The sequence below is a fragment of the Zingiber officinale genome, chromosome 2A (assembly GCF_018446385.1).
Source record: "Zingiber officinale cultivar Zhangliang chromosome 2A, Zo_v1.1, whole genome shotgun sequence".
NCBI classification, from domain to species: Eukaryota; Viridiplantae; Streptophyta; class Magnoliopsida; order Zingiberales; family Zingiberaceae; genus Zingiber; species Zingiber officinale.
This window is the reverse complement of record NC_055988.1, coordinates 13702083-13773058: the sequence shown is the minus strand read 5'-3', so window position 1 is coordinate 13773058 and position 70976 is coordinate 13702083. Positions and strand designations below refer to the sequence as shown.

Genomic DNA, 70976 nt, shown 5'->3' with positions numbered 1-70976 from the left:
GGATGTACTCCACGTCCTCCGAGCTCACACATTTCAAAAGTGGGCGGGAGAAAGCCTTCTTGTAGAGTTGGTCTCCAATGAGTGTGAACCGGCCGACTCTCCTCCTTAATAGCTGGGCTTCCTCCCGATCGGACGGTGTCACACCCGAGCGCAGAAACTCCATGATGGCTATCCTCCAATCGCTCGGGAATGCGAGGCCCTCCATCCGATCAATGTGCGCCACCAAGGATACTTGCTCAATTGGCTGCTGGATGACGACCGGTGATATTGAACTTGCGAGCTTGGCTAACTCATCCGCCACCTGGTTCTCTGCTCGGGGTATCTTCTGTATAATGACTTCTCTGAAGTGGGTCTTGAGCTTTTCGAAGGCCTCAGCGTAGAGCTTGAGCCGAGCGTTGTTAATCTCAAAAGTGCCTGAGAGCTGCTGGGCGGCCAGCTGAGAGTCTGAATGGAGTGTCACCTGATCGGCTCCTACATGCCAAGCTGCATGCAAGCCGGCTATGAGGGCCTCATACTCCGCTTCATTATTTGTGGCTTTGTAGTCCAGCCGGATGGATAGGTGCATCCGTTCTTCTTGGGGAGAGAGCAATAGCACACCAATCCCTCTCCCGAGCCGAGTGGACGATCCATCCACAAATATTTTCCACATAGCTTCGGGCTCGGGATTTTGTACTTCGGTAACAAAATCTGCTAAGGATTGCGCCTTTATCGCCGAACGGGGTTGATACTGAATGTCAAATTCACTCAACTCTGTTGTCCATTTGATGAGCTGTCCGGACGCTTCTAGGTTCAGCAGCACTCTTCCCAATGAGCTATTTGTCCGGACGATGATTGTATGTGCTAGGAAATAAGGATGAAGTCTCCGAGCGGCGAGGACCAAAGCAAAAGCCAGCTTCTCGAGCCCAGTGTAGCGAGATTCAACATCTTTTAGAATATGGCTCAAGAAGTACACGGGTTGTTCTTCACCGCTCATCCTCACTAATGCCGAGCCTACTGCCTGCTCGGTTGAAGATAAATAAATACAGAGCGGCTCACCTACAGCTGGCTTGGCTAGCACGGGCAAGGAGTTCAGGTATGTCTTCAGCTCCTCAAACGCCCGATCGCATTCCTCGTCCCAATGAAACTTAGTAGCTTTGCGTAGGATCTTGAAAAAAGGGAGACTCCGGTCGGCAGTCTTGGAGATGAATCTTGACAATGCAGTTATCCGCTCGGCCAGGCGCTGTACTTCCCTCAGATTTCTTGGGGGCGGCATATCTTGCAACGCTTTTACCTTGCTGGGATTTGCCTCTATGCCCCGCTCGGTCACTATATAGCCCAAGAAACGCCCGCCTTTTACTCCGAACAAACATTTCTGAGGGTTCAGCTTGACTCCATACTTCCTCAGCGTTCGGAAGGTCTCCTCCATGTCTGTAAGCAGATCAGCCGCTCGGATGGACTTGATGAGAATATCATCCACGTACACTTCTAAATTGCGTCCGATCTGCTCCTTGAATACCTTGTTCATCAAGCGCTGGTAGGTCGCTCCCGCATTCTTCAGTCCGAACAGCATTACATTGTAACAGTAAGTGTCGTCGACTGTGACGAAGCTGACCTTCTCTTGATCTTCTCGGGCGAGCGGCACCTGATGGTAGCCCTGATAGGCGTCTAGCATGCATATCAGCTCGCACCCGGCTGTGGAGTCCACTAGTTGATCAATCCGCGGCAGAGGGTAGAAATCCTTTGGGCATGCTTTGTTGAGATCCCGAAAATCGATGCAAACCCTCCACTTGTTGCCTGGCTTGGAGACTAGCACTACATTTGCGAGCCAGCTCGGGAACTGGACCTCCCTTATATGTCCGGCCTCCAGGAGCTTCTCGACCTCCGCTCGGATGATGGCGTTTTGTTCGACGCTAAAGTCCCTCTTCCTTTGCTTCACCGGCCGAGCGTCCGGTCGGACGTGAAGCTCATGTTGTGCTATACTTGGCGAAATTCCAGGCAGCTCATGTGTTGACCAAACGAAGACGTCGCAGTTTCTCTGGAGACATTTGATCACCTCCTTTTTCTGGCTTGCCTCCAGATCGGCCGCAATGAATGTGGTGGCCTCCGATCGGGTCGGGTCGATCTATACCTCTTCTTTTTCTTCGTAAACCAAAGAGGGTGATTTTTCGGTTATGGCGTTCACCTCGATTCATGGCATCTTCCGAGCGGAATTAACTTCGGCTCGGACCATTTCGACGTAGCATCGCCGAGCCGCCAGCTAGTCTCCTCACACTTCTCCAACTTTATCTTCAACCGGGAACTTAATTTTCTGGTAGAAGGTGGAGACGGCTGCTCGGAACTCACTGAGCGCTAGTCGCCCCAGGATAACATTGTATGCTGAGGGAGAGTCGACCACGACGAAGTTGGCAGTCCGCGTCCTTCTGAGCGGCTCTTCTCCCAGCGAAATAGCCAGTCGGACCTGTCCGACCGGAAGAACTTCATTGCCCGTAAACCCGTAGAGGGGGGTTGTCATGGGCAGCAACTCAGTTGATCAATTTGCAGTTGGTCGAAAGCCTTTTTGAATATGATGTTGACCAAGCTGCATGTATCGATGAAAATGCGGTGAATAGTATAGTTAGCTATTACCGCTTTAATGATGAGGGCGTCATCATGTGGCACTTCGACTCCCTCCAGGTCCCTAGGCCCGAAGCTGATTTCGAGTCCGCTCGCCCGTTCTTGACTGCAGCCGACCGCATGGATCTTGAGCTGCCTGACACTCGCCTTCCTCGCTCTGTTGGAGTCACCTCCGGTCGGCCCGCCAGAGATGATGTTGATTTCGCCCCGGGACGTGTTGCTTCTATTTTCTTCCTCCCGTGTGGAAGGCCTAGGTTGCTCCCTAGACATACGAGGATTGTCCTCCTGCCTCTGAGGATGATACCACTCGGGAGACTTTCTGGATATCCGCCGACCGGCTTCATAGTATCGCTGTCGCCTGTCAGCCGATGGCGATCGACGACGGCCACTCCGGGGAGCGGGGTGGGCGATCAGGGGAAGGCTTCGGCAATCTCGTGTGTTATGCGTGTCGGTCCGATGGAACGAGCAGAACATGGGGGTCCATACCTTCTTTTTTGGTTTGGGCCGCTCGGCGGTTACCTCTTGGATGGCGCGGGACCTTGCTTGTTGAGGGCGGACTACTTCGGCTCGCGGTCCTCTGGGCGGCTGGTGGCCAATGAGCGGCTTCCGCTCGGCAGGGGCTAGGCGCTCCGTTGGAGCTTCTTTTCTTTGGGCCGCCTGGGCTTCCTCCACATTAATGTACTCATTGGCCTAGTGTAACATATGATCATAGTCTCGGGGCGGCTTTCGAATAAGTGAACGGAAGAAGTCACCGTCCACAAGGCCTTGTGTGAACGCATTCATCATTGTTTCTGAGGTGGCTGTTGGAATATCCATGGCCACCCGGTTGAATCGTTGGATGTAAGCTCGGAGCGACTCCCTGGGCTCTTGCTTGATGGCAAATAGACTGACACTGGTCTTCTGGTAACGCCGACTGCTAGCAAAATGATAGAGAAAAGCGATGCGGAATTCTTTAAAGCTGGTGATGGATCCGTCCGGCAGCCTCCGGAACCATCGTTGCGCCGATCCCGAGAGGGTGGTAAGGAACACCCGGCATTTCACTCCATCTGTGTATTGATGTAGTGTAGCTGTGTTGTCGAACTTACTTAGATGGTCGTCCGGGTTGGTGGTTCCGTTGTATTCCCCGATCGCCGGGGGCACATAATGCTTTGGCAGAGGGTCCCGCAGGATGACCTCTAAAAACTGTCGGTTGATCCGCTCGGGGGAGGCGTCCGTTCGGGGAGCCTTTCCTTTTCTGTAGTCTCGCCTGGGCGCCTCATCGGATGAAGATCCTCGATCAAGGTTAGCTAGTGCGACTTCAGGAGGCGTACGGAATAGGGCCCGATGATATGGAATCGAGGCAGGTGGTGCTTCTCCTTGGATGCCGATCGGATCCTTATCTCGGCCCCATGCCGCTCGGCCTCCTGACGCTGACGTCGCTTGTTGCTCCAGTCGCTCGGCTTGTGCCTTCTGTTTCTGTTGCTCCATGAGCTTAGCTGCCCTTGCCTCGATTAGAGCGTCAAGCTCCTCCTGGGAGAGCATCACGGTGTGAGGTCGTCCAGCTTCGTCCATCGCTTCCGCTCGGATGCAGGTGCGTTCCCACAGACGACGCCAATTTGATCCTGTCCGAACGCTGAGTCGATGGACGCTGGGCACGTGGCGCTCTCCGAACCGATGACGTGGATCTCTGACCGGCCGTATGGATCTCCGGCGAACCTGCAAGGAAGTCGGGCCGGGAAGGGGTTCCTGGCGACGACCCTCCGACGCCCAAGTTAGGCAAGAGGAAAACAAAGAAGTGGCTCTAAGGATGCGAGATCGCGTACCTCCGACGAAGTCTGCGGGCTCTTATATAGAGCTATGAGGAGGCTTATGCACACCTACCGAGGCGTACACGGTTCCTTTACCATACCTTAGTATGGGCTTGCCAGAGGAGCATGCCTGACACCATACTGCTACAGTCCGAGCACCTCGCTGATGGGACAGCAGAACCTTCTGTCGTAGGATTCTGCGTATGGCTTGGTCGTCGAACATGCTTGTTGTCAGAAGATGTTCCCCAATGTCCCCTTGTCCTTGTCTCTTTTTCCCCGAGCCGAGCGACCATCCGCTCAGCAGGTATCGGTCCGACCGGGCGTAGGTATCGGTCCGACCGAGAAGATTTTACTTCATCGTGTGCTCGGCTAAGACTGTTCCTTCACAGCATTGCTGCTTTATGCCTTGGCCGAGCGGACTACCTGCTCGGCCCGACGACCCTGTTCACCATGAGCGTCGGAAACCCGACTCCCCGTCGGGTTGTTGATTTCGGCTCGGACTCGCTAGGCCGGTCGGCCTGTTAACCCTACTCCTATCCGATCGTCCCGACCTTAGGTTGACCATTTTACCTTTTGACCTCCACGTGGCGTTGGCTCCCCTCTAGAGGGGGTCCCCCGACCTTACTGCCGGATCAACACCGATAGAACAACATCAATTCTAAACAATTTTCGGTGTCTTTGAGTATTTTAAATCAGTTTTTCAGAAAATGTTGTCTATGAGCGCTATTTTTGCTCATATACGTCGATTTTTTAGCTGGTGTATATGAGCTCCCTTTTTTCTGTAATAGACACTGATTTTAACAATGTTTTTTAAAACCCAATGACTATGAGCGCTTCCTTGTCCTATCTACAAAACTGTATAGTAAAAAATGCTGTTAAAAGTGGTGATAATTAACAAAAAATCAATTAATTTTTCCCACCTATACTTAGAAAAAATTTTCAATACTTCAACTTTTCCCTCCAAACCTATACTTAGCAAAAACTCTCCCCCAAACCTAAACCTATACCGCGCTGTCTACACTAAACATGTTAGCATTAGCCCTAGTACCAATTATGAGATTATTGTAAAGGGTTCATTTTTGTATCATATTTCATTATTAATAAAAGACAAAGTTGGTTATTATATTTATTTCAGATCAGTGTCGATTGAATAAGTATAATAATGGCCTTGGTAATAGGTTCTTATCTACAACATATCAATTAGTTGAATTGATAGTGAGATATTGTAGATATACATAGAACACTACTCTTAACTATTCCTAGTCAAGTATTAATATACAAGGACAATATTAATGCGTTGAGACTAGCATGTAGGTCAATGGATAACTTAATCTGACAAGTTATGGATATGAGATATCAAGTTGACACATAGGTATATATTAGAGAATATATACCGAATGACCCGCCATGAGAATGTTTCATGGATTGTTATATGAATGTCATAGACATTCTTATGTGACTATTAGTATGAATAGTCCTTAGACCTAAAGTTACTATGGTTCCCTACATAAAGAGTTGTGTACTTTGGTATCGACAAACGTCACCTGTAATAAGGTGGACAATAAAGTCGATCACTGGGTATGCAATGAATTATGCGGAGGGATGTGAGTGATGTAGATGGGATCTAACCCTTTCATATAACGAAAGCGATATCTATGGGCCCCTTGATTAGTAGGACACAAGAAAGCATGACCATGCTCAAATGAGTCAATATGAGATATTGAGCTTATTTAATTGAGTGTGTCTACTTAGAGATCAAGAAACATAAAGGTTGATAAGAAGATGACATGGTCTATGACTCATTGATCAATCTAGATATCAAGGATAGAGAGACCAAGTCATACAAGATAATAGCCACAGATAGGTTAGGTCAAATCTCAACTTTCTCATCACTTGGGTATAAATGATGCCTTGATAGATGTCACTCATTGCTTATGTATCTAAATGTTGATTTGGATACATTGCCAATATTACAAGAACCTATTGGGTCACACATAAAGAACAAGTAGATATGGAGATGAGTTCATATGATGAATCATTAGATTAAGTCTAATCCGAATTGGACTTATTGAGTTAGACTCAATTGGATCTAATTATTGGATTAAGTCCAATTCAAACTAGACTCAAGGAGTCAATTTAAATTAATGAAATAGTGATTCATTAAATTTGAAATTGCATGAGATTAATTGAGTAAGACTCGATTGAATTAGACTTGAGTTAGACTCAAGTGAATTTGACTTGAGTTAGACTCAAGTGAGGATTAATGGAGATTAATTCATTGAATTTTCAAAATTCAATGAGTCATTCGATTTTCGAAATTGAATTCAAAATGAAGAGTTTCAAGTGTGGTCTTTAATGGAGAGTGCATGCTCATTAAGGAACATTAATTGAATTAATGTTCATTAAGTGTTTTCATTAGATGAAAATATTTAAGCATTTTTCCTCTCATTTTTTACAAAAATTATTCATTCTCCTTCCTCTTCTCTACTCCTCTTGGCTGAAATTACATTGCTTGGTTGCTAGCACAACCTTAGGTAATTTTCTTCTCCATTTTGTGAGTTTGTGAGACAAACGAACACTTATTCGTGTGGATACCGAAAGAGATGCGAATGTGTGATCGTGCTGAGATCCAAACTGTCTAGAGTCCGTGTGCACACACCAAAGGTATAACCTTTCATGCTCTTTTATAAAACTTAGTATATTTTCTTTCCCTTAGTATGGATCTCCTGGAGGAACTAGATGGTTTCCACTGCACATAGTATGGATCTGCAAATTATTAGTTTCGACCAAAAATTAGTATTTTGTTGAGAACGAAACATAGTTGGTATGTGACCAGCAAGGTCTCATCCAAAGGTGTTTTGTTCGGAGTGAAACATAGTCGGTCTTGAGGGTAGTAGGGTCTCGGGTATGTCAGCAATTCATAAATGAGTATGCAATTTTTTTTTGGTTTTGGGGGCGCTCCCCCCTAACCCCGAAAGGGGCGCTGCCCTTGACCCCGCCCACTAACTAACTAGTGGGACCGTCGTGACGTTGCGGCTCATAATTTGTTGTTTACATCATAGTAGATTTATGTCATAAATATATTATGAATATAAATAGCATGGTGCATGGTTATGTCCCTTGAACCTTTATGTGATTGTGTGTGATGTTGTAATTCATAATACAGTCTGCGTGTCATGCCTTCATCCTTTTATTCTTGTTGTAATTTTAGACTACACTTGAATATAACTCGAGTTTCTTTAGATTTTGTAATGTATAAATTACAAAGGAGTTAGTCTATTGGACGACGAGTGAAAAGATAGGAAGGACAACAACACACGATGACCAAGGAAGCGCTTGGAGAAGCTGCTTTGACCTAGGTTGACTTATCGCTCTTCTCATTGTCTTGAGAAGATCGTAGTTTATGGGGGTCATAACCATGTCACATTTTAATTTATGCATATATATGATGTGTACTTTGATTGTATTCGATACATGTCTAGTTTAAATATAATTAGGTTTTTTTAATATATGCCTACCAAAGCTTAGTACTCACTTTTAGCTCAATCAATTGTAGTTAGGTTTTGCCAAAGAAAAGTGACTCAATTTATCTTGCTAGAGTGCGACAAGACAATTGTGATGTATGACTACTAAACTTGGGTGCAACTTAACTAAGTTGTCTCATTTAGATTGGGAGCTTAGAGGCATATCCCATAAGATGAAATTCAAATTGTACTAATCTTGGGCGATTAGCCAAAGCTAACTCAAGATGAGCTATAATATGAATTTCATAAGATGGGCAAATGAACAAATAGTATTTTTCATCTAGCTATACAAGAGTTGCATTTGCTGCAATTGGTATATGATTTCTACCTACATTATACGAGTCTTGGGTGATTAGCCAAAACTAACTCAAGATGAGGTATAATATGGATCTTGTCCCACATGAATGTCATTGCGATTGGATTGGGAGCTAGTAGTGTGGGTAAAACCACAACCATGACTCGCTCCTACCAAGCTTTACAATTCCGTGGGAGAATCATTTAATTAAAGGCCTAATTAAATAATCGATATATGATACTAAGTTTTGCATTATGTTGTTGTAGATTACCATGTCATCAAATATGTCAAACACTCTCTCTCTATGATCTGTCCTTGATAAGGACAAGCTTAATGGAGCTAACTTCCTGGACTGGTACAGAAACTTGAGAATAGTTCTCAAGCAAAAATGAAAACTATATGTCCTAGAGCAGCCCATTCCTGAAGCACCCCTTGCTACTGCCACTAGAGCTGATAGGGATGCTTACAGGAAGCATCAAGATGATGCATTAGATGTGTCATGTTTTATGCTCGCCACCATGAACTCTGAGCTTCAGAACCAACATGAGAACATGGATGCTTATGATATGGTTAAACACCTTAGACAACTATATCAAGGACAAGCAAGATATGAGAGATTTGAGATCTCTAAAGCATTGTTTCAATGTAGAATGCAAGAAGGAAGTCACGTAGGGTCATATGTACTTAAAATGATTGGGTATGTAGAAAACCTACAGCGATTGGGATTTCCACTAGGCCAAGAATTGGCCACTGATCTTATATTGCAGTCATTGCCCGATAGCTATAGTCAATTTGTCATGAACTACAACATGAATAAAATTGACAAACCACTGCCTGAGATGTTGAGCATGTTGAGAACTGTTGAACTTAACCTTAAGAAGGCAAAGCCTAGTATCATTTTGATGCTATCTAAAGGCAAAGGCAAGGGGAAGTCTAAAGGTAAGGGTAAGCCCCAAGCCAAAGGCAAGGGCAAGACTCATGCACTGAAACCCAAAGGTGGGGTTGCTAAGGAAGGAACCTGCTTCCATTGCGGTGAGACTAGACACTGAAAGAGGAACTGCAAGGTGTACATAGAGGAACTGAAATAAAAAAGAAGTGAGACTTCTGTCTCAAGTATATATATTATAGAAGTCAATCTATCTATTTCTTCTTCATGGATATTAGATACCGGATGTGCATCTCACATTTGTACTAATGTGCAGAAGCTAAGAAATAGTAGAGCGTTGATAAAGGGCGAAGTCGATCTACGAGTAGGCAATGACGCAAAAGCTACTGCTGTCGTTGTAGGAACATACTCCTTATCTTTGCCCACTGGGCTTGTTTTAGAACTAGAAGACTGTTGTTATGTGCCCGCTTTGACAAAGAACATTATCTCTGTTTCTTGTTTGGACAAGAAAGATTTTTCATTTGTAATAAAGGATAAATATTGTTCCATTTATTTCAATGATATGTTCTATTGTAGTGCACCTCTTATGAATGACCTATATGTTTTAGACTTTGAAAACCCAATCTATAACATAAATATCAAATGGTTCAAATCTAATTATTTGAACCAAACATATCTCTAGCATTGTCGCTTGGGTCACATAAATGAGAGTCACATATCCCAACTCCATATGGATGGACTTTTGTACTCATTTGATTTTGAATCATATGAGGCATGTAAATCTAGTCTTCAAGGCAAGATGACAAAAACTTCATTTAGTGGACACAGTGAAAGGGCTAATGATCTGTTAGGACTCATACATACTGATGTATGTGACCCTTTCAGAATAGCAGCTAGAGGAGGTTATTATTACTTCATTACCTTCACTGATGATTTTAGTAGATACGGCTATGTGTATCTGATGAGACACAAGTCAGAATCTTTTGAAAAGTTCAAAGAATTCAAGAATGAAGTACAAAACCAACTTGGTAAGAGTATTAAGATGCTTCGATCAGATCGAGGTGGGGAATACCTTAGCCAAGAGTTTCATGACCATCTCGTTGAGTGTGGGATCATATCTCAACTCACTACACCTGGAACACCACAATAGAATGGTGTATCAGAAAGGAGAAATCGTACTTTATTAGATATGGTACGATCGATGATGAGTCATACAAATCTTCCTACTTCCTTCTGGGGACATGCTCTAGAGACGACCGCTTTCACACTTAACCGAGTTCCATCCAAGGTCATCATAAAGACACCATATACTATATGGATAGGGAAGAGTCCCAAGATGTCTTTTATGAAGATTTGGGGTTGTGAAGCTTACGTTCAACAATAAATCTCAGATAAACTAAGACCCAAATTAGACAAGTGCTATTTTATTGGATATCCCAAGGAAACAAAGGGATATTACTTCTATAATCCCACAGACGGCAAGGTGTTTATTGCCAGAACTGGTGTCTTTCTAGAAAGGGAATTTATTTCTAGAAAAATTAGTGGGAGTGAAGTCGATCTTGAAGAAATTCAAGATACACAAATTAGCACCGATGCCTTGATGTAAATTGAACAAGTACCACAAGATGTTGTGGATCAGTATTTTGTTACACCACAAGAAGTTGTGGAACAACAACCTATTCAAGTAGCACATGCTCTACGTAGATCTGATAGGACTCGTCATCAACCTAAGAGACATTCATTTCTCTTGTCTAACCATGGTGATGTAGTGCTTATTGGTCTCAATAAGCCTACATCTTATCAGGAAGCTGTATAGGGCCCAAATTCTGAGAAATGGCTAGAGGTCATTGTTAATACAGTCTGACCTGGCTGTTGTTTTGATGTTGACACTGATTTAAGTTTGTATCAGATATTAATTAAACTCAGACTGATTAATTATCAAGGTTGATCATGTGGAGAGGAAAAGTCCAAGTACGGATACTTGGCACACGAAGTCGGAGAGGGCTCGGTAGCTCGTTCTCCGGACTAGGTCAGAGTGTGCTTGGTAGCTCGTTCTCGAGACCGGACGAAGTCGGAGAGAGCTCGACAGTTCGTTCTTCAGACTAAGTCAGAGAGGGCTCGGTAACTCGTTCTCTGGACCGGACGAAGTCGGAGAGGGCTCGGCAACTCGTTCTCCAGACTAGGTCAGAGAGGGCTCGATAGCTCGTTCTCTGACCCGGACGTAGAAGTCAGAAAGGGCTCGGTAGCTCGTTCTCCAGACTAGGTCAGAGAGGGTTCGGTAGCTCGTTCTCTGGACCGGACGAAGTGGGAGAGGGCTCGGCAGCTCGTTCTCCGGACTAGGTCAGAGAGGGCTCGGTAGCTCGTTCTCTGGACCGGACGAAGTCGGAGAGGGCTCGGCAGCTCGTTCTCCAAACTAGGTCAGAGAGGGCTCGGTAGCTCGTTCTCCAGACTAGGTCAGAGAGGGCTCGGTAGCTCGTTGTCTGGACCATGAAGACATTAGGGTTTAGGGCTGGGAAGCTCTAAAACCAACAGAGGCATTGGATCGGTCTGTTGATCGATCCAGTGATACTTTGGCTATCTGGATCGGTTTGTCGACCGATCCAGTGATACCTTAGTTATCTGATCGGTCTCGTGACCGATCAGTAACCACACAGTAGCTCTCTGTGGGTTATCTGATCGGTCTAGTGACCGATCTTACAGTAAGAAGAGAACAATAGGGGAATCAATAGGGGGATCGGTCTGTGGACCGATCCACCTATAGGTTGATCGGTCCACAGACCGATCAGCATCATCCCAGACCGATCAGGATGTGTCCTGATCGGTCCAGAGGGCTATGGATCGGTCTGTTGACCGATCCACAACGATGTCGTTTGTCTTCTACTGTTTCTCTACGATTTCTGATTCATCTGATCTAACCATCTGCTGTAAGCTTTTTGAGTTACAGGTTGCAGGTGTCGTGCCAATGTTTAAATTCAAATTAAGCTCCATCAGAAGAATAAGACCAAGTGCTCTTTCTGCTGTGTTTCGCTGCAAATGGTGCAATTGGAGCGTCAACGTTCACTGGCTACGATCAGTTGGCAACAGCTTGACTCTTGCTTATTGGTTCGAGCTCAGAGACACCAGTGAAGACCATGGATGGTATTGGTGTGAGTTCAGAGAACTAGATGAGGAGGAAGAGTGATTGGCGACACCTGAGTTGGTCGCAGTGATTCGATACAGGTGACAGTGATTCGGCTCTGGCTGAAGACAGTGAGAAAGCAGAGCAATAAGAAGAAGGAAGAAGAGAGGTTTGCTAGAAGATTTTGAAAAACTCTCTGTCGATCAAGCAAGAGTGGTGTGTTTTTGAGCTCTTGGCTGAGGAACTTCTTCTGTCTTTGCGCTTTGCTTCATCGTGGCTGTAAGTTTATTGTTCATTCCTTTTGGCCACTAAACTCTGTAAGTCTTGTGCTTCATTTCAAATCTTTTCTGAGACTTTGTGGAGAGGTTACTCCACCGAGAAGGAGAAATACTTAGCCAGAATCTGTCCGGGGTGTGATCTACCGAAAGATCAAGGGATCGTCCACCTTACGGACACGCCGAGGAGTAAGGGCAAGTTATCCCCGAACCTCGTACATCTTTGTGTGTTAGTGGTGGGTTGTTTCTTTTCCTTGCATCAGTTTTCCTTTTGCTTATTTCGGCTGTGCTAACAAATTTTTGTGAGGAAATTGATTGAGTATTAGAGGAGGCTATTCACACCCCCCCTCTTCAGCCATCCGAAGGTCCTAACAAGTGGTATCAGAGCAAGGCGCTCTTCATCCGGATTAACACCCTAAAGAGTAAGAAGATGGCTATGAAGGAAGGTTTTAGCACCAATCGTCCACCCTACTTCGACGGAGCGGACTTCCAATATTGGAAGAGCCGTATGGAGTATTATCTCAAGACCGACATCTCCATGTGGTTCTCAGTCAAGGAAGGGTTCACACCTCCGAAGGACGAAGAAGGTAAGGAACTAGAGTCGTCAAGGTGGTCCACCGAGCAAACTTGCAAAGGACAAGCCGATGCCAAGGCGGTGGTCACTCTACAATGTGGGATAGCCAAAGATCAACTTATCAAGGTAGGTCCATTTGTGAGCGCAAAAGATTTGTGGAACAAGCTCATCGAGCTCCAAGAAGGAACCCGAGACTCTCGGATCGCCAAGAGAGACTTGTTCCTAAACCAACTACAAAATCTCACCATGAAGGAGAACGAAACGGTAAATGAACTACACGGAAGGTTCAAAGAGATCATCAATGGTTTTCATTCCGTAGATGAACGCGTAAAGAATTGCGATCTAGTAAGGTACGCTCTTAAAGCCTTTCCGATGAATGCCTTGTGGTCATCTATGGTAGATGCCTACAAGGTCTCCAAGGACCTTTCAATTGTTAAATTAGATGAATTCTTTTGTGAAATGGAACTTCATGAACTTGCTAACAAGGGTCAAAAAGAGAAAGGTATTGCCTTAATTGCAAGAGAAAAGAGCAAGGATGGAAGAAGGAAGAAAGAAAAGAAGAAGGAGAAAGAGATTCCTACATCCTTATCCTCCTCCGAGTCCGATGATGAAGGTGAATCATCATCAAGCGAGATGGCCAACTTCGTAAGGAGAATCATGAGAAGGAGCCGGAGATACAAAGGGAAAGGTAAGTCTATTGATCAAAATGTTGATAAGACTAATGTTACGTGTTATGAGTGTAGCAAGAAAGGACACTATCGGAGCGAGTGTCCAAAACTCAAGAAGAAGGAGGAAAGGTCCAAGAAGAAGAAAGCTCTCAAAGCTACTTGGGATGAATCCTCCTCAAGCTCATCGGAGGAAGAGAAGAAGGAGAAAAGCACTCGTCAATTAGCGCTCATGGCAAGGGAGGAATCGGATTCCGGAAGTGATACATCAGCCGCGGCTTCATCATCTTCGGATGATGAAGAGGTAACTTCTCCTTGTTAGGATCGAAAAGAATTTAGATATCTCCACAATAACATGATATTGTCCACTTTGGGCCTAAGCCCTCATGGTTTTGCTCTTGGGCTCTCCCCAAAAGGCCTCATACCAATGGAGATATCTTTCTCTTATAAACCCATGATCTTTTCCATGTGTTTTCAATATGGGACTATGTTTGCAACCTTGCAACCCCAACAATCCCCCCCTCAAACAAAGGACCATGGGCTTCCCACGTCCGATCCTCGACCCACCAGGTCTTCCTGCCTCTCGGTCTACCCGACCTACTAGGACTTCTTGCCCCTCGGTCTACCCGACCTACTAGGACTTCCTGCCCCTCGGTCTACCCGACCTACTAGGACTTCCTTGCCTAGCCGCAACTAGGACTTCCTGCCCCTCGGTCCACTCGACCTACTAGGACTTCTTGCCTGGTGTCTGGTCCTCTTGATCCAAATATAGGAGCCCCCACTTTCTTTGTTCGAGGTCAATATTGTACTCACATGGTTCAATCAGACCATAGCTCTTGTGCACAGTCGGCGATTAAACCTTCTGGCAGTCCGGGCTCTGATACCAATTGTTAGGATCGAAAAGAATTTAGATATCTCCACAATAACATGATATTGTCCACTTTGGGCCTAAGCCCTCATGGTTTTGCTCTTGGGCTCTCCCCAAAAGGCCTCATACCAATGGAGATATCTTTCTCTTATAAACTCATGATCTTTTCCATGTGTTTTCAATATGGGACTATGTTTGCAACCTTGCAACCCCAACACTCCTCACTTAGAAAAATGCTATAAAACTATTGCGCATTTATCTACTTTGCTTAAGAAATCAAAAACTGAAATCAAATCATTAAAAGATGAAGTAGAACACTTGAAGACTCTTAGGGAAGATGAGGTTGATGACCTTCATCAAGAGCTTCTTGAGGATGAAAACAAAGCCTTAAAGAGTGAAGTTGAGAAACTCAAGAAAATGCTTGAGAAATTCTCAACTAGCTCTAAGACCTTAGATATGATTCTAAATGCCCAAAGGGCGGTCTACAACAAGGCTGGGTTAGGATATCAACCTAAGGAGTCTAGTTTCATTTCCCTAGTGTCCAGAACCCAATTTCATAGATCACATGCTTCTAGGGTTCATGAGACTAGAAAGGGTGTGACCAAGGCATGGGTTCCTAGGTCTTTCATTGTAGATGCATTAGGTCCCAAGATTTGGGTACCTAAAACATCTATCTTTCGTGTCTTGTAGGCATTTGTCAAGGGGGAGCATCTATCAACTTGGTTTGTTGATAGTGGATGCTCCAAGCACATGACCGGGGACAAGTCACTCTTTACTACCCTTCAAAACAAAAATAGAGGTAATGTGTCCTTTGGTAATAATGGTAGCCTTAAGGTTATAGGAGTTAGAGATATTCATATATCCGAATGTCTCCAAATCAAAAATGTCCTTCTAGTCAAGGGGATGACCTTTAATCTCCTAAGTGTCAGCCAATTGTGTGATACGGGTTACACAATTGAGTTTCATTCAAGTCAATGTCTGGTCAAACACATTGACACACTTGACACGGTACTAGTAGGCACAAGGATAGATAACATTTATCAAGTATCTTTTAAAAGTGCTACTAATGCCCCTGCTAAGTGTTTCATGTCAAAAGAAGAAGAATCATGGTTGTGGCATAGGAGGTTGGCCCACGTAAACATGAAGAATATTCGAAAGCTAGCCAACAAAGGATTAGTGCGAGACTTACCAAGTATCAAGTACCAAAAGACAAAATTATGTGATGCATGTCAAAAGGGTAAGCAAACAAAAGTGTCTCATAAAGGTAAAAGCGTTGTAAGTACATCTACTGCTTTAGATTTATTGCATATGGATTTATTTGATTGCAGTAATGTCATTTCATTGAATGGAAGTAGATATTGCTTAGTGATCATTGATGATTTTACTAGATATACATGGACTTTCTTTTTGAAAAATAAGGATCAAACCATAGATATTTTTGTTTCTTTTTGTAGAAGAACTGAAAATGAAAAATCAACAACAATTAAAACAATTAGAAGTGATCATGGTGGAGAATTTCAAAACCATAGATTTTTAGAATTCTGTTAAGAAAAAGGATATAGGCATGAGTTCTCTACTCCAAGGACCCCACAGTAAAATGGGGTTGTGGAGAGAAAGAACCGAGTCTTGCAAGAGGCTGCACGAAGCATGCTCAATGAGTACTCACTACCGAGTTACTTGTGGGCTGAAGCTGTAAATACAGCATGCTATGTGCAAAACCGAGTCTTGATACATAGGTTTTTAGGAAAGACTCCCCATGAACTTTGGTTTGGGAAACCCCCTACAATTAAACATCTTAGGGTGTTTGGTTGTAAGGTGTTTATCTTGAACACCAAGGATCATCTTGGAAAGTTCACGGCTAAGGCTGATAAAGGGATACTGGTCGGGTACTCTCTCATCAGCAAAGCCTATCGAGTCTACAACAATAGGACTAAATTGATTGAAGAGTCCTCGGATGTAGCATTTGAAGAAATCCCTAAATCAAATAATCAATCGAGGGATGTAGGAGAAATTCAATTTGAACTTAGAAGTCTAAGTTTGAATGATCAAAACATAGAAAGAGTCGAAGTTGACTCCGATGATGATGAGCAAAGGCAACAAAGGGTTCAGGCTGATCCTTTGCCTGATACTGAGTCCTTGCCTGTGCCTAGTGAGACCACTCATGAGACACCGCCAACACCAAGGCAATCTAGGATAGCCTCTAGTCATCCCCAAGACCAGATTATTGGAGACATCCAACAAGGGGTTAGGACTAGATCATTCTTTAGAAATGAGTCTAATGAGGTCGCCTTTATCTCAGAAATCAAACCAAAATTAGTTGGTGAGGCATTGCACGATCCTGACTGGATCATAGCTATGCAAGATGAGTTAGGTCAATTTGAAAGGAGCCAAGTGTGGGATTTAGTTCCTAGACCTAAGAAGACCACCATTATTGGAACCAAATGGGTCTTCAAAAATAAGTTAAACCAAAAGGGAGAAGTCGTAAGAAACAAGGCAAGACTTGTAGCCAAGGGCTATAGTCAAGTCGAAGGCCTCAATTATGATGAGACTTATACTCCCGTGGCTCGATTAGAGTCCATTCGTTTAATGCTAGCTTTTGCTGCACATAGAGGCTTCAAACTCTATCAAATGGACGTTAAATCGGTTTTCTTAAATGGTTTCATTAAAGAAGAGGTCTATGTTGAACAACCACCGGGGTTTGTGAATACCGAAGCTCCAAACCACGTGTACAAGCTCAAGAAAGCTCTTTATGGGCTTAAACAAGCACCTCGAGCATGGTACGAAAGGTTGTCAACTTACTTACTAGAAAAGGGTTTTGTAAGTGGTCAAATAGATCCAACACTATTTCTGCGTAGAGATGGTGAAAACATATTTGTAGCCCAGGTGTATGTCGATGACATAATTTGTGGCTCAAATAACAAGGATTATTTGAATGAATTTATCACTCACATGGAAAGTGAGTTTGAGATGAGTCTGGTGGGAGAATTGACATTCTTCCTTGGACTTGAAATCAAACAAACTCGAGATGGCATCTATGTCCATCAGACGAAATACACTCAAGAGATGCTCAAGAAATTCAAAATGAGTGACTCTAAGGAAGTATCCACTCCAATGGCGATAAACACTCGCCTTGACAATGATGAGAATGGAAAACCAGTTGATCTAACGCAATATAGAAGCATGATCGGTAGTCTTCTATATCTCACAGCTAGTTGACCGGACATACTTTTTGCTGTGGGCATGTGCGCTAGATATCAAGTATGTGCCAAGGAATCTCATTTAATTGCAGTTAAGAGAATTCTGAGATACCTTAAGGGCACAATTAGAGTAGGTCTCTAGTATCCTCGTACTGAGTCTTTTGATTTGATAGGTTATACCGACTCCGATTATGCTGGGTGCAAATTGGATCGGAAAAGCACTAGTGGGGGTTGCCAATTTTTAGGTTCATCATTGGTTAGTTGGTCAAGTCGGAAGCAACATTACGTTTCTCTCTCCACAACCGAGGCTGAATACATTGCCATGGGAGAGAGTGTATCACAATTGTTGTGGATGATCCACACCCTAGAAGATTATGGGCTTTCGTATAAGGGAGTGCAAGTGCTGTGTGACAACATCAGCACAATAAACCTAACGAAAAATCCAGTCCATCATTCAAGGACCAAACACATTGAAGTGTGTCATCACTTCATTAGAGATCGCGTAGCTAGGGGAGACATTGCGCTCACATATGTTGAGTCAAAATCAAACCTAGCTGATATTTTTACCAAACCTCTTCCGGAAAATGAATTTAGTCATTTAAGGAGAGAATTGGGAATGTGTTTGGCTCAATAGGCTATTAGGACTTCATCATGATCGATAAAAACTTTAAAACGACAAGAGGAATTGGGAAATTAACTTGGGCAACTTGGGGACATCTCATACAAACTATAAGGTTTAACAAATTATTTTTGTTTGCTAGAAATGGGGTGAGATGCTAGGATCAGCCGAATTATTCAAAATGTATCATGCATCCCTTGAATAATTAGGTTGAAGAGACATAAATTGAGTATGGGGAAGACCATTACATAATTCATGTGTATTTGGTTCCTAGATCTTACTCATATATTCCAACTAAAGAAACTTGGTTGGACCTTTACCTAGAATTTATCTAACTTTGGTTAATGTGTTGATTGATATCTTTGATCGATACTTTTCATGATTTTGATTGAAACTAGGACAAGTCCTTGAAATAATGATAGCAATTTGGTTATATTTTGACAAACTTGAAACTGAACATAAGAAGGTCAAAATTTCAGTTTTCAAGCCTTGAGTTGTCTGTTTTTCTAAATGTCTGAAACTTTCGGGCTATAAACAATTTCATACCATAATCTTTAGGAAATAGTTATGCTTGTAGATTCTTCAGGTTCTAGGTACTGAATTTGGAAGTTTTACTAGAGAAACTTCTACGAATTATCGAACACTTCTACGAATTTCAGTTACTGAAATTACTGGAGAAACTTCAGTATCAGACACTGATCGGTCTATAGCCCGATCAGGAGAAGGTGGATCGGTCTGTCGACCGATCCAAAAATCTCTCCAGACACTCTGTTTGTAATCTGATCGGTCCAGGGACCGATCAGGTTCGTTTTATACGCCAGGAAGCCTACTGATCGGTCTACAGACCGATCAGGAGTTCCCTGATCGGTCCGGGGACTGATCAGGTCAGTCTGGTACGCAGAGAGGACTACTGATCATTTTCTGATCGGTCTACAGACCGATCAGGAGGTTCCCTGATCGGACTGGTGACCGATCAGGAAGTTTCTGACCCTAGCCGATCTCTCTTAAATCTTCCCGATACTTTCTCTTCTCCTTTCACGCTGAAGCCCTAGCCGACACTTTCCTACACCTCAACTCTTCTCTTCTCTTTGCACGCCGAAGCCCTAGCCAAAGCCCTAGCCAAAAGATACTTCAATGGCACCAAGGTAACTCCATACTTCCCTAGAACTACTCACCTTGGCATTTCAGTTTCATTTCTCACCGTATCTGTGCATTTTGTTTTGGCTTTCGGTTGTTGGTGGCTCCGGTGCTCACTTATTTGTCCCATTGTATCACATTGTTAAACCTTAGGAAGAAACAAGCTGGTGAGGGAACTTCTAAGTCATCAACTGAGAAGTCTAAATCTAAGGCTCCCTCCCGACCTCAACCATCTGTATCTGGAAGATTTCCAAATCATCATTTTGAGCAAGCCTTTAAACAAAGAATCTTTAAATTGCTCCCTTGTAGGTCTGTGGATCGAAAATTCATGGACGAATTTTGTCCATCTGTGTCAGAAATCATTGCCTATTACAAACTTGATTCACTTGTCTACTTAGAACGAGATATCAATTATGACTTAGTATCTGAGTTTTATAACAATCTTCATCAAACTAATGATGTAAGTTATAAAACAAAAGTTGCTAAGCAGACTCTTGATTTCAGTTTCTCAGCTTTCTTTGATTATCTAGATTGCCGGAGGTGTTCAGGAAATGTCTTTTCTATATATCCTGATTTACCAGACCCCTTACCTTCTCCTTTTGATGTCTCATCTGACTCCATTTATGAGTATTTCTTTGGACATCCTAGACCGGGTGGGCTAGATGAATTAGATGTTGATTTTCCTACTTTTGCAGCCTTGAGATTATCTGCCCCAGATTACATTCTCCTTAAGATTGTCACAAATTGTCTTTTGCCAATCACATCTAAACCCTTGTCTGAGATCCGACCATATCATTGCCTGATGCTTTATGGATTGCGTCGGCGTCTCGACTTTGACATTATGTCTAGCATCTATTCTTCGATCATCTTCTATAGTGAGTCAAACAGCTTCACTGTTTATATGCCTTATGGGCATATAATTACAGATTGGCTCGAGACCCTTCAGATTGATGTCTCCAAGGGTAGAATAGTCAAGATGGTCAGGCAGGACTGCAGACTTGGGAAACGGGCATTTTCCAAGTCTGACATCATAGGACGGAATGGGGAGGTTCGGTGGAAGGATGGGAGAGCACTAGGTGAGTTACCACGGGCACCTCCACGACAGGTTGCGGCTGCTCCTGTTGCTGCTCCTCCTGCTGCTGTTGCTGACGATGGAGAGGCAGATCCTGATCTGCGCTGGCAGATTGCCGAGCTGGAGAGTCGCATTGATCAGCATGATGAGCTGCTGGTTGCTGAGCTCCACGGGCTGCACGTTCGGATTGACCAGTGTTACGATGATCTACGCAGTCAGTAGTTGGCGACACATCAGGCGATTATGGGATGGATGGCCAGATACCCACCTCCGCAGTATTTTCCGGGCTATCCATCCTCGAGCAGCGGCATGCCACCTCAGGGACCCACTCCTCCAGCTGATGATGCTGATGCTCCTCATGATGAGGAGGTTGATTGATACACATTGTTCTATGCTGTTATTTTGATTATCTATGTTTTGGATGTTGTTTGTTGGATACTTATGTCTGACCTGGATACTTGCTGAGTTCATATATTTATGCTGCTCATTTTCTTGTTTTTCTTTATGTCTCATTTCCTATTGGCTATTAATATGCTGTTCATATGTCATGTCTTGTATGTCTCTTATTTCTTTATCACTGTCTTATAATACACTTAGAGGGCATTCTAGGTGGATTAAGAAAAAGACAGTATGGGTTAAGGGGGAGTCCTTTAACGTTTTCTTACCTAATTCGCACTTTTTCGGTATTTGACAAAGGGGGAGAAGATAACTAAGTTTAGAGATAAATGAAAGTTTGGCTTTAGGGGGAGGATCTTGATTCCCCTATCGTTACATGGTGTTGTATCTATCTTAGGGGGAGGATCTTGATTCCCCTAAAATTAGGGAAATATGAACATTTCTGATCTAAACTTAAATCGTGTTGTCAAACAACAAAAAGGGGGAGATTGTTAATACAGTCTGACCTGGCTGTTGTTTTGATGTTGACACTGATTTAAGTTTGTATCAGATATTAATTAAACTCAGACTGATTAATTATCAAGGTTGATCATGTGAAGAGGAAAATTCCAAGTACGGATACTTGGCACGCGAAGTCGGAGAGGGCTCAGTAGCTCGTTCTCCGAACTAGGTCAGAGTGGGCTCGGTAGCTCGTTCTCTGGATCGGACGAAGTCGGAGAGAGCTCGGCAGCTCATTCTCCAGACTAAGTCAGAGAGGGCTCGGTAGCTCATTCTCTGGACCGGACGAAGTCGGAGAGGGCTCGGCAGCTCGTTCTCCAGACTAGGTCAAAGAGGGATCGGTAGCTCGTTCTCTGACCCGGACGTAGAAGTCGGAAAGGGCTCGGTAGCTCGTTCTCCGGACTAGGTCAGAGAGGGCTCGGTAGCTCGTTCTCTGGACCGGACGAAGTCAGAGAGGGCTCGGCAGCTCGTTCTCTGGACTAGATCAGAAAGGGCTCGGTAGCTCGTTCTCTGGACCGGACGAAGTCGGAGAGGGCTCGGCAGCTCGTTCTCCAAACTAGGTCAGAGAGGGCTCGGTAGCTCGTTCTCCAGACTAGGTCAGAGAGGGCTCGGTAGCTCGTTCTCTGTACCAGGAAGACGTTAGGGTTTAGAGCTGGGAAGCTCTAAAACCAACAGAGGCATTGGATCGGTTTGTTGACTGATCCAGTGATACTTTGGCTGTCTGGATCGGTCTGTCGACCGATCCAGTGATACCTTAGTTATCTGATCGGTCTCGTGACCGATCAGTAACCACACAGTAGCTCTCTGTGGGTTATCTGATCGGTCTGGTGACCGATCAGTAAGAAGAGAACGATAGGGGATCAATAGGGGGATCGGTCTGTGGACCGATCCACCTATAGGCTGATCGGTCCACAGACCGATCAGCATCATCCCAGACCGATCAGGATGTGTCCTGATCGGTCCAGAGGGCTATGGATCGGTCTGTTGACCGATCCACAACGATGTCGTTTGTCTTCTGCTGTTTCTCTGCGATTTCTGATTCATCTGATCTAACCATCTGCTGTAAGCTTTTTGAGTTACAGGTTGCAGGTGTCGTGCCAATGCTTAAATTCAAATTAAGCTCCATCAGAAGAATAAGACCAAGTGCTCTTTCTGCTGTGTTTCGCTGCAAATGGTGCAATTGGAGCGTCAACGTTCACTGGCTGCGATCAGTTGGCAACAGCTTGACTCTTGCTTATTGGTTCGAGCTCAGAGACACCAGTGAAGACCATGGATGGTATTGGTGTGAGTTCAGAGAACCAGATGAGGAGGAAGAGTGATTGGCGACGCCTGAGTTGGTCGCAGTGATTCGATACAGGTGACAGTGATTCGGCTCTGGCTGAAGACAGTGAGAAAGCAGAGCAATAAGAAGAAGGAAGAAGAGAGGTTTGCTAGAAGATTTTGAAAAACTCTCTGTCGATCAAGCAAGAGTGGTGTGTTTTTGAGCTCTTGGCTGAGGAACTTCTTCTGTCTTTGTGCTTTGCTTCATCGTGGTTGTAAGTTTATTGTTCATTCCTTTTGGCCACTAAACTCTGTAAGTCTTGTGCTTCATTTCAAATCTTTTCTGAGACTTTGTGGAGAGGTTACTCCACCGAGAAGGAGAAATACTTAGCCGGAATCTGTCCGGGGTGTGATTTACCGAAAGATCAAGGGATCGTCCACCTTACGGACACGCCGAGGAGTAGGGGCAAGTTATCCCCGAACCTCGTACATCTTTGTGTGTTAGTGGTGGGTTGTTTCTTTTCCTTGCATCAGTTTTCCTTTTGCTTATTTCCGCTGTGCTAACAAATTTTTATGAGGAAATTGATTGAGTATTAGAAGAGGCTATTTACACTCCCCCCCTCTCTAGCCATCCGAAGGTCCTAACAGTCATGAGATCCGAAATGGAATCCATGTACACTAACCAAGAATGGACTTCGGTTGACCACCTAAAGGGATCAACCCCATTGGGTGTAAGTGGGTCTTCAAAGTGAAGACTGACATGGATGGACATATGCATACCTATAAAGATAGATTGGTTGCTAAAGGTTTCAAACAAATTCAGAGTATAGACTATGATGAAACTTTTTCACCTGTTACGATGTTTAAGTCCATTCGGATTTCACTTACTATTGTAGCTTACTATGATTATGAGATCTGGCAGATGGATGTCAAAACCGCATTTCTTAATGGAAATCTACTCAAGGATGTGTACATGACATAACCTGAGGGTTTTGTAGATCCAAAGCATGTTGAAAAGGTTTGTAAGTTGTAAAGATCCATTTATGGATTAAAGCAAGCTTCTAGAAGCTGGAATCTTTGATTCGATGATGCAATCAAGACATTTGGTTTCATTAAGAATGAAGATAACCTTGTGTCTACAAGAACGTTAGTGGGAGCACAGCCATCTTTCTCATATTGTATGTATATGGCATACTACTCATTGGAAATAATATCCCTACTCTTCAGTCAGTGAAGACTTGGCTTGGGAATTATCTTTCAATGAAAGACTTAGGTGAAATAGCCTATATTTTAGGCCTTAAGATCTATAGAGATAGATCTAAAAGATTGCTTGGCCTAAGCCAGAGTACATATATTGACAAGGTGCTTAAACGTTTTACCATGGAGAATTCCAAGAAGGGATTCTTACCGATGTCACATGATGTGAGTCTTTCAAAGACTCAATGCCCCTCTTCTAAGGAAAAAAGGGACCGCATGGATCGGATTCTTTATGTATATGCTATAGGGTCTATCATGTATGCTATGCTTTATACTTGCCCAAATGTCTCGTATACATTGAGCATGACGAGCAGATACTAATCAGATCTAGGTGAAAGTCATTGGACAGTAGTCAAGAATATTCTTAAGTAGTTGAGAAGAACTCGAGATTATTTCTTGATCTTTGGAGGTGATGAAGAGCTTTCTGTAAAGGATTACATCGATGCTATCTTCTAAACAAATAAGGATTACGATCGCAATCAGGGTATGTATTTTGTTTAAATGGTAGTGCTAGGTATTAGATACTACAGTGATTTCATCTCATTCGAGAGATCATCGATAGATGAGATGTGAGGATATGCAGAGTACCGACCGATACTAACATTGCAGATCCTTTGACCAAGGCTTTGGCATAGAGAAAGTCTGATGGTCACACTAGGTCAATGGGTATTCGATATCTCAGTGATTGGCACTAGTGCTAGTAGGAGATTGTTAATATCAGTCCTAGTACCAATTATGAGATTATTATAAAGGGCTCATTTTTGTATCATATTTCATTATTAATAAAAGGCAAAGTTGGTTATTATATTTATTTAAGATCAGTGTCGATTGAATAAGTATAATAATGTCCTTGGGTAATAGGTTCTTATCTACAACATATCAATTAGTTGAATTGATAGTGAGATATTGTAGATACATATAGAATACTACTCTTAACTATTCCTAGTCAAGCATTAATATACAAGGATAATATTAATGCATTGAGACTAGCATATAGGTCAACGGATGACTTAATCTCATAAGTCATGGATATGAGATATCAAGTTGACACATGAGTATATATTAGAGAATATATATTGAATGACCTGCCATGAGAATATTTCATGGATCGTTATATGAGTGTCATAAACATTATTGGTATGAATAGTCCTTAGACCTTAAGTCACTACAGTTCCCTACATAAGGAGTTGTGTACTTTGGTATCGACAAATATCACCTGTAACAAGGTGGACAATAAACTCGATCACTGGGTATGCAATGAATTATGTGGAGGGTGTGAGTGATGTAGATGAGATCTATCCCTTCCATATAACGGAAGTGATATCTGTGGATCCCTTGATTAGTAGGACACAACAAAGCATGACCATGCTCAAATGAGTCAATATGAGATATTGAGCTTATTTGATTGAGTGTGTTTACTTAGAGATCAAGAAACACAAAGGTTGATAAGAGGATGACACGGTCTATGCCTCATTGATCAATCTTGATATCAAGGATAGAGGGACCAAGTCATACACGATAATAGCCACGGACAGGTTAGGTCGGATCTCGACTTTCTCGTCACTTGGGTAGTAATGATGTCTTGCTAAATGTCACTCATTGCCTATGTATCTAAATGAATGATTCAATGGCTTCTCATGAAGCTTGATCAATTGGGTTCAAAGCTCATGGATTCTCGAACTTTTCTAATCTACATAAAATATTATTAGATAAAATAATACAAATTGACTCAGTTAACTTAACTCAAATAGTCAATATTTTTACTTCCCAATAAACACTCCATTCCTCGCCTTCAGAAGTTGAAATCTTGATCCTATGGTGGTGGTGCATTGACATTTCATTCGAGCATTTCTTTGTTCACCATTTTTTAATACTAAAAAAGAACTCACAAAAATTCCAAGACTTATGTCTTGGGGTAAGTAATGTGGGAGATAAGGGAATAAGGGTGTTTCACTAATTTTGAGGAAAAATATGTTGGTGCAGCGGGGCCAGCAAGAGGGGAGAGGTGAATTGCCTGCAATATGAAAATACCCTCTTCGTTTTTTCAACTCTAAAATAGCAACAATAAAATAAAAACAAATAACAAAAAAGAAAGAAAGAAGACTCAGGGATTTAACTTGGTTACAACCTAGGTGGTTGTTAATCCAAGACGGTTAAACAGCTCAGATAGAATCTCCTTCTTTAAAGGCGGAGAAGCCTTTTACACACTGAAAGCACTTAAGTGTTGTTAGGAATTGAATACAGAGTTAAATGATTAATTCCTAGCTCCAGGGGCCTTTATATAGCTCCTGAAAATCCTATCTCGAGTCTTGAGGGCGCCTCCAAAGGGGTTGAGGGTGCCTCCAAGGGGATAAGCGGATAAAACTTTATCCGCATGCCAACGGTCACAAAGAATAGGTTGAGGGTGCCCTCAACGCCATGGAGGGCACCCACAATGTGGAGGGTGCCCTCAATGCTGCAGGGTATAAATAGCTCCAGCTTCTCTTTTTCTCCTTTTCAACTTCCAAAGTCCCGATTGCTTGGGTGATTGCGGTCAACCGAAATAGGGCTCACCCAAACCCAATTTCCAACCTTCTCCTCGAGCAGGCTTCCGCCTCGGCTTCTCACCCCTCGAACGTCACGCACGTTCTTCTCATCTATCGGTGTACTCTTCTGCAGCTCTTTCGTCCTTCGGACGCACCGAGCCTGTCGGCTCCCTTCCCGTGTCGTCTTTCTCGCTAGTTACGTCTTCTACTCGACTTCCTGCTCTCCTAAGCTCCTGCACACTTAGACACAAGGATCAAAATCAAACAGGGTCTAACCTAACTTGGTTGATCACATCAAAACAACCACGGGAACCAATAAAAAATATTTAAATAATAATAAAAAAATAATTATAATAAATTATAATAAAAAATATTATGAGAAATTTTATCAAAAAGGTTATTTCACAATTCTGATTGATGGTGAAAAAATAAAAATAGAAAATTTTAAAAAATAATTTAGAGGGAAAAAAATGAAAGTGCCTCCCTACTGGATTGGTGGTTTCACCAATTTAGAGCAACGTCGCTCTAATATCGCTTGTTGGATCAAGTCACACGTGAGTGGGGGTTGAATCACATGGTTTTGAAAAATAAATCTTTTTCTTTTTTAAAAAATAAAGTATGCAACGGAAAACTAAGTAAGAAAGTGAAATAGAAAAGCAAGTAAAAGAGCACGCTTTCGGTTTTACTTGGTTTGAAGCTTTCGGTAACTCCTATTCCAAGATTCAGGTCCTGCGGACCTATCGATGGGTAATCCACTAAAATACCTCTTCCAGTACCTTCGGAAGAGAGAATCGAGTACAAAAGAATTCAAAACAAGTGCAACACTCTGCACTTTTTTTTTATAGTAATTAAGTACACAAATGAAAAGATTACCAAACACCCTTTCAATATGGTCGACTTGAGCTCGGTGTTTGGGCGACATCTTACTAGTAGATGAGTGTAGCAACATCACAGCAAAGTTATAGCAGGAAGTCGGAGCGTTCGGAAGTCTGATTGAAAGCGCAGATGTTTGGATGAGTGTATCTTTGATGGCTTAGGCGAGCTCCCCTTATATTGAGCATGGAAGGTGCCTTCAAAGTCCTTGAAGGCGCCTCTAATGTGGGAATTCTAATCTCGAATAGTTCGGTCCTTATCTTTGACGAATTCTAAACTTTATCCTACGGAAGGTGCCTTCCATGCACTGAAAGTGCCTTCTATGAACAGTGTCAAGGCACCTTCATGGAAGGCACTTTCCATCCCCTAATAGGCGCCTCGGGTACTGTTCACCCGAGGCTTTTTGTGCTCTTCTTGCCCTACAAAGTATGTTAGTCCAATAAACCAAATAATAACCTACAAGATAAGTGTTAGCATAATAATATTGAGTAGTAATTATATCATGTCTCATCGAGATCAGGATCTAGTTAAGGTCTCAGTTTAGGGGTCTGAAATGGACCTAAATTGGACTGGCGTCTATTGTCCCTCAACCGGGGCATGTCCTCACCGAGTCACTCTCCTCCAGTGGCTTACCTTTACTTACCAACTTGCAGTCGGTTTGACTAGCCTCTTGACCCACCAAGTCTTCATGTCAGTTGTCAGGTCTGCATACCAAGCTGGACTTCTGCCAGTTGTCAGGTCACATAGACCCAACTAGACTTTTGTCGATTGTTAGGTCCCGTAGACCCAACTGGACTTCCCACTAGATATCATGTCGGCTCGTTGACCTATCTAGACTTTATATCAGCTATCTGATCTCTCGGACTTAGCTAGATTTCAGTATGATGTCAGGTCCTTCAGACCCGTCAATTCCTGCACACTTGGTAAAGTACTTAGATGATAAATATACCTAACTTAACTCATTTATCATTCATCAAAACCTGAGTTAGAACACTAGTGTAAACTGCACCAACATATGGGGCATGTTCAGTCCTTGTATATAAACTTGTGTGTGATGTAAATCAAAGTAAGCAAATTGTAATGACCATAAAAAATGCATGGTTTATACATAATGAATTTTCAAATTCATTCTTCAAATTAGAATGAAATTTCAAAGTCTGTATCCTTTGTGAGCCTGAAAATATTTACATTCGAATACACTAAGATAGAATCATAAAAGGCTTAAACCAATCTACTTCTTAACTAGTAAAAGACTTAGTTTTCCATGTGTAATCATAAAAAATAAGAATGTTTTATTTTTACATGAACATAATAAGTTAATAATCTTATCTATCTAAATAAACTCATATTCAAGATAGATAGCATATAAGAAAATCATAATATATTTCAATCTGTGAAATATAACTAGTAATAACTTGTAACTATTAAATAGAATGTAAAATAATTTAAGTATAGGGTTGAAATTTAACACTATGGCTGATGGACAAGATATAACAAGCAATTGCATGTCCTCATTCTCATTAGTATTCCAATTGTTTACAAGATATGAACTCCAATTCATCTAGAGAAAAATTCATAGTTACTTCACCATTATTAAGCTATAATTTAGTTAATGAAACCTTTTATCGGTAAGCATGTTGAACAATACAAATAACAAAGATGATGTTGCAATATTAGCACCAACGTTGGTGCTGATCTTTGCAAATCAGCACTAACGTTGGTGTTAGTCTTTCAAAACTAGCACCAACATTGATGCTAGTTTGCAAAACCATCACTAACGTGTAGTCAATGGGTTTTAGAAAATCAGAAATCAACGTTGGTGTTGGTTTGCAAAAACCAATGTTAGTGTTGGTTTGCAAAAACCAGCGTTGGTGTTGGTTTGCAAAAACCAACACTAATGTGGAGTGAATGGGTTTTTGAAAACTAGCACCAGCATTGGTGTTGGTTTTTGAAGACCAATACTAATGTTACAATTTTTGAAAACTAGCATCATCATGTTCTTCAAAATCAAGCACCAAAGTATTCTCGCAGTGAATTTTAAACAGCTGGTTCTTAAAAACTACGATGGGTAAAAGACAAACACTCAACATACCTTCGCAACACCTTTTTGCATCATTTTGAAACACAAGTAGGAAAAGGAGAGGGAGATGACCAGTACAGGTGTGAGCGAAAACTCTAACTCACTTGGCGTGAGGTGAGAGTTGAACAAGATGACCTGTATTTAGGGTTAGAAGTGGAGGAAAAGAGGAGCGAATGAGCGGCGAAGAGAGTTTAGGGCTTTCATTTTAGGGAAGCAAGGAAGAGAGGAGTGGATAAGTGACGAAGAGGGTTTAGCACTTTCATTTTAGGGAAGAGAAGGAAGCGAAGGAAGAGAAATTACAAAAATAAGCCCACGCGAAAGAAGAGAGATTAAAAAATTCAAGTTTACGCCGCGTCACCAGCCCACGTATGTTGTTACCCACGGTCGCCCATATAAGAGTGTGCAGGGTATCAAAAATTTTATATATATGCGACATTCGATGTGGGTGATTTAATGCAACTAAAATATAATTTTTTTTAAATCTCCCTTACCTACATACAATAACTCTCTTCTCTGTCCTTTGATTGCATACAAGATGACATTAGCACCATCCACCTTTGTGCTAGTTTTTACTTGGTGATGTTTGTAGAAACCAATACCACTACAAACTAGCACTACTTTGGTGGATGATGTTAGTTTGGTGGTGTCAACACCATCAACACCACCTTGGTAATGATTTTTAAATATCAGTACCAAGGTAGTGCCCTTGTGCTGATTTCTACAAACCAGCACCAAGGTGGTGTTGGATCGAAAAGCGCTAGAGGAGGGGTGAATAGCGCTCGTGGCTTTCACTTATCGTTTCGGAAAATCAACGAGTAAATGCAGCGGAAATATAAAACAAACACATAAAGACACCAAGGGTTTTTACTTGGTTCGGAGCCTTGGGCGACTCCTACTCCAAGACCCACGCTCGTTGAACGTTTACTTTGGGCAACAACTATAATCTCGCAAAAGGTTACAATGAATATTACAATTTAATCTGTACTGAAAATTATACCGACACAAGCGAACCGTAAAACTGAAGCTCCTGGTCATCGGTGTCTTATTGTAGCTCAGCCGGATCGTCTCGTTAGCAGTGCGCTGAAGAAAGATTGTTTAGAAGGTGTTGTCTCAAGTTGATGGTCAAGACTGGCTAATATAAGTCGTTGAGGGCGCCTTCAAGGCCCTTGAGGGTGCCTCCATCACCGGCGGATTCGTAGCGTGGATAAGCTCCGCTTCGCCCCCTGCTTATCTTCTTGAGGGCGCCTCTGATGCCCTTGAGGGCGCCTCTGATGCCCTTGAGGGTGCCTCCAAGGGCGTCCGAGGCGCCTCCAGCTCCGCTGCGTAGACTCCTCAACCCTTGCACCCGAGGCGCCTCCAAGCTTCATAGAGGGTGCCTCGGGTACTGTTCATCTGAGGCAAAACTTGTTCTTTTGTCCATGCAAGATATGTTAGCCCCAAAATACCAAGCATACCCTGCAACATAAAGTTAGAACATAATAATAACATAAACATAAAAGTCTGACAGTCACCGAACTGTCCGGTTCTAACTTCGGATTTCTGTCCGGAAAGCCTAGGTCGAACCGACGCCTACTGTTCCCTCGGGGAGAACGCGTCCTCACCTACTCCACTCAGGAGAGTATACCTGTTGCCAGTTCTATCCTCCAGATTGACTGGGCTTTTGCTCAGTGCTCGAGTCTTCAGGTCTTTCCACTGGACGTTCGCTTCACGACCCGCCCAAACTTTCCACCCGATCCACGACGCCGGGATTTTCACCTAGAGTTTCCGACTCTAGGACTTTTGCCAAAAGACGTCGACCGGCCAAGACTTTCCGCCTAGGGTTACCACCCCTATGACCTAGGGTTACCACCCCCTAGGATTTTCCCTTTGCCTAACCGCAGCTAGGACTTTTCTTCACCTAGGGTTACCACCCCCTAGGACCTAGGATTACCACCTCCTAGGGTTTTTCACCCACCTAACCTCAACTAGGACTTTTGCCTAGGTACACTTAGGACTTTTCTGCAATCTCATTCAAGCATGTTAGATCAAAAAATAACCTAACTCTGAACCCTTTAACATAATCAAAACACAACTTCGATCGTCGGATGCTTCCCGCACTAACAATCTTCCCCTTTTTTATTATGACAACATAGTTCAAAGTTAAGTAAAATATAACAAACAATAAATAAAGAAATTTAAACATGAGCATCAATGTAACGAAACTTATGTTATGCTCCTTTTATTTTGTTTAAATTCTTAGTTAACTTATGTTATGCTCCTTTTATTTTGTTTAAATTCTTAATTAACTTTAATTATTCTCTCCCCCTTTGGCATAAATCAAAAAGAATACTAAGAAGAGAAAACAAAAAAAAAATTATTCTATTTAACTTTAAGGTCCCTTGAAGAGTAACTCTTAGCGAAATTTAGTTTTAAAAATACTTAACTTTTTCAATAAAATTTAGATGAATCTTAAGTTTTGAAATTTTCATAGCTTTAAAATAATTTTTGAAGCTAAATTGAAAATACTATAACTTTTTCAATAAAATTTAATCTTTTTTAACTTAGTTAAATTTTTAGCTTTGAAAAACACTTAGATTTTACCAAAGACTTAGGTCTTTCCGCCGGCCGCCCGCTCCACGATCCGTCCAGACTTTCCACCCGATCCTCGACACCGGGATTTTCACCTAAAGTTTCCGACTCTAGGACTTTTGCCTGAAGACCTCGACCCGCCAAGGCTTTCCGCCTAGGGTTACCACCCCCTAGAACCTAGGGTTACCGCCCCTAGGGTTTTCCCTTTACCTAACCGCAGCTAGGACTTTTCTTCACCTAGGGTTACCACCCCCTAGGGTTTTCCACCCGCTTAACCGCAGCTAATACTTTTGCTTAAGTACACTTAAGACTTTCCTACAATCTCATTCAAATATATTAGATCAAAAGACAACCTAACTTTGAACCCTTTAACATAATCAAAACACAAGTTCGATCGTCGGATGCTTCCTGCACCAACAAGTGGATGATACTAGTTTGGTGGTGGTGGTGTGTGTGTATATATATATTAGTCCTTTGTGCAAAGGAGAATAGAGTCGCAACGAGGGAGGGCATAATGACGAGGAAGGGTGTCTTGGCGAGGAATGGCATATTCCTATGAAGGTCGACATCTCGCCGCTTGCGAGGGAGAGGGAAAGGTAAAACCTAATCTCAGTGAGAGAGGGCGTCTCAGTGAGAACATCCTCAAAACCTAATTTCTGAGAATGTTGCGAAAGGAAAAGTTAAATTTACAAGGACAAAAGAAAACAACACTGACCGACAACAATCGCACACCCACTAGTGATATATATATATATATATATATGGGGCTATCCATGATTGTTATGTGCGATTGAGTGAATCGAGATACCCAGAAGTGAGTCAGACACTCGAAAGTAAGTTAGGCGCCCGAAAGTGAGGTGAGATGCACAGAATTGATCTGGACGCCTCTATTTTTTAGTGAGTCACAAACATCGTTGCGCATGGGGTGGCGCACAAGATAACTCCTCTATATATATATATATATATAAGAATATTATGTCCACTCCTTACGTCGCACACCCTGTAAATACCTAATGTAAATTTTTTTAGACTTAATATTATTTCCTAATCCCCAAAACTGAAATCCTAAATGACTAAACTCATAGCTTAAAAAAAATGCTACGCATCGTGCACAAACACAAACTGCTAACCAAGACAAACACCGCTGACCGGATCATGCGAACCTACCCTGCGAACTTGAGAATCAGGTTGCCCATAAGTGATCAGGGTGCTCCGACTCACTCAAGTCTACAACACATGCACAGAAGTCTAGTTGCATCATATGAAATATATATATATATATATATATATATATATGTTATGGACCTGAGAGTCAAGACGTTCAAAAATGATTCATGCATCCCGACTCTCACTCACTTGAGACGCCCGAATTACTTCGGAATCTAGGTCCATCTATTATATATATATATATATATATATATATATATATATATATATATATATATATATATATATATATATATATATATATATATATATATATATATGTTGTGGACCTGAGAGTCAAGACGTTCAAAAATGATTCATGCATCCCGACTCTGACTCACTTGAGACGCCCGAATTACTTCCGAATCTAGGTCCACAGCACAAGCACAAAATCCCGATTTACAGACTAGTCAGGGAGCTTCGGACGCCCTCAACTCACATAGTCGCCCACACCCATTACACAATAGATGGGCAACGCATGCATGCATGCCTGCATGCATACATTTAATTAACAACGATAAAACTCAACGATCAAAACCATATATGACAGTAGACTTGGCATGAGAGACGGCAAGTATTTTCCAATGGAAGAAAATCGTCAAGCAATAACACATCTCACGTCTACTAAAGCCACGGAAGCAACAGATGACCAGTAGTTTGTCCTACAACCACACAAACAATGAGCATGGAAATATTGTGCTCGAGAACCTGATACGTCAGGTGAAATAACTTGCCACGTCAGATTGCTCACGCTAGTTCCTCCACGAAATTGACAGCCAGATCCCAGTAATGTGGAACTCCAGCGTCAAGAAATATCTTCCTAGCAGCAGCTTCACTTCTGCATTGGTGAACAAGAAACCTGTTGAAGCTAGGTTTAGCAGCACTACCCTGCCAGACCAAAGCACAACTGTTGGCAGGGGCATTTGTATCCTCGGTCCCCTCTTCCTCATTGCCCACTGCAGCAGCCCAGTTGATCCTTCTTAGCATCAGCTTCCCGTACCTTTTTATCGATTTCCTACCTCCTTCCACAGCCACAACACTAATGCCATCTGATATCACAGCGCATCCGGTCAGCCTATTCTCCTGTGCATTCACATCGACTTTGAAACGTGTTTGTGGGTGTGAGAGGTCTTTGATCTTGTACACAGAAACAAAAGTTTCAAGTGAACTTGGATCATCAAAAAGCTTCTTCTCTTTCTTTTCGCGTCGTTCAGCAGGTGTCAGCTTGCGGGCAATGTTTCTGTCCACATGTGCTTGTTCACGCTCAGCAGCAGCACTACGAATTTCCATTTCAAGTTTTGTTGGGTCTTGAGTCGCTTCAGAACCAAGAACTTTCATTAGGTTACTCATCTTAACCTTAGGCTTGGGGGGCTCTAGGAGGCCTTGTCTGATCATCTCCTGCCGATCCCTCTCTTTCGCAAGACGCCTCTGGGTCCTAAGCTTCTTTTGCTCTTTCTTTGTCAGCTTGAGAGGCTGTGGTGGTGGAGGGGCTGGCTCTGCAGGAGGTTCAATTGGTCTAGGGTGCTCCACATAAATTGTAATTTTCTCTATATTAAGTTTTTGTTCCACATCATCATCATCATAAGATGCTCCAGGTAGTAAAGGTTTGTCCCTGGATGTAAATTAACATCAGTTAAGCGATTCAAAGGACTATAATGAACTGTTCTATATGAAGATGCTTTTCACAAGAATGTATAACATGATACAAACCCAACTTATAAGACTTTCCTCTAAACAGATCATGAATTAAAGCAACAACTTACCACCACTCAATTTCAGGTATTTCATCCTTCTGTTTCTCCTTCTTAATCCTCACTCCTACTGCTATCAGGTTTGGATTGCTCTCCGGCTCAGCTTTTGCCCTTGCAAGCTGGGTTTGCTTAATCCTTAACTCCTTAGCTTGTGCTTCTCCAAATTGACTCTGCGGAATAAAGCAGTGCATCCAGAGTAAAGTTGACTTTCATATAAAGACAAAAAGCAAAGTAGTGTGACAAACCTTAAATTTCATTATCTCTGCTTGCTTTGACCATTTGCCTTCCTCCACAAATTGAAATGCCATCCTTTTGGGCCTCAACAGCTTAGTTTTATTTATTCCCATACTCTCATCAAAATGAGAAGTTGTTGCTGCAATGTTATCTAAATCTGGTTTTATTATTTGAAAAGCTTCTTTCTTTTGCTTGTTAATGTTGACCTACATAGGGATCACAAGAATTGTTTGCCCATCATTGGCGCACAGTTGTAGCATGTTTGAATCAAGAAAGTGAAGCGCGAGGAAAGTAAAAACTAAAACTACCTTAAGGGTGCTAAGATTTGTTGGCTTAGGCATGTTGATAATATTCCCATGTTCATCAATTTCTCTACCCTGTGCATCTAAGCGGAGAACAGGAGCCTTGGAAGGTTTCTGAGAAATAGCCATGTCGATGGGTAACTGCCCGGGAAACATATTAATAAGAGGTGCAAATTCTGGATCCTGGTGGAAACCCATCTTTGCAGCAAGTTCTTGTGCACGCTTTACAGCTTCAATATTGCGTATGTTTGACAGCCCAGGAAGGACACCAGCCCCTCCCATTGCAGACAAATTCCCTGATGGTGCAACCTCTGGTGCACTTGGAATTGCCTGAACATGGGCTACAGACGAAGAAGCCAGAGAACCAGAGGGAGCATGTTGGAATGCACCTGCTGCAGAAAATTTAACTCCGGCTTTATCAGACAAAACTTGTGTGTTAACAGTGCTTGAGCTAACAACTCTGTTTAGCTGTAGAAGCAAAAGGAAGGTTACTTAGATTAATTGCTGAGAAGGAATGAAGAACAAGTTGATAACAATGATAAGTAAATCAACAAAGCACTCTAGTATAATTACCGCAGGGATTTTTTTCAGCTTCTCAGACAGCTCCTTCTGCATCTGTAGAGCTCTTTTAGCTTTTGCTAAAGCATCAAGAGACAAGCTGCCACTTTTGATAGCAACTGAAGTTGCTAAGCCATCTGTACTGGATTTTCCAGGAACCTCATCAGATCTAATACTAACTCCCTCATTTTCATTGGGGGTATTAAATGAAGATACCTTGGTGAGCAGGGGATAATGAGATGCATCAGAATTCGTAGAAACCATTGAATCCAAATAGAATGATTCCCTAGCAGCAGCCTGTATAACCCACAAAAAAGTTTATATGAAACCCTTATGCCATCAAAATTTATTGATTTCAAAAGACATAATAGACCAAAATTACGAGATAACAACTTATAAAATTTTTAAAATAATAGCAATAAGAAGAACATGATTTAATTACAAAAGGCTTTAGAAAGAAAAAGAAAAAAACACTACATGATGCAATTTTCAGATAAGATATGATCATTAGAAAACCAAACAAGAGACTGAAGCCTAACTGCCAAATGCAAGAACTTAAGAGGGGAATTATTCATTGCAAGGAAATTGTACCAATAACAATTATGCCCGTATTGGCACGACTACATCTTCAAGCACAATAAATCAAGGAACTTTGAACTCCATACTAAAACTCAAAGCATGCTCATATAAAGTTTAGCTCACCTGACTGGGTATATCAGATGGCAATAGACCACAGACACATGCTTCATCAAGGGCATGATCAAAGAGAATAATTGTGATCAAATATTGCCTGATTGCATGCTTATGAACTTTCATTAACATTTTAGTTTTTATTTCTTCAACTTATTCATATTATTTATGCCCTCTACTTTGCTTCAAAAATTGCTCAAGTATGTTAGTTATAAGCCACATGAGCAAATCAGAGAATTTGATCGAGATGAATCTTCTTTTAGGAAACAAGCAAATTAGGACACCTCATAAACAACAGGCTACACTTGTCCATACACTGAGCAAAATATCTGTAAAAGCAAAAGGGTAAATGTAGAAAAAGTAAAAGGTTTATCAATATTCTATAGCAGTGAAATTGATTGGTTATTCTTAGTTATAGTCGGAATGAAAATGTTTCACTCAAGATCTAGATTGTGCATTAATCATCAGTTGTTCTTACTTCTATCCTTTGAATTCAAAGAACACATCTTACCTCCTGATCACTCTCTGGATTCTCTTCCTTCAATTTATCTTTAGAAATTCGTTCATCCTTGATCTCTTTCTTATTAAGTAACTCGTATTGAAGCTTCACTTCCTTCTTTTCGGCTTTCATGGTATCAGTAAATTTTCTGCCCTCTTTTTGTTGTCTCTTTTTATCGTCGTCATCACTCAAAATTTCATCTTTCACCTTCCCATCCTGTTTTACCTCATCCTTGTCCTTGTAATGTTCTTCCCTCTTCCTACTCTTTGAGGATTTGGCGTCTTTCTTCTCCTCCTTGTGGTCCTCAAAACGACGCCTCTCCCGTTTGCCTTCCCTCTCCTCATCCAGGATCCTGGCCCTCTTCCCATTCTTCTCCAAATCCTCCTCGTCCCAATATTCCTTTCGCTTACTCGAGTGACGCCGCTCCTCGGACAACTCGCGGTCCGCAGAGTCGCGCGCCCGGCTCGACGATCGCTCGCGGTGTGGACCACGGTCCGCCTCAGTGTCGGAGGGAGTGAATTCCCTAGCGCGGTGGCGTCGATCGTCCTCCTGATAGCGCTTCTCGTCTGAGTTTTTGCTGCTGCGGTGGTGATGCCGTTGCTTCCGGTCGCGGTCACGATGGTGATCCCCAGAGGATTCACGTTCGCGGGTGCGATCGTAATCCCTGGAGGATTTGCGGCTCCCTCGATCCCGCTCGGAGCCCCTCTCCATGGGATTAGGGTTTCGTCACGGATCGGGAAAACTGGATCCCAAACCCCTTATAAGCGTCTCCAGGATATGCACGTGTAGATCACGCGATAGTTAAACATTGTTGAAGCTCAAATATGAAAATAATAAAAATTAAAAGATTATTTTCTTTTATTATTCTATTTATATATATCTTTAAAATGACATAATTAACAAAAAGTTATTGTTTCCTTTTATAATGACTCAATGCGAAACCAGTAAGGTCAAGGACGTCTATGAGTTATTAGGTCTGGTCATCGTCTATTTCTAGGATTGATCTCTCCGATCCATCTGAATAAATATGTTTATTTATGTTCTTTCCTAATGATTAGTATATAAAATATTATGTGAGATCTGAGATTTGAAACTCAATAAAATCAAAATAAACATTTTCTTTATTTGTTAATCATTATTTCAAACATTAATAATCATCCAAGACGGATTAACGTATTCTTCTTCTACTACCATGAATAAATATATTTATAATAGATAATCCATCAGTTATGTTAATTATATATTAAAATAAATTTATTAATTAATTCATCAAAATTAAAATTTAATTCTTAAGTAGCTGATAGTTTATCTATTAATTTGTTAAAATTAAAATTCAGTGATAACTTTATTTTATAATATAATTTACAGAATTACATTAATTTATCATATTTATATAATGTATATTTAAAAACATATATCATAAACATTTTTCTTTTTTTAATCCCTTTAAAAACTTAATATTATTAAAAAATATATCTTGTTTTCATCCGGATAATTCCTAATTTAGTCCCTCATTATTTGACGTCATCCCGATTTCGCCCCTAATTTTTCAATTGATCAAATTTAGTTCTTCAATTTTCGAACGTTTTCTCAAATCAATTCTTCCGTCCAAATCCCTGTTAAAATAGACGGAAATACTTATTTAACCAGTGGAAGTGACCCGTTGCTTTTATTCTTGCGTTATTTCCCTAATCTTGACATTGATTGAGTTCGAGATTTAGAAACTTGTTTCCTTTGTTGGTTTATAAGCTGCGAAAAAGAAGCACTGACCGTATCGAAGTCTTTGTTGATTGTTCTGAGATAATGATCGGAAGGATTGCGCAGAGAAGGGCAGGCGAAACCGTTGGAAGCAAAGAACTGGAGAAAAGTTTGAGCAAGGTTGAATTCCCATAGGTCGAAAGAGAGAATTCAAGTCTTAATTGAGCTTTGAGATCGAGTTGGTACCTGGGCAGCCGTGCGGAGCAGGGCTGAAGAAGACGGTGCTGTCATAGGCAAGGAGGCAGAGGTGATCGAAGAGGTCGAACACCTCGCTGTTGGCCTGGTGGACGGCGACGATGACCATCATCCTCTCGCGGCAGGCGAGGAGCGTGATCCGGTGGACGATGTGATAGGCGGCGGCGCTGTCGAGGTCGCTGGTGGGCTCGTCGAGGAAGAGGAGCGACGACCGGGTGAGGAGCTCGACACAGACTCTAACGTGCCGTCGCTGATGCCTTTGACGTGCCACCCGCTGATTCTAGTGTCCATGGGGGCCGCCAATCCCATCTCCCTCATCGTCGCCTCCGCCCTCGCCCGCTTTGCAGGCGTCGACATGGAGTCCGGCAGCTGGAGCTGCCCGAGTAGCAGACGACCTCCCTCACCATCAGCGTCATCATCAGCACGTCGTCTTGGTTCACATAAGCCAACGTTCCAAAGGCAAGCTCCTGTTTCTGGCCATTGATCAAGATATTCCCAAAAGCCTCCTCACAGATGAATGATCAGCTTGACGAAACTCAGTGACAAATGAATAATAAGCTAAAACTAAAATAATAAAGAGAAAATGATGGAAGGAGAGGGGAGATCTGTTGAAGGGTGAAATGGTATCAGAGAGGAGAAAGAATGGCAACAACAGTAAGAAAATGCTACCTCTCCCGAAATCGTTGAACAAGGTCCACTGAACAAGGTGTTAGTATCTCCTTCTAGGTCATCTTCGGAATGGGGAAATAACACAACAATAAAAGCAAGACATATGTCATTTCCACCAGTTAAACAAGTATTCTCGTATATTTTAATGGGAATTTGGACGGAATGATCAATTTGGGAAAACATTCAAAAATTAAAAGATTAAATTTGATCAATTGAAAAATTAGGGATGAAATCAAGGAAGGACTAAATTAAGATTTAACCCATTTTTCATCACTTCCTCTCCCTTTCTTTCGCCACCTTTTTGGTCGCAGTTCCAAGCGGAGCAGCACCGTGAGAGGAGGAGGGTGGGCGACGTGCGTCCCTCTCTCTCGATCTCGGGATTCTCAGGAGGATTGCTCGGCTAACATGCTGGAAAGCGTTTCCGAGAGCGTCAACAGATTCGCACCGCCTCCTCCGAGGTACTGTTGTTGCCGCGTTCGATCGATCGAGAAACTTCCACCAGCTGTTCGTTCGTTTGTGCTTCTCTTTGCCCACTAGGTGTTTTCAAGCATGCGTTGTTGATCCTTTTGCCTCCTTGCAGGAACCGGCCTCTCAATCGGCGCAAATCTGGCGGTATCGCATCTTTCTAACCTTTATTTTTTCGAGTAATGGTCGGGTTGGCACTTTGCTTTTTCTTTTTTCTTTTTTTAATTAGTGATATATGTTACTTGGATTCCAAGAGCAAAACTAAAGGGATGTTGCTGTGCATTTACACATGTTGCAATATTTTAATTCGTATTGCACTCGGAAGCAGGGTGGTGGTTTTTCGTTGCTTGTCAATTTCTTTGTGGAATGACAATTGGTTGCTGCAATGTTCCTTGCTCCTTTTGTTATGCTTGTGTTATAGTTTTTTTTTTTCTAGCAGAAATATTTTCTCATTAGTAAAGAAAGAATACAAAAAGATAGTTTTACTCTTTGGAAGCATGCCTGCTCATTTGGATTAATTTAAACTCCTTTCATCCCATCTGTAAAGTTTGTTATGGTACTTGATCTGTGTATCTGAGCAGCTCAATACTTGCTTAACATATTGAAAAATTAATTTGGATGAAATGGCTCAAACTAGTCTTCTTCTATTTTCCAGTAGTTCCCAAATAGTATTGTCATTATTTACTTTTTCACATTAGTAAATTGAGTCAAAAATAGAAAACCGATAACATTTGTCACATTTCTGTTATTTTTGGTTCCTTAGGTGATTCTTGTTCCACTCAGCAAGCAAAAACCGATACTCATAGTCTGAGAAATGGTTATGTTATCTGTCAAAATGTTTATTTATTTCAATGCTTTTGCATGAATCTGAGGGAACTGAGTTTGATCTGTATCCAACCTGTTCTGATGGCTAATTAACTGCTCTCTACTTGTGCAGATAGATATGATAAACCTAATTACTCATATGGCCTTGACGGGGAAAAGAGTCAAGCGTCTTATTCGAAAAACTTTACTACAGTAGAACGAGGAGAGATTCCTCACAGAAACATTGCAAAAGTGAACACTCATTCTAAGTTAATACCTTTAGAGGGGTGTTCATCCAGTGAGGCTGTGCAATTTCTAGCTGAGCGTAAGTATGCTTTTGCATTTTGTGGCCTGTTTGAAATTATAGCTCTTTAATCATACTTTACTTCTTGTATATAAGCATATAATTTGTATTGACCATCCAATGATCCAAGCACAATTGGCTTGAACACATCAAAGTTACTTATTAGAACCTAAATATCCTCTATCTAGCTATTCAATATGAACATAGATCTTAAATACTTTCTGTGCTTCAATGGTATTTCTTTCTTTTTTTAGTTTACCCTGATTGATGATGTTTAGGTAAAACTCCACTTTTGTTTCTTTCGTTGTTGAAAAATTTAAAATCTGCTCCCTATTAAGATCGTTTTATGAATGTTGATATTGAATTTGCTCAAAAACTAGTTTGCATATTCTCTCCAGCTTCCTTGTACGTCTTGTTTTTTGATCTATTTGATGTTTTCTAGCTAGTCTTCTCTGTGCCACTATTTAACTTACGTACAAGACAACTGTAGAATATAATATAAAATTGTACTTCAAGAATGCTCCTTAAAACTGGTCATGTGTGGATGCCATCTTTTAATTGTGCTCCATGCTTAAAGGAGAAAAGTTACCCATCAACTAGTCAAAGTCCAAACAGTGCCCTAAAATAATTGGACCCAAGTTATTATTAATAGCTCACTTCTCTAGGCTTATAACTTCTTATTAACCTACATCTCACTGTGCGAAACTAAATTGGGGTGTCATAAGAGGGCAAGAATGGCAATCAAATAGGCATTCTATTATTTAAAATGTGGGAAAAGGAATGAGCATAGATTGATAATAAATAGGTGTAATGGAAATAATCAAGTCTCATGATTTGGTTACAATAGGGAGGTGTGGGTTTTAGGTTGGTATCCTGATAGTCAATAAGTTAAGCTTTAGGTAGAATTAAAAGACACAATCTATTCTCTTATCCCTGTCATCCTCTTGCTTACATATTCTCCCCTAAAATTACTTTGTTGACATGCCATTTTGTGATCACAATCACCTCTTCCAATTATGAAATGTATTGGTTTATTTTGAACATATTCATATCATTTAAACCTATTTTCTTTAATTTTACCGTCACTGGTTATACATCATGCGTGTTGCTCATGAGCCTGTCGTACTAATCCTTCACATAAATCTCAAGTTCTCTTCAATTCTTTAATTTTACCATCACTTGGTATACATCACACATGTCGCTCATGAGCCACTATTAGAGCTTGACAATATGAATCTTATGAAGCTCTAAAAATGGTTAGCAACATGTCTATGTCTTTTTAATCTCTTTAATTATGTAAGTTAGTGAACAATTGATTCAACTTCTCTAATTATGAAAGATTTTGGACTTATTTGAACAATCTTCATATCATTTATTTTATTTTCTTGTTTACACATCCTTTGTTGGGGATCATACACCCAGTTCCTTATGAATAGTAACATGTTTTAGAAATTTGTTTCTGATGGTATTCAACCTGCACACATCAATCTAGTTCTCAATATTTTGATACATACGAATATTTTTGTATGCATTATTTCAATTTTGCATTCTTCATTCTTCATTCTTCAAACGAATTATTTCATTTGTACTAAATAATTCCAGATTGAGGGTTCTTATCTACAATCTGGATCAGTGCCAATTAGAGCCATTTTCCTCTGAAAATTAGTGCGGCATCACAGGGGCAAGTTCCCAAGATGTGCTTATTCAACTGAGATTTTTGTGCATAACCTATCTTTTTTGAACCAAAGTTCTGTTCTTAGCACATGTTTTTCTCTTTTTTTTTAAAAAAAAAATTTATTTCCTCACTAATATTTTTCTTGACAAATTTTCCATTTTGTCCACTTTTTCAGCTTAGGTATTTCAGCCATATTTTGCTGGCTGTTTAAACTCATCTTATTTTGTGGATTTTTTGTCATGAAAGAATATTTGATCTATCCATTGATATCCATGACAAGTGACTGTGGTCAAAATTATTTTCTGTTCTTTGCAGGTTGGGCAGCAGCTGTGCATCTATTGGATGACCCATCAACTGATGTACACGGTGAGTCATATACACTTTGTTTCCATGATTAGTTTAGTTATTATTTTCTTTGGTAGCGTACCTGCTCATGAAGGAAACTACATGAAACAAGAATCCACCTACGTGGGATTTTTGTTTGGATTATATTTAGATTATTATCTGTTGGCCTGATTCAATTTTGGTTGTAAAATTGCTTAACCCATGATCTAGTTCTGTCATTTCATCATTTGCTCAAATGAACTATTGAAACATGATTTAGAGAATGACTTTCTTTTTTTTATGCAAATAGTTAGGAAATCATAAAACAGAGAAAAAAAGCAGCAGCATGGTATTTTATTGCCTGGTGGGATCACACTTGAACTATTAATTTCTTGCTATACAGTGCAATTCTCATGGTCTCTTTCAGTTATGTTTATCCTATTGCCTTTTTACCATAGTTCTTTAACGATGCATATTCTTTCTCCTCAAAAAATCATATGGCCGGCCTCTTATTGTAAGGTTTCTTCGTTTGTCATGTTGCTTGGCTTCTCTAACAGATGCTATAAGCTACCACTTCTTTATTATGCTGTCACTACTATGTTCGTTGATTGTCTCACTGATATAAGTGCATGTCTACCACCTCGACTAGATATCATATGCACCATGCCTACTAAAATGTTCTTCATTTCTGTTTTTATTTATACAATGTTGGTTATTCTGTCGCACTTATCCAGGATCTATCCACCAAACAGTAGATACTGATAGTCCATCTTAAATAAACACATAGCTCAACAAAAGTTAATTCTATTAGACAAATAAGGAACTTAATGACTAACATAACTGGTGTAATAAAATAAATAATAACCTTAGAAATTTATCGATAAATAAGAAGAAGAATTCACCTACTTGAATGGGTATGGATAGGAAAAAAGAATGAATAAAGATCTCTTTCTTTTTTATTTGAAGATAACAATTATATTCAGTTCTTTCACTCCTGTTCTCTTTCAGAATAGGGTATTTTTGAAAAATAAATAAAGGATGCATTTGTAGGACCGTTGGGCCGGCTAGAAGGGGGGGTTGAATAGCCCTGCAAAAATCAAAACGCAAACACCTTTCTCGAACTCTTAAACTAACACTTGTAAAATAAGAGAAATAAATAAAAGCAGAAAAGTAAAAGGCACACCGAGATTTACTTGGTTACAACTGGGAAGGTTGTTAATCCAAGAAAGCGTAGCACTAGTATCTCCTTCAGGCGGAGAAGCCTTTTACAGCAATGAAGCGCACAATAGAAGCTTAAAACAGAAAAGCGTACAAGTGTAGAAAGAATGTTTGAGTTCTCAGTTGATTGACAGCTTCTGGACCAAGGTTATATTTATAGTTTTGGTCGGGGCGCCTGGAAGGGTTCCGAGCGCCCTGGGGGGATAAAACTTTATCCCCCAACGTCCAGAACGCGAAAGACGCGTTCTAGTCAAACTTCACGTTCCGGGCGCCCCGGAGCAAAAAGTCAACTCTGGTTGACTTTTGCGTCCGGGACCTCTACTCCGTTTTAGTCCCGCCTCGGTCCGGGTCTTCCGCTCCGGATCCGCTTACTTGGGTGATCTCTGCCATCCGGAAAAGGGCTCACCCGAACCCAACTTCCGGTCTTCTCAAGCGGGCTTCCCTCCGGCTTCTCGTCCCTCGGAATTGCCGCGTGTTTCCTTCTCGTCCGCCAACGTACTCATCCGCAGTCTTCGTCCCTCGGTCGTCGACCTTCTCGCTAGCTGCGTCTCTGGCTCCTCGAGCAATCTTCCACTCCGGCTTTCGTCCCTCGGAACCACCGCGCGCTTCCTTCTCGTCCGCCGGTGTACTCTTCCGCAGCACCTCGTCCCTCGGACTGCCGTCCTTCTCGCTAGCTGCGTCTTCCGCTCGACTACCTGTGTTCCTAAGCTCCTGCACACTTAGACACAAGGTTAGAAATAGCGCAGGACCTAACTTAACTTGTTGATCACACCAAAACAACCTTGGGGTTCCAACAGCATTCTTTCTGAATAGTTAGAGGAGCATTACCTAAGCACCTGTGACATATAAGGAATGCAAGTCTCGGGGATGGAAGAAGTAAACTTGTCCAAACCGAAATGGTGGGAAACTGGCCTTATGACTGATTGGATCGGCTTAAGAAAAAAAGGGAAACATCAATATAGCAAAGGAATGGGTGTTTCAATTGCACACAAAAGACAGATCTCTACCAGATCATCCATGAAATTGGAGAGAAAACAAGTTGGCAGCAATAATGTACACAAATACATGCTTCATGTGCAGCTGTGGATAACGCAATCACATAAATTACTACTTAACTAAGATAACCTATCAGACTGTGAATGCTCGATACAAAGATCAAAACTTACAGCAAGAAGCCTTGAGTTCCAACTATTCAGTTACCGATATCCAGTATTCTGTTTTTCTCTCTAAAATGTGGTACTAAAAAAAATGAATTTCCCCCAGACAAAGAGGTGAATGAACTAGTAGGCTTGTGCACAGATTATTTCACTTGCTTCTCCTTCTCCACATTCAACTGATAGTTATAGTAGAAAGTTCATTAGATGCAAAATATAAGCTTATCTTTCATTACTTTGAGTAGTAAATTCTCAGCAATGAAACTCAAAACATCATATCCGAGAAACCTATCTAATGTATCTTCATCCACAATGAACTTTCAGTGATGAACACAAGTCTTAAATTTAATGATGCAGTTGTACCCTAATGCTAGTATTACATTTGATTCTTTTACAGAAAGGCCAGTTGTGTACTCTGGAGCCAGTGGATCATCCTGGGTTCACTCCAAGCTTCCCCATCAGGCATGAAAATTAAGCGATTATTTCACTTCAACCTGAAACTTCATATTTTATTTCTGATGCATTTGAATTTTTTCTGCACATTATACACAGAACGACTTTCTTGGGGACTTACAGCGCAAAATCCAGAAAGCTGATAGCGATGCAGGATTGGCCACCAGCGTCAATGGATGAGCGCAACTTGTGACGGTTTAATGTTTGGACAACCACTTCATCTGTATGGTGTTGTGTGGCATACAACTTGTAGAAATATGTTATATTTCTGGTACCTATTTGCTGGTTGTATTTTAATGCCTGTAATCAGTAACCAAATAGAGCTATCAAATGAGCTGGGGCTGTTTGTATTTTAGTGCTAGAAATGATTAACCAAATAGAGGTGTCAAATAAGTTGTGTCTGACCTGATAGGGAATAAGTTGTCCCTAGTATGATCCATCCAAAGATGGGTTGTGCGGTGCCCCGGCGCTGACCCATCAATATGTGAGTAACAAAATACAAATATCATATGAGTCGGGGTCTCGGTGTATTTTAGTGCTAGAAATGAGTAATCAAATAGAGGCGTCAAATAAACTGGGTCTGGCCAGGCATGTAATGAATTGTGCCTGGTATTATCTATCCAAAGATGGGTTGTGTTAAGCCGAAGGGTGACACCATCAGTGGGTGAGTAGTCAAATATACTAGAAATGAGTAACCGAATAGAGGTGTCAAATAAGACAGACTCTGTTTGGGTCTGCGCAAGCGCAATCTTTAAAGAGTTAGGTTGCGCCTAAGGCAGCATGCCTCTGGATGGACTGAGGTGGCTGCTGGCTGCGGGCGACTCATGCATGGACACTGCCGGACTGCTTAGTTTATAAAAGTGAAGAGTTTTTATGTGCCCCTCTGAGCATGGTGCAATGGTAAAGAGTTCAACATATTACACAAGCATCCACGGTTTAAATCTCAATTAAGGCGCATGGCATTGCGTAACATTTTCCTCAGATTGGATATAAAAAAAAGTGTTACATGTTTTTTTATATATAAAAGAAAAAAGATTGTGTGCGACAAATTGTTCCACAAGAATGCATTAGCTGACAGAATACACTGCATATTAATGAAAAATACTGACCTAGAAATACATTGTTTATTGCATCTTTTATGTCAAATAATAATAATAATAACAAGTACACAAAAATTCCAGCAGATTTTGTATTATATCAACTTCATGGAATGTGCTGATACATCGTCATATGCACATGGCTAGCAATTACAACATAAAAAGACTATTAAGTTATACACGAAAGCTACTAATTTGGTTAGCAAGACAGATCGTCCCAGAAGCAAGTTCTTATGCTACTGTTAATTAGGGGAGAAGTTGCACAGCATGATCGTGTGCTAATTTTCAAAGTAGAAATTGCCAGCAAGATGTTGTACAGCTTGATTGCAATCAGGATTCCAGCTTTCGACCACCCCCATTTTCATTTGGTTGTCACTAGAGGATGCTTGATGCAAGAATTCTCTCAAGAATGACTTTGCCTGTCATTCCCAAAGGTTGGTTATGGCAGATACCAAACTCAGTATGACAATATGCAAAATCTTATGAGAAAGAAATTTTTGGTCTTCCAATTCGACAATCACTGAGCTACAAAACCTTTTATCTGCAATGACACATTTGCTTGTCAGTAACAACCAAAAAGTGTCGATAACAATGTAAATGGCGTGGTGACTAGTGCCAGGAACATGCCACTAGTAACCAACTGTGCATTGCTGAGACGTTTTTATCTGAATACAAGTCTTATTATATTTGCAGTTTAACCCTCAAGACTCTTCCTCAAGCTAATTTAAAACCATTTAACTAATATACTCAATTCTAAATCCTCACAACTTAGTGAGGTTCTCCTAAAAGCTTGCCAAAAAAAAGGTGAGGATCTCCTTTGACGGTACCTTTTAAAAAAAACAAATTACAATCAATCTCAATAGTTCATCCACTTGTACAATACTAGAAACAATGTAAATGACAACGTATTTATCATAATAGTTTGGTTATTGTTCCTGCTCTCAACCTAGCCTCCTAGCCATAATAGTTTGGTTATTGTTCTTCCAAAATATCAAGTCATCTTCAAGGCCATAATAGTAGAGATAAAAGCAACATATCATGAGAACAATTAAACATTAAAAAAATAGAAATAAAAGATATGAGTTCCTTTCTTTAGAGCAATAGGAAGATCGGAGATAGAATCCCGAATGGTAGATAGAATTGGAAAAGCAATAGAGTCTCAACGAGTGACTGTGATAACATCTAACGTTTTACCTTTGTTGTAGGTCCTAAGTGGAAAGTTCTAATGTTGCAACCTCTGTAGAAAAGAATGTTGAAATAGGAACAAAAATAGAGTAGGATCAGAAGAAATTTAAAAAAAAAAAAAAAAAAACCTATACAAAAAGTCACTTCTGCAAAAATAATGGCACATGGAACATAGTATAGTAGCATTGATACCTCTTATATGTAAAAGAAACCTAGAAAGATGGACTTTACAAATTTGGGAGATAATTTGTGTCTACATGGAGACAAGACTGAACAAGTACACCTCAAAACATGAGATGGAAACCAAAAGCATGCAATGGAAAACAATTATGAAGGCAATTTGACCATAAAGAGCAAAACAAGATATGTGATTTCCAAGTAACATGCAATGAGACATTGTCCTAAACCTTAAGAACTTCTATGTAAAGTAATAGTGTAGGACTTGTCCCTATTCTTAACTAAATGTCTATTTTCCCTTTCAACAACACCATTTTGTTGACATGTATGAGAACATAAAGATTGATGAATAATACCTTAGCTAGAGATAAGAAACAAAAGATGAGATATTCCTTGGCATAGCCACTTCTCAAGGCTTTAATAGATATTCCAAATTGACTCCTACTTTCATAAAAGGAAGATAATGAAAGAGTTCATAATGTTTATTCGATTAGAGAAGTGGTAACATTATTGAATACACCAAATATTAGAATGTACCCAGGAAAAGGGTGCATAAGCATGTTTATGAGCTACTGGGAGGAAAGGATTGAACATGTTTTTCTAATTACAAGATGACAGCAGAGAGAAAACAATGATGTCAATGCAAGAGAGAATAGAGGCATTGGCATCATAGTCACCAGGGAGATTACTAGAGTTATTTATCTCTGAGATAGTTCCTTTTTAGTTTTTACATTGATTATAGATTACCATCATTATTGTTCTTTTATGCTCCACAAGTATCAAAACTAGAATCCAGAAAGTAAAAACCCAAGAGCATACCTGAGTCTCAAGTAACTCTCATATCTACCCGGCCCTTCTACCAGAAGGTACTTTTGGTACATGGTCATCCTGTAAAATGTGGATCAAAGTAAATAAGAGCTTGATCAATTAGTTCATAAAACACGAGATCTTCATTTCAGTTATCCCACCAACATTATCTGGTTATTAAATTTAAATTTATTCCCATGATTCAGTTATAACATGTTGGATAGTTCATTTGGACTAAATACTTGAACTCACTGTTTGTGAATACTGGGCACATCTTAAGAAAAAAAATTGATCTCTTACCAACTTTAATCATCAAAAACTCGCTGTTTGTGAACAGTGGGCAGATCTTAAAAGGTTGTATGTATGCAGATACCTTTCATATGTTTCTGTAATATAACTGCTCAAGAATACTTCTTTGGTAAGTAAGCATTGATTACTTAAAGTACCATAATCGTTGGAGTATAAAACAGAAACACTAATTTTTGGAGAATTGAGCAAGGCTACTTTCATGTTTCCCACCACTGAGCTTACATAAAAGTAGTGATTGAATACTTTGATGAAAGAACTACACTGTTACATACTAACAACTGTGTAGGAACAACTTTAAATTGAAGCATTTCAGTGGCATATGCTTTGATTAAATACACACTTGAGCAAACTAAAAGCATCATACAATTCTTGGCTTCCTTAACCCTTGATATCGTCTAGATTAGTCACTTTAGCGCATTAGTTTAATGATAATTAATCTTCCATCTAAGCATTCAACGTATTGATTCTTAAGCACCAAAGCACATAGGTTTATTGATAATTAATCTTCCAAGTAAGGATTCTGTAAAAGTACCAAGAGATACATGATTATAAAAATAGCCAAAGCTAACAACATGACTTGTATGTCCTATATCTTATTTCATCCAGAAATAATACAAGTCTATCCAAATACTGTTGAATAATTCTCCAGTGTCAGAATAAATGATTCATGGGCAGCAGATATGAATTCCTAATTTAGAGGTAAAATAACAGTGAAACAGATATGTACTTGAAGTATTTGTTGATAAATCCACTGCATCCGTGACTGACTTCCTATTGTTTGCGGATCATATTGACCCTGCAATTCACAAAACTAGAATAAAGCACTCCAATTTCTAAATCAAGAACAAAATGGCCATAAAAAAGATGTTACAGCTAGAAAAGTCAAAGAGAGATAAAAGACAACTAAAAGTGCATACAAGTTTGTGATCTGATTTGTACGACTTTTTCAAAATCAACAAAGCAAAATTGTAACAAATTTTAGAATCAGCAGAAAAATAAAATAGTAACAAACCTGCAACAGATTGTGTGTTTGTGTCCTTGGCTGACTGTCAATGTGATGCTCGTGATTTATGTGCATGCCAAAATGACTGCCAAATGACAAGTCACCTGTGGTGATGTCTTCCTAATTAAGGTACCAAAATCCAAATATTAGATAAGAAAGATATAGAAATCATGAGCCTAAAGGATGTAAAAGCATGGAATAAAAAAATATACTACAGACCATCAAATCAATTCGCTGTGCATTAAGGTGAGTAGCAGTTGCACCCGATTGAAGGATACTAGCTTCGCTACCAATCAATGATGATCTCAAAAAATCCTGCTCATGGTTACATAGCCATTTAGAATGCACATAGAAGTACGATCACAATTGCTTGATATAAATAAAGTTACCTGTTCCTTGTTGGGCCGAGCTAAAGTTTCGATATCAGACTCCTTTAGCTTTTTCGGTGGCCGGCCTCGGCGTTTGACATGCAAAGAACCTGAATTCTTACTAACGCCAGAGGTTCCAATCTGTGCTAATAAAAGATTTTGGACATTGCCATTAGCCTGAGTTTCAAAAGATAGAAGTCTGGGCTGCCTCTCTCTACAAATAACATCATCTAAAAGCGACTTCTCAACCTCTTTTAATAACTTCAAAGCAACTTGGTACCTATCATCTGATATGAATCCTAACTCAGCTAGATGAAGACAGCGCATAGTCAAATAATCATAGCGGGCCACAGGATTATCAACCTGCATGTCATTCAAGGAGCGGGAGCGTTCAAAAGCACTTAGTCGCTTGTAATCCTTTTTCCAGCGACTAAGAATGTAAGGAGATGAAATCTCAAAGATCTGCTGGAACTTAAATACAGACAAAGCATGTCTACACAAAATGCCACAGAACTCAAAAGAACCACAAATGCATTGAACCTCAAGTTTATCTGCATTATAAAGAACCTCATGATCCTTATTTTCTGTGGGTTTACCATCTTCAATGAACGAGCACTCCTTGACTTGAAAATTAATGACTGGCCCATCTATCCGGATTGCCAAAACATCACAATACATTGTAGCTTTTAGCTCCTCCTGGAATTTCCTAAACATATTAAAAGTGTACACTTTTGATATCTGTTCTTCCATGTAAAATTTTGATATCAAAAGTGGAGTCTTGTGAGATTCTGAATCTGCTTCTGCCTCCTTTTTGTATTTACTCTGCAGTATCACCTCATACTTACTAAAGAATTGCTTTAGGGAAGTCTTTGGATAGACATATCCATTAAGATAATTGTTTATAGTTTCACCACGTTGGTACATGGACATTCCAGCCCAAAATGTGTGTTTTAGAAAAGCTGGCACCCAATTGTGTCTGTTTTCATATAGTGAAGTAAGCCATTCATTACTTTCAAGCCCATTATCCACAATCATCTTCATCCAAGATTTTTCAAAATCTTCTATCTTCAAGGAATCATATGCTGATTTTTTTAATGCTTTCTTAATTTCTTTGTATTCAGGAAGCCCTTTCAATTTCTTTGGAACTTCACTTAGAATACTGGACAAGCACCAACGATATCTAGTGTCAGGAAACACATCTAGGACAGCGCCTTGAATGGCCTTGGAATAGTCTGTGACAATAGCATTTGGGCAGCAATCTAACATACAGGTTAAAAATGCTTTGCATAACCACGTATAACTCTGGATAGTTTCAGAAGAAATCAAACCACATCCCAGCAACACTAACTGGCCATGATGATTCATACCCACAAACAAAACAAGAGGCAAATCATACTTTTCAGTCAAGAAGGTTGTATCAATGGAAATGACATCCCCGAAATACTGATATGACATCTTACTCCTACCATCAGCCCAGAACAAATTTCTCAAGCAACCATGATCGTCTAAATCAACCAAATAAAAGAAGTTTGGATCTTTATTCTGCATATTTGCAAAGAATTGATAAACAGCCTCGTCATCCCCCTTAGTGAGCTTCAATCTCCCTATTTTAGCAGGATCTCCAGATTCTATCCCATCAGATTGAGAACTCCCTTGCACATTTGCTTGTCCTGTAGATTCTTGTTTCCTTGAGCCAGCCATTTTCTTGTAACAATTCAAAAACCGTGCTGTTGAAGGATTGACTGGATGGTTGTGTTCATTATTAACCTCCACCAAATGAAGCATCCCGTCCCCTGAAGCTTTCGCAACAATCTTAGCTTGGCAATCTGTTTTGGCAGATTGTCTGGCTTTATAGCAAGGATCAGTTTTTCCCTTGCCCACCTTAGAGCAAGCAATTATTACCCGTCTACACTGCCCCGAAGTTGCAAATGATGACTTCTGCACAGCCACTCCAAAGCCAACAGTCATAGCATATGCTTTATAAAAATTACAAACTTCCTCCCTAGTTCTAAAGGTCATCCCTAGCCTAGGTGTTAGATCATCCTCTTGAACTACTTTAGTATCCGTATCAAACGCATTATGCTCCATTTTCTCATTATCAGCAGCATTGTCCTTGACACTGAATACCTCCTTGTTCTCAAATGAATCATTCATGCAGTCACTTCCCATGCCCTGCCAAAGGAGAAGGAAATCACTCAAGTCTATCATACCCATCCAATGAAGGAAACATTTATATGAAAGAGTTCAAGTTTGTACCGACCTTCAGTGGCTCTCCAACTTCAAGTTCTTTTCCATTCATCTCAGGATCACCATCATCCACAGGCACTTCCACAGTAATGTCATTTGACAAGACCTACAAAACAATTATATGATTGTCCTAATAGATATACAAGCCTACTGTGCTTGATACAAAGCACAGTCTTAACTATAATAATTCACTGCAAGCATCAAGATTCACAGAAAGAAAAAAAAAAACTGACATTAATTTGACAGTTGTATTTGATGTAGCAACATTATTAATGTAAAAGGTGCAAGAAAAACTAACTTCATGTAATCAGTACCTTTCCCAGGACATTCCCTAAAGCTTCTCGGTAAACCTAATTGATTATAAGCAATTCTAGAATAATTCAAATCCTCACATAACCATGCATATTCAAACAATCAGCGTCCATCAAATTACAAATTTTGGAGAGAAAAAATAATTACCGGTAAATAGATCAATTGGTCAACAATTGCATCATGCATACACGGAAAATACATCAACTACTAAGCAAACTTAGAGAAAAGTCGAACTAAGTATCAGTTTAACGTAACCCTAAAAATGCCTTCAATTGGTCATTCATAAGAAAGTAACAATTATTGTGTAATCATCACGCAGGAAGTTGATCAAACAAAGATTTACTTCGGCGTCCGTATGCTCCATGAAGCCAATCTCCGCCGCGCCCGCTGGATCTCGATTAGCGATTGAGATGCGTGAAGCTCGACGAGGATCCGACGGCAAGGAAGCTCCAAGGACTCGAGATGCGAGCAATCGGAGACGGGAGTCCGGCGACTAGAAGGCGGAAAGGGAGATCGGAAAGGGAGGGAAGAAGGAGGAGGGTTTCTGGTTCAAAGGCGAGAGAAAGAGAGAGAGAGAGAGAGAGAGAGAGAGAGGAGAACGGAGTCTTTCGGGCGATTAGCTGCGGCCAGATGCGCCCCGTGGAGACGAGACCCACGTCGGTACCTCTATAAAGGACCCGAAGGGCCCACGACGGGCGAGGTCCGGAATGGATCGTGAGGTGCCGGGCTTTGGATTGGGTCCGCCCAGGTTAACCGAAGGAGGGCTGAGCAAATTATGAACCGCCGCATCGTGACAAATCTGGTAAATTTCGGCGCGTGTTGATCTTTTTTTGAACCAACGTTATCCAATTGGGAGCCAAAATAATCATATATCGTATTTTAAATCGATTATAAATAAACCGGATAATGTAAAAATAAAATTATAAAATTTCACCTCTACGAAGAAACAATCAGTTTGTCTTAGTTTATTTGTATTTAATCGAATTGACATAAAAATTTATTAATGGAGAATATTACAGTTATTAGTTTCCCCGCAAATAAATGAAAGTGTTTTTTTAGAAAAAACAAACATTAAAAAAATATGATTTCAAAAAAAAACACAATTATTTATTATTAAATGAATGCCCTCACGCAGGATCGAACTACGGACCTTCAGTTTACAAGACTGACGCTCTACCACTGAGCTATAAGGGCCAGTGCTATAGTGGTGTAACATTATTATATTGAGTAAAATCTCCCCCTGTGATTATAAGGGAAGTGATCCTTAATGGAAGGAATAAGGATCCAAATTCTTCATGACAACAACCTTGTATACACGTCTATATAATGAGGATTTGAAACTTAGGACATCTGATACGTCCACAGTGTTCGGATCACTCGTATTGTTGAACTGTCCACTATGATGAAACAAGAAGATCCACGATATTCGGATCACTTGTAATGTTGGACTGTCCGCTATGATGAAACAAGAAGATCCACGGTGTTCGGATCACTTGTAATGTTGGACTGTCCGCTATGATGAAACAAGAAGGTCCACGGTGTTCGAATCACTCATAATGTTGGACTATCCGCTATGATGAAACAAGAAGGCTTTTCGGATTTAGCTGCTTCTTTTTCGATCCTACTTTTGGAGGGTAAAGATTGCTCAAATAATCTCAAGTTGATATGCATTCCACCCAAATTACGACATTAAACATCAAACCAAAGTTGACAAGCTTATAATAAAGCTGCCACTGGAGAGGAAATAAAAAACTTTAGAGATTGCAAACACCAACTGAAGCATCTAAAGTTTTCAAGCACTGCCATTTGCTACCAGCAGGGAAGACAAAAGGATCATAAACCCTTCTCGAGCATTGCCCGCACCCTAGTAGGAAGCCCGTAGAGGCGAATGAATCCAGCAGCATCAGCCTGGTTATAGATTGCCCCAGTCTCAAAGGAAGAGATGTCCTCCCTGTACAAGCTATGTGGACTTTTTCGTGATGCCACGATGACAGAACCTTTGTACAGCTTGAGCATGACGGATCCAGTTGTGGTCTCTGTGATCTTCTCCATGAAGGCGTCCATGGAGTAGCGCAGAGGGTCAAACCAACGGCCAGCATACACCAGCTCAGCATATTTGAGTGCTAGTAAGTCCTTCATCTGGATGGTTTCCCTGTCGAGTGTCAAGGACTCGAGTTCACGAGCAGCTGCCCAAAGGATTGTACCGCCGGGGGTTTCATACACTCCCCGGGATTTCATGCCAACAAGGCGATTCTCGACCATGTCTATTCGTCCAACGCCATGCCTCCCGCCAACCTTGTTGAGTTCTGAAAGGAGGGTTGCAGGGGAAAGCTTTCTTCCATTGATGGAAACAGGAAGGCCAGATTCAATTCCAATTTCCAAATATCTAAAACATGAATTGGTTTACATAAGATGTTAACTCAATTAAAATGGACAACAAAGGCAACAAAAATGAAATATGCATAATCGCATGGTTTAGACTTTAGAAACAAAGCCTATAGCATTCAGGAATGAAATCAATGTGTTAGGCTAAATAATTCTATATTTTGTCGATATTAGTTATTTCTTTAATAAGGCTGGCAGCAAATATATCTAAAACACAAACAAAAACCCATTGCTTTTTGGTAAAAATGTTGGATAGAGTCTCTCCAATCCCAACACCTTACCTTATTGCAGGGGGAAACGTTACTACATTAGGCTGGTGCAGATAGAAACAAACTAGTAGTGAGTCCTAATTATTTGGTTTGGCTACATGGATATTATGCCATAATTGAACAGGCTGGTGAAGAATGAGAAAAACAAGATTCAACCATAAGTTGGATGGAAAGAGCATGACCAGCAAAATGACAACTACACATGTTGAAATAGGTATTTTAACATTCTACCATGTAGACATTTTTTATTCTGCAGAGCAAAAGAGCAGCGCAGTGTAGGAGGAAATCTTTAATTTTCAATTGTAGAGTAGACAATTAGTCAGCAAAACGTCAAATCTAATTCTAGACATCAACATGAAACAAGGCTCATGCCGGCTAAATTTCATAATTAGTCTATATTTCACAATAAGCTATAAAGGTGAGGAAGGTAGAAAAAAACTTTAAAACCTAGATGCACATGCAATATTTTAGAAAATAAAATTTCAAAATTTTCCCTTTTGCAGAGATTATCCAGCCAAAAAAAGGTTACATGCCCACATATTGCAAATAGATCATAGGAACAATCGATGATAGTAATGTAGTCAAAAGGTCAAGCAAAGAATAAACTTGAAGCAAACACAGTTTCGTAAAATTTTAACATAAGTATGTGAATGGACGTATGATTGAAAGGTGGGAATATCTGCAGTCTAGAATAGTTCTCCAAAAAGCGTTGATAATTTTTTCAATATAGGAAGAGTTACTTAGCAATACGGATTTCATTTCATGATATCTAGTGAAATCACAATTGATTTAACAGAAACCCACTATACAAAATGAAAGTAAATAGTTGCAATATAAACAGTGAGAGGAATGCACAGATAGAGGACATGCTTACTCAGGCTGACTAGGAGCATCTTCTGGATCAACAGTCATCATGTACATATCCTTCTTTGGCTCATTTGCCGGATCTTCAAGAATGTCACCCTTTCAAACATACACAAAATTTTATGCAGAGAAGGTTGAATGAGCACAAATATATTATTTTATGTTCTTTAGTGATTCTAAATATTTACAATGTAAGCATGTTTAAAAACAGAGCATAATGACTGGCTCTTTTTGGAGAAAAAAAGCATTTAAGCAAATGGCATGATTATTTCTATTGACAAGTTTGATGACAAAAAACATTGAACTAAGCAGGATGGTGATAGTTGATTCCATAAAATTTATATTGAATAACTTCATTCACCTTCAGATGTTAACTACTATTACAAGGAGGGTGATGTCAGTATATAGTTCTTAAAAGAGCACAGATTTGAGAGCTTCAGCTGTATACATGTTGACTAAGAAAAAAGCTGCTCAAATTACACATTAGTAACAACATAAATTAGACATGAATATCAAGAGTCAAAGCAGGAAAACATCAAAGACTAACATTACGCTATCAAACAACTACTAGTAGAGTAGTAGTATAAAAAACATTGACCAGAAACCGAAATCGTTGTCGAAAATCCTCAATCTGAATTCCGGTTAACAAGAGAAGAATATAATAGAAGTTATGTACCTCATGGCTAAGGTGCCAAAGATTCCGATCTCGGCTATAAATAGACTTTTTTGAAACTGGAACAGGAACACTGTGTTTCTTTGCATATTCAATAGCATCCTCTCGCCCTGTTATGTCCCATTCCCTCCAAGGTGCAACGACTTGAAGTTCAGGGTTTAAAGCAAAGAAAGTTAGCTCAAACCGAACCTGCAAAGTAGCAAAAAAAGTTGTAAGGGGTACATTTAGAGAAACAAAATGATTGCATTCAGTAAACATTTACCTGATCATTTCCTTTTCCTGTGCATCCATGTGAAACAGCATCAGCACCAACTTCTTTGGCAACATCAACCATTGCCTGTCGTTATAAATAACATTATTTGCCTTTACTCAGTATAGGAGGTTTTTTTTTTTTTTACTTTACAGCAGCAATAGAGATTATTGGCCATTTTTGTATATTTGACTATAGTCTTGATTATCAGCACATGTGGTTTAATACTCAGTATCAGCCAAACACAGAGGCAGTTTGGTACAAGTCTTAGTTTATCAAGCTCATAGTGCCATAGCACCACTGATTGGTGACGAGAAAACTACTGATTTATTATAGCTTACATAAGACAAACTATTTCCCTGCTTTATATGATTATTGCTTCTATGCTATGAATAGTTTGGGCTCATTTCCCGCCCTATATGAGATAGAAGATTAGGTGAGGCTGACTTTTTTTTCATGTTGTATTAGTCTGCCTAAGTGTCAATGTAAAGAAAGGGAAAAAAAATAGGGAGAGGAATAAATAAAAATCATTCTACTGGAACATATTTTTATACCAAAAAGTTCCAAACATTTAGATGCCAAGTTCTTCATACCAAACATAACCAGTCTGGAAATCAAACAACATTTAGCTACCATGAAAAAAAAACATAACATGGAAGCACAACAAATGGAAAATCAAGGATTTGTGGTGGCAAATGATGATGATCTAACAGGTTATTAAATAAAATTGATGCATGAAAGGCAAATATTATATCATTGGCACCCAAAACTGTATGTATCTGTCTAAGCACCACCTTAGCAATAACAGGCCGAGCCATTGATGTTCCAAGCAAATATTTTCTTTCATAAACTGCACCAGCTCGCAAACAAGGAAATATGTACTCCCTAACAAATTCCTCCTTTAAATCCTTCACAACAAGTTGACTTGCACCACTAGCTTTGGCCTTCTGCTCCAAACCATCCATCTCTAAATCACCCTAGGGAGAAGAATATTTAGCACATACAGTGAAATAAGATGGGTCAATTTAACATTAGCAAATACATTCAGCTCATATAAGAAAACAAGCAAGAAAAATCTATGAACCAACAGCTGAGCAATCAGCCTGAAGAGCAGAACAAAATTCCACATGCATCAACCAGAATGAGAGAGACAATATGAAGCTATGTTGATCACATACTTGACCAACATCAGCAGTGAAACATACAACTTCACATCCATAGTTCTCCCTGTAATCACAAATGATAAACAATTAGATGATAATGCAATTATATTATAGAGGACAAGAAATGTCAGATTGTCAGTGCGAGATATTGATTCGGAGCAACAAGAGTGCAGAAACCTTGGATTTATCCTAAACATCCAGTACAAAAGCACTTAGGAGTACAAGTGATGTAAATAATGGATTTTTTAAAATCAAGCGTTTATTTCCCTTGATCTAGAGCAATCGCTTATTGAGGAAGATAGATTTATCCCATCCCATTCCTGCTGAATCAACAAGGAAACAAAGATAGATGGCACAGCAAACTAAGGTAAATATTTGAGAAAAGATCACAGTCTTTTGGTTGTTTATGGCTGATTGATGTAATGGAAGAATCAGGAAAGAGAATCACACTCCAAAAAGCCATATGTACAGGCCTAAATGTACCTGTGGAATATCTACAGAAAGACAATAGAAAAAATCATATTGATGTAAGAAAAGTGGCATACCTTAACCAAGGTACAATTACTGAGGTGTCCAAACCACCACTATAAGCCAAAACAACTTTGTTTAGCTTACCACGCAGTCCACCAGTATTAGTATTCTTGGAATATGCCACATCTTCCCGTGTGCCATCAGCCATAACATTTTGAATACCTGCACTTGCAAACATTATAGGAAAAAAGCTACTTAAAACACAACTCTCCTCAGATGATTATAGAACTGACAAGGTGTATCTCAAATCTAATGTAAGAAAGAACTCAAGGCATGTCAAATACCTTGGCACCTAACTGCATGTTTTTGCTGCAAACCATATTGGCTGGTCATTTTACCACAGGATCCAGACGATCTTGCATTGATCTACCAAACAATACATTTTACTTTAGCACATTATTTTAAATGCAACAAGCAGAAATCTAAGAAACAGACCATTATGCATCAAGGTAAATGACCTCAATACCTCCTTGAAGCAGGACTTCCTCTGGCAGCCAAAATTATCTCGATGGACTGGAATCCCTTCAAGAGTTATAATTTTGAAAATTCAAAGAGCAATTGGTGGAAGAAAGTATGATATTTATCCAAGTAACTCCATGTTTCATTTACTTGCATTGTTTATGACTATCAAAGTGAAAGAATTGGTGCATTGTAGTCATAACAAATTGAGGAAGAGCATGAATTACATCGCGTTCATTGATTGTACAAGTTGGAACAACAAGAGGCAGGCAACTTCAATTTTTTAAGCCATCAAGCCATGCTTGGTGCAATCACTACTTGAAAACAAAATAAGAGATCAACATGAACTAGACAAATGTAGCAACAATATGAGTCTGGATAATTCGAGAAAAGTGCTTCTTTTTCAGAGAAAGATTCTTACAAGTTTTACTATATAGAATTCACTCTTTATGACGATTTCATCTCACAAAGATAACTATGTTTTCTTTGACATGTCCATTTCATTGCAACTAGTTTCTCCTCCGTTTTTGTGCTGGTGATATATCAAACTACTAAAAATCACAAAAAAAATATTTCAATTGTTTTCTAGTAATATCATACATCCGCTCGTATCCTTATTGTGTAAACATTATGCTACTCCTTCTCTCAGAATGATTAGGCAATGAAAGAACCATACGCAAAGGGATGGTCACTTTGAGCAGGTGAACAGACTCGCAGGTAAACTAACCAGCGACACATTGCTCCCCTACTGGTGAAAGAAAATTGATCACCATCAATCTCTTACATAGCAAATATACACTTCATAAATATTGAGTTTATGCTGTTCAAAATCTTGCGTATATCCCTTTGCCACTAGAGCTCAACATACAAATGGGTCTGAAAGCCTTGAGCTTTCATTTATCTTTTAAATCCCAGCATCAGTTAGGCAAAGTTTTCCTCTTGAGAGGCGCATATCGTCAATAGAACTCGCATAGAAAAAGGTAGATGATGGCATAACCAACCTCATTGAAAAACATAATATTAGAAATTGTCGTGGAAATTTTGGTTTACCACGGAGAGCGATCTTGGGAAATGAAGAAATTCCGACTGCATGTATCTGAGCCATCGTTCTTAATTATGCTGCACCCTGACAGGCAGAAGCAAGCTAAGTAGCTTCGAATTTATAAGAACTGAAGCTGCACATTATAATAGCAGAACAAAAAACCTAACAACACGAACCAAAAAATGTTAACTTTGCAGATGGTTGGGAATCCAGAATTGACGGTCAAATACCAATTGGGATCGGGCGAGATCGAGAAAAAAGAGATAGCCAACTAACCTTCGAACAGGAGGATTGAGGAAGCAGCGAGACGAGATTTTTAAGGTTGTCCGAAGGGGAGGAGAGTTGACGGCGACAAAATCGGTAGGCGAGACCGTGAAAGCACACTGCCAGTTCGCGAGACGCTGGGGACGGGATGGTGCGGTTCCAGGTTATTTTAAGGCTAGGGTTTAAAAGATTACTAATAGCAGATTAATAAATCAATTAAAAATAATAAGAATAATATTTTGGTCCAAATAATAATTATAAAAAAAAAGAGGTCAGATCCTCTGATCCAGAATTTTCTGAATCAGAAAAGGTTCTACTTATTCATTAGTTGGATGGACTGGACCTCATATGTTAAATAGGTGGGATTCAGTCCATCTAACTAATGAATAAGCAGGGGATCAGGATTGATCCAGAGATTGTAGATCAAATAATCCCTGTCTAAAAAAAATCGATAAAAACATTTCTTTGGAATTTTTTGCCACCCAACAAAAAAAAATTGCTTTTAAGGCTTACTAAACAATGATTGCAAAAATACTATTTCATTAATTGTGGTAATATTTTGTATCAATATCTTTTCTCCTTAGTCGTTTGTCTTCCTCCGTCTGATCTGGACCAGCGACAGCTAGAATAGACGAAGAAGGACAGTGGACGGCGGAGGAAAATGGTGTAATATAAAAATTGTGCAACCTTTAATGTTTATTTTATAAACATATCAAGAAAAATACAAATGGAAAAAGTATGGGGGTAAAAATGTATTTCGTTATATATTTTATATGAAGAATACTCTTAATTTTAATATTATTATAATAACTATAACTAACTACTTCAATATATAAAAATTATTCGTTAACATATAACACTTAATATAATGTTGTTATAGTATCATGATGTAAAAAGATAATAATATTCACTTTAGATGTCTCTTTACTCATCGTCTCAAGTCAGAAGTAAATCATGATACTGAGCGGCCTCAAAAATGAGAGAAATTTATTCTACAAGGGAATGAATTCCAAGAAATTTGAATCTTACTCGATGCAATTTAGGGTATTATTTATAATGTAGTATTGTAATAGCTATTTAGTATTAGAGCAAAAGATAATATTGCTTATTTCAAGTAATTTAGTATCATCGGTCTCATGATAAAATACAAATAGATAAATTATAAGGGAACAACTACTTAGTAGGTTTTACATGTTGTAACGGCTATTAAATAGATGATTTTTAAATTATTTTAATCAATTTAAAATAAGTTTGATAAAATTTAAATAATGTTTAGTAAGTTGTTAAAAGAATATTTTGATATAATAGTATTTAGAATTTATAATTTAGAGTTTTAGGTTTTAATGAAATAGTTATTTTTTATGTTATAATAATTATCGAGTAGTTTGTATGTGTTATAATAGTTATCCAGTATCTTCTACCTAATGTAATTAAATCCTAAATTTTAATATCTTAAATCATAAAATTTAAATTTCGAATACTAAAATAATTAAATTTTTATGCCGTGGGACCGATTGGAAAGGTGGGTCAATCACAGGATTTTAAAAACCTTTTCTCTACTATTTGAAATTAAATGCGTAGCGGAATTAAATAAACGAAGTAAGAAAATACGAATATGTGATTGGTTATTTGGTTTGGAATCTTCAGTGACTCCTACTTCAAGATCCATGATCATTCGAATCGTATGGATGGACAATCCACTAAAAATATCTTTTGAAACCGCTAGAAAAGAAAATCGAGTACAAAAATAAAGGACAGTATAACAACCTACCCTCATTAGTAATAATGTAAATAATTTAAAAACAACTTGTTGCCAACATGGGATTGTCAAATTTGCAAGCTCTTGTGTCGATGTCAGTCTGCTAGCAACGATCAGATGTCACGAATCAGGAGTGCAGCAATAGCATAATAGATTGTAGATAGTTGGAGCAGCAAAAGGCTCGTCGAAGCTTGTTCTTGAATTTTATGCTTGTTGGTCAAACAAAGCTTTTCTTAAGTGTTGAGAGCACCTCCAACTTCATCTTAGACGCCTCCAACCTCATCTCAGGCGCCTCCAACCTCAAAATTAATCTAAAATACTTCAGTCTCTATCATCTTCGAAGCTTTCAGTCTTTATCTGCGTGAGAGCGCCTCAAAAAGCTCATCCGAGACGTCTCCAACACACTCCAGGACACCTCACCACAGCGCAAACTTTATCTCCTTGAGGGCGCCTCCGACCTATCCAGGGTGCCTTCTGTTGGTGCAATATCCCTCAGGTCAAAGTTGACCTGGTTGACCAAGCTTGAGTCTTGGTTTGGGTTTCAATGTTTGACAATACAAGACTTCGATGATATAGATAAGTGCAGGTGCAGTTGTTCATTTGGGGAGATTGTTTGGTGCAATTTCCCTCTGATCAAGGTCTGATCAGGTTGATTGAAGAAGAGTCAAGTAGGTCAAGGTTGACCAGATACTTGACTGAGAAGTCCTAACTAGGATGTTAGGTAAAAGGAAAATTCTGGTGAGTGAAGTCAGGTGAAAGACCTAGTAAGTGAAGCTAGGCAGATAGAAAATCCTAGTGAGTGAAGCTAGGTGAAAGACCTGGTGAGTGAAGTCAGGCAGAAGTGAAAATCCTAGTGAGTGAAGCTAGGTGAAAGACCTGGTGAGTGAAGTCAGACAGAAGAGAAGTCCTAGTGAGTGAAGCTAGGCAGAAGGGAAGTCCTGGTGAATGAAGCCAGGCACGGGGAAATCCAGATGGGTCAAAGTTGACCAGACATCTGGTGAAAGTCCAAGTAGGTCAAAGGGATTGACCGGATACTTGGCACGATGAGGAAAAGTCCAAGTAGGTCAAGGGAGTGACCAGATACTTGGCACGATGGAGAAAAGTCCAAGTGGGTCAAAGGGATTGACCAGACACTTGGTGAGAGAGTCCTAGCTGGTCAAGGGTGACTAGATGCTAGGTTTTATGTACCAACAAGTCATGGTTGACTGGATGTTGGTTTAGGGGGCTTTGGACTTGCTTTTGGGCAAAAACCAAGATCTGGATTGATCAGCGGATTGATCCAGCAGATCTGGATTGATCAGCGGATTGATCCAGCAGATCTGGATCGATCAGCCGATCGATTGGATCATGCCCAATCGATCAGCTGATCGATCGGGTGAGTCCCCACGAACAGAACCCCTTTGGATCGATCCGTGGATCGATCCAGAGGTCCCAATCGATCAGTGGATCGATTGGGAGCTGCTGTTTGTGCGCGATAAGCCCTGGATCGATCAGCCGATCTATCCAGTCTATTTCAGAAAGCACAGAGGTACTCTGAATCGATCGGTTGATCGATCCAAAGCCTCCCCGATCGATTGGGAGCAATCCAATCGATCGGGATCCGACCGTTGGCGTCGTATTTAGCTGCAGGCGAGCGTTTCCTTCAGAAGAACTTCACCGATTCATCTCCGATCCTTACAACGTCTCCACAACAACTCTTTAAGGTTCAGATCGTCAGTTCTTGAAGGATCTTGGAGAGACATCCAAGTCAAGAGGCGAGAACACAACAAGAAGAAAAGCTAGGGTTAGGGTTTTCATTGCTTATCTTGTAAGATATTTCTTGTATCTGTTTTCCCTTTGCTTTCTTCTTGTATAGAGAGATTGTAGGGATTCTCCGCCTTTGGTAGTTACCATAAAGGAGGGTTATTCATAGTGGAGGGTGCGTGCGTGTGTGGATCCTTGGACTAGTCACCTCTTGTGAGGTGGATACCAAGTAAAATCCATTTGTTAGCGTTGTATGCTTTTGTTTCTTGTATTTCCGCTGCATATCTCTGAAGAAACGAGCAACGCCGACGATGAGCACGCGAAGAGCTATTCACCCCCCCCCCCCCTCTAGCTACTTTTCGGTCCCAACAAGTGGTATCAGAGCGAGGCTGCTCTTCATCGGAATCATCGCCGGAAGGGGCAAACAAAACTGTTGGAACCCCAAGGTTGTTTTGGTGTGATCAACAAGTTAAGTTAGGTCCTGCGTTGTTTCTAACCTTGTGTCTAAGTGTGCAGGAGCTTAGGAGCACAGGTACTCGAGCGGAAGACGCAGCTAGCGAGAAGGACGGCACGCTGTGCGTCCGAGGGACGAGGTGCTGCGGAAGAGTACACCGGCGGACGAGAAGGAAGTGCGCGCGATGGTTCCGAGGTACGAAAGCCGGAGCGGAAGATTGCTTGGGGAGCAAGAGACGCAGCTAGCGCGAAGGTCGGCACGGGGTGCGACCGAGGGACGAAGTCTGCGGATGAGTACGCTGGTGGACGAGAAGGGACACGCGGTAATTCCGAGGGACGAGAAGCCGGAGGGAAGCACGCTCGAGAAAACCGGAAGATGGGTTCGGGTGAGCCCTATTCCGGATGTCAGAGATCACCCAAACAAGCGGAGCCGGAGCAGAAAGACCCGGACCAGAGGCGAGCTGAACCAGAGAAGAGAGCACGGACCAAAAGTCAACTGGGTTGACTTTTGGCTCCGGGGCGCCCGGAGCTGTCCGGGGCGCCCGGAACCATCCGGGGCGCCCGGAAGGGACTTTTTCACAGGATCGAGCTTTGACTCGATCCAACCGTTGGGGGATAAATTTTATCCCCCCCAAGGCGCCCGGAACCCATCCAGGCGCCCCGACCAGCACAATCACGATAATTCTATTTCCAAACACTTGTATGCTTTAGTTGTAGTTAAACTTCTGTTTTCTGTGCCTAAACGCTGTAAGAGGCTTCTCCGCCTGAAGGAGTTTTTGAGCTTAATCTTCCTTGGATTAACAACCACATCGGTTGTAACCAAGTAAACATCTGGTGCCTCGTCTTTTCTTTTATGCTCTTATTTATCTGCTTAATTCATTTTACAAGTGTTAGCTTAATCGTTCGAGGAAGGGTTGTTTTGTTTTTAATTGATAGGTTATTTACCAACCCCTCTAGCCGGCCCAACGGTCCAACAAGTGGTATCAGAGCCGAGTACGCCTCAGAAGGACTAACCGCCGTCTGACGCAACAAAACAATGGCCGGAGCTAGCGACTACCCACCAGCATTCGAGGGGGAGCTTGCTTCTTGGAAGCAACAAATGACGGTATTTCTTAACTCTGATATTGGTATTTCACTAATAATGAAAACAGGTTATGAAGCACCAAAGACAACGAATGGAGAAGAACTCGATCTACGCCTATGGAACAAGAAGCAACGTGACGCGTCAATGGCAAACGGTCGGGCAGAGTTATACATTCTAACCGCAATACCAAATGAAGATTTCGATAGAGTTGGCGAATACCACAGCGCAAAAGAACTTTGGGAAAAGTTCTTAAAACTCTACGAAGAACCAACTAAAGCCGAATCCGACTCTTTGATAGACACCGAGCTGCCGACAGAACAGTCTGAGATGGAAGAAATTACCGAGACAGCCCCAACAGCCGAAGTACATCCCGAGAGTGATGAAGGGGGAGAATCTTCGGATAAAAGCAACTCGACAGGGGGAGAATCAACTACCGAAAAGGTAAGTCAGGTATGGATTCGAACCTCTGATCAATTAAATGATTCAATCGAAAAATTGCCTGAAGAGTCTTTCGAATCAGAAATTGAATCATCGAAAGAATTTTTCGAATTAGAAAATCAATTGTCAAACTTGCCTTGCAAATTATTATTAAAAGAATTTTGCAAGTTAGAAATCTTGTCGAAAAACTTTTGTAAATTGCAAAATATTTTTTCGAAAGAGTTATGCAAATTAGAAATGATGTCAAAAACTTTCTTCGAATATTTTCTCAAATTACAAATTACTTTCTCGAAAGAGTTTTGCAATTCAGAAAATGAGACATCGAAAAAGTGTTTCAGATTAAGAAATCTATTATTAATAAATTCCTGCAAATTAGAATTTTTTTCTTGCAAATTACAAAATATTCTTTCAAACGAATTTTGCACATTGTCGAAAGAATTTTTTATAACATCGAAAAATTTTATCAAGTTAGAATCTATGCTATCGAAATATTTTTGTGAACTTGAAATTCAAAAAATAATAGAAATTAACATGATACAAATTGTAGCATGTTTAATATTTTCTGCTGTTAATCTGAAAAAGTGTGATTTAAGAATTTCTGATAAATTAAAATGGAAATTTAAACCTTCTGATTAAAGCATAAAATATATAAATAAATAAATGCATAGAAAATTTCTCTTTATGTTATTAATTCTCTGAAATTTTCTTGCATAAAGCTTTCTGTTTAGAAACTTCTTAAATCTTGATGTCGAATGACTTAGAAATTTGTCTTGACTTAGAAATATTTCCCTGAAAATTATTGAAATATATTTTCAAAATTTTTTTAATGTCAACCCTTAGATTTCGTTTGTACCCCATTTTTATTGTGATCAAAGGGGGAGAAGGGAAAGTATAAGTCTAGGGGAGGTAGAAAAAAAATTGAAAATTAGAATTTAATTTTTTTTTTCTATCATGTTGCATGTTATTGCAATAAACTGTTTAATTTCATATCTATTGTTGACCCTAGCTTAACTTGGGTTGATCACACCAAAAAGGGGGAGATTGTTGGAACCCCAAGGTTGTTTTGGTGTGATCAACAAGTTAAGCTAGGTCCTGCGTTGTTTCTAACCTTGTGTCTAAGTGTGCAGGAGCTTAGGAGCACAGGTACTCGAGCGGAAGACGCAGCTAGCGAGAAGGACGGCACGCTGTGCGTCCGAGGGACGAGGTGCTACTAAAGAGTACACCGAGAAGGAAGTGCGTGCGATGGTTCCGAGGTACGAAAGTGGAGCGGAAGATTGCTCGGGAGCAAGAGACGCAATTAACGAGAAGGTCGGCACGGGTGCCAGCCGAGGGGTCTCGGATGAGTACGCTGGTGGACGAGAAGGGACACGCGTAATTCCGAGGGACGAAGCCGGAGGGAAGCACGCCGAGAAAACCGAAGATGGGTTCGGGTGAACCCTATTCCGGATGTCGAGATCACCCAAATAAGCGGAGCCGGAGCAGAAAGACCCGGACCAGCGGCGAGCTGAAGAGAGCACGGACCAAAAGTCAACTGGGTTGACTTTTGGCTCTGGCGCCGAACTATCCGGGCGCCGAGTTGTCCGGCGCCGAACCATCCGGCGCCGGAAGGATTTCACAGGATCGAGCTTGACTCGATCCAACCGTTGGGGATAAATTTTATCCCCATGCCAACCGAACCCGCAGTGCCACCAAGGCTATAAATATAGCCTTGGTCCAGAAGCTTTTCAACAATCACGACCATTCTATTTCCAAACACTTGTATGCTTTAGTTGTAGTTAAGCTTCTGTTTTCTGTGCCTAAACGCTGTAAGAGGCTTCTCCGCCTGAAGGAGTTTTTGAGCTTAATCTTCCTTGGATTAACAACCACATCGGTTGTAACCAAGTAAACATCTGGTGCCTCGTCTTTTCTTTTATGCTCTTATTTATCTGCTTAATTCATTTTACAAGTGTTAGCTTAATCGTTCGAGGAAGGGTTGTTTTGTTTTTAATTGACAGGTTATTTACCAACCCCTCTAGCCGGCCCAACGGTCCAACAAAAACAAGCAAAGCTAGAGGGTGAAGAAGTTGAAGAAATTCTACAAGTCGAAGACTTCATCAAAAGGCTCAACTTCATGATGCAATTCTAAGATGGACTTGGATTTGACACAAGGGTGGCTCCACCGTACACATCCACAAGCTTCGATTCTTGGAGATCAAGAATCGAAAATTTCTTGATGATGGAGATAGAGCAATGGTTTGCTCTCATGGAAGGATTTGAAGCTCCAATAAACTCCAAGGGCAAGCCTCTCAAGAAAAGCAAATGGAGTCAAGAGCAAGTTCAAAGGAGCAAGGCAAACGATAAAGTGACCAAGCTTTTGGTCAACTTATTGCCAAGCAATATTTTGGCTAAAGTTGGAGAATTCAAGGATACCAAGGAGCTTTGGAGCAAGTTGGCATCAATTCATGAGATCCCCTCCACTGTACCGAATCAAGAGGAATCTAAAGAGGGCGACTCATTGGAGCAAGATCAAGAGGAGGACTCTGAAGTTGAGAGATGCTCAACTTCCGAAGAAGAAGTTCAAGAAGAAGCTTCATCTTCGAGGGAATGCAATGAAGGGAACAAGAAGGGAGCATACTCCTTGTTCCATGTACAAGATGATGAAGCCTCCACCTCTAGGATTGAGGGGGAGCAATCTTTGGTGACACCGGATCAAGAAGAAGGAGAAGCTTCTACATCCGGGTCAAAATAAGAAGAGGATGATGAAGCTTCCACCTCCACAAGTCAAGCAAAATCAAATGGAGGAGTATCATCTTCGGATCAAGAGGAAGCTTCTACCTCCGGATCAAAAGGAGAAGATGCTACCCCTACAAGCAAAGGTATAACAATTTCAATTAATAATAAAAACCATATTATATGCTTTGAATGTAGGGAAAAAGGGCATTACAAAAGTAAATGCCCTAAATTGGCCAAGAAGAAGGGCCAAGTGGCACAAAAGAGCAAGGAGAAGCCCAAGGAGACCATCCCCGGAATAAAGAAGAGCAAGGAGCACATTGTGTACTTCTTGTGCAATCAAAAGGGACATTACCGAAGTTAATGCCCTAAGGGGAAGAAGAATGTGGTCAAGGCTCTTGGAGGAAGCTCAATTCAAGGGGGAGCCTCCAAGGTAAAAAAAAAGGTAACTTTTATTGAGCCTACCCCTTTAAATTATGGTAAAGAGCATGCTAGTACTAACCTATATCATTTTAATGCTATTTACCATGAAAATAGGAGGCATGATAAAGTTAAAGAAATCATGTAGCTTTTCATGCTAAAACCACTACACCTATGGCTAGGAATGTAGATAAAAATCTAGGCAAGAACACTAAGGTCAATAACTATAAGCCTAGAAATAAAAATGTTCAAGGATTAAATAGAAAACCTAAATCTAGGGATTTATGGGAAGAAAATCAAGTCTTGAGGTCAAGACTTGATAAAATGGAAAAGACCCTAAAAAGGATGGAAAATATCCTAAAAGGGCAAAATGAGCAAAACCTAGGTTTAGGAGTACTACAAGGGTCATCCAAGGGTCATAGAGGTTTGGGATACAAACCTAAAATCAAAAAGGATGTACCTACTTACCATAGGGTTCCATATAGCTATGGAACCAACCCTAAGTCTAGAGGTCAAGTCAAGGATACAAGAGAAGTTATCCCTAGAAGTATCTTTGCAACGACAAACGTGACTAAGACCTCTAAGAAGGCTAAGAAAGTCACTAACAAGGTCACAAGGGAAGCAATCCCTAGGGTTGAAT

General features: G+C 40.6%; 4 protein-coding genes and 1 non-coding gene across 9 annotated transcripts; 1 reads left to right on the top strand and 4 right to left on the bottom strand.

Moving 5' to 3' along the window:
- Window positions 1-33833: 33833 nt before the first annotated feature.
- LOC122040777 (protein RDM16-like) lies at window positions 33834-38069 on the bottom strand. Of its 3 annotated transcripts, XM_042600210.1 has the most exons (7): window positions 37319-37457; window positions 36334-36414; window positions 36133-36259; window positions 35566-36027; window positions 35269-35463; window positions 35036-35193; window positions 33834-34884 (listed from the first exon to the last, which is right to left on the bottom strand). In XM_042600210.1, the coding sequence occupies exons 2-7, from the start codon at window positions 36360-36362 to the stop codon at window positions 34020-34022; spliced, it is 1836 nt and encodes a 611-aa protein (XP_042456144.1). In that variant the 5' UTR covers window positions 36363-36414; window positions 37319-37457; the 3' UTR covers window positions 33834-34019. The 3 variants fall into 3 exon arrangements, with proteins under 3 accessions (XP_042456144.1, XP_042456143.1, XP_042456146.1); XM_042600209.1 differs by having other exon boundaries at window positions 36133-36414; window positions 37319-38069; XM_042600212.1 differs by lacking the exon at window positions 37319-37457 and having other exon boundaries at window positions 36133-36254.
- A 2131-nt stretch (window positions 38070-40200) lies between these two features.
- LOC122040776 lies at window positions 40201-46680 on the top strand. Its single transcript, XM_042600208.1, has 6 exons — window positions 40201-40386; window positions 40509-40540; window positions 41331-41522; window positions 43492-43542; window positions 46270-46334; window positions 46425-46680. The coding sequence occupies exons 1-6, from the start codon at window positions 40334-40336 to the stop codon at window positions 46503-46505; spliced, it is 474 nt and encodes a 157-aa protein (XP_042456142.1). The 5' UTR covers window positions 40201-40333; the 3' UTR covers window positions 46506-46680.
- An 810-nt stretch (window positions 46681-47490) lies between these two features.
- On the bottom strand, window positions 47491-54463 carry LOC122040774 (protein FAR1-RELATED SEQUENCE 6-like). 2 transcript variants are annotated; one of them, XM_042600206.1, is made up of 8 exons: window positions 54174-54463; window positions 53532-53624; window positions 51293-53443; window positions 51123-51218; window positions 50913-51023; window positions 50628-50696; window positions 49604-49672; window positions 47491-47963 (listed from the first exon to the last, which is right to left on the bottom strand). In XM_042600206.1, the coding sequence occupies exons 1-7, from the start codon at window positions 54192-54194 to the stop codon at window positions 49628-49630; spliced, it is 2586 nt and encodes an 861-aa protein (XP_042456140.1). In that variant the 5' UTR covers window positions 54195-54463; the 3' UTR covers window positions 47491-47963; window positions 49604-49627. The 2 variants fall into 2 exon arrangements, with proteins under 2 accessions (XP_042456140.1, XP_042456141.1); XM_042600207.1 differs by having other exon boundaries at window positions 47491-47841.
- A 489-nt stretch (window positions 54464-54952) lies between these two features.
- TRNAT-UGU lies at window positions 54953-55024 on the bottom strand. The gene has a single exon. It is a non-coding gene; the product is annotated as a tRNA-Thr (tRNA).
- A 456-nt stretch (window positions 55025-55480) lies between these two features.
- On the bottom strand, window positions 55481-61901 carry LOC122040773 (argininosuccinate synthase, chloroplastic-like). 2 transcript variants are annotated; one of them, XM_042600204.1, is made up of 11 exons: window positions 61743-61901; window positions 61475-61550; window positions 60432-60487; window positions 60250-60331; window positions 59980-60127; window positions 59450-59498; window positions 59066-59248; window positions 58284-58358; window positions 58025-58210; window positions 57359-57447; window positions 55481-56216 (listed from the first exon to the last, which is right to left on the bottom strand). In XM_042600204.1, exons 2-11 carry the CDS (start codon window positions 61527-61529, stop codon window positions 55664-55666), a joined length of 1476 nt encoding a protein of 491 aa, XP_042456138.1. In that variant the 5' UTR covers window positions 61530-61550; window positions 61743-61901; the 3' UTR covers window positions 55481-55663. The 2 variants fall into 2 exon arrangements, with proteins under 2 accessions (XP_042456138.1, XP_042456139.1); XM_042600205.1 differs by having other exon boundaries at window positions 61475-61543; window positions 61743-61885.
- Between the last annotated feature and the right edge of the window lie 9075 nt (window positions 61902-70976).

Bases quoted from the DNA above. Each gene is read 5' to 3' on its own strand.
- LOC122040776 (XM_042600208.1), top strand. From the start codon at position 40,334: ATGCTGGAAAGCGTTTCCGAGAGCGTCAACAGATTCGCACCGCCTCCT. The intron at 41,523-43,491 runs GTAAGTATGCTT...TGTTCTTTGCAG, and splicing joins TGTGCAATTTCTAGCTGAGC to GTTGGGCAGCAGCTGTGCAT. The intron at 46,335-46,424 runs GCATGAAAATTA...CATTATACACAG, and splicing joins ACTCCAAGCTTCCCCATCAG to AACGACTTTCTTGGGGACTT.
- LOC122040774 (XM_042600206.1), bottom strand. From the start codon at position 54,194: ATGGAGCATACGGACGCCGAA. The intron at 53,625-54,173 runs GTAAATCTTTGT...ATTGTTTTGTAG, and splicing joins TGGAGCATACGGACGCCGAA to GTCTTGTCAAATGACATTAC. The intron at 51,219-51,292 runs GTAACTTTATTT...AACCATGAGCAG, and splicing joins CTCGGCCCAACAAGGAACAG to GATTTTTTGAGATCATCATT.
- LOC122040777 (XM_042600209.1), bottom strand. From the start codon at position 38,017: ATGGAGAGGGGCTCCGAGCGGGATCGAGGGAGCCGCAAATCCTCCAGG. The intron at 36,415-37,318 runs GTAAGATGTGTT...TGGGTTATACAG, and splicing joins ATCCAGAGAGTGATCAGGAG to GCTGCTGCTAGGGAATCATT. The intron at 35,194-35,268 runs GTTTGTCACACT...TTTATTCCGCAG, and splicing joins CAGAGATAATGAAATTTAAG to AGTCAATTTGGAGAAGCACA.
- LOC122040773 (XM_042600204.1), bottom strand. From the start codon at position 61,529: ATGGCTCAGATACATGCAGTCGGAATTTCTTCATTTCCCAAGATCGCT. The intron at 59,499-59,979 runs GTATGCCACTTT...TTGTGATTACAG, and splicing joins GTAATTGTACCTTGGTTAAG to GGAGAACTATGGATGTGAAG. The intron at 59,249-59,449 runs GTATGTGATCAA...TCTTCTCCCTAG, and splicing joins TCACTGCTGATGTTGGTCAA to GGTGATTTAGAGATGGATGG.